The sequence below is a fragment of the Chelon labrosus genome, assembly GCF_963514085.1.
Source record: "Chelon labrosus genome assembly, chromosome: 13".
Lineage (NCBI taxonomy): Eukaryota > Metazoa > Chordata > Actinopteri > Mugiliformes > Mugilidae > Chelon > Chelon labrosus.
In genome coordinates, this window is record NC_140346.1 from 12,094,932 (window position 1) to 12,163,954 (window position 69,023).

Here is a 69,023-nt window from a genome sequence, read left to right on the forward strand (position 1 = left end):
CTGCTGCTTTATTCTTCTTTACACTCTGATGCAGTTTGGAGGGCGGAGATGAACTTGGCTGTCTCTGCCAGTGGACTAGAAGAGTAATGGCTGAAGAGCAATGAGTTTATGTGATTTCTAGATGCACTCAAACATTTTATTAATGCAGTGTATATGCCTTAATATCTGATATTGTTGTAATGGCATTAAACATGCTTTTTGGAAACGTGAATCAATTTGCTATTAGTGAGGACGCATACCTGAACTCTTTAAGCGTTCATGGTCTACCAGCACCATGTTGCTATTTTCAGTGAAAAGGACTGCTAAAGCAGAAAAACATATTTGCCCAGTTGAGCTAAAAGTAAAGCAAAAATTGGGCTTAAATTCCCCCCCCCCCCCCCCCAAATAAAAAATAAATGCCAGAAACTTCACTCTTTATGAACAATAATGTTGCTCTGTATTTTCTTTAGATGAAATAGGCAACTGTGCTCACCAGAAAACCAAAAAAAAAAAAGGGTTTTGTTAATTTGTTCAAACATTTAAAATGACAGTTTAAGAGGGGTGGTTAAACCTTGGAGACACTGGTTCCAATTCCGTGTTTGTGCCAACAGTCATTGTGGGTTTATTTTAACCATGACAGCAACCCCTAACAAAATAGTTTCACTTTTTAAGTAGCTAAGTAAGCTCAGTTTACAAAGTCAACAAAAACTTAACCACATCAGAAAACCCAGAGTTGCTGTCAAAAGGCCTTGTTTGGAAGATGCTTACAAGGAATGTATTTTGTCATAAGAGAGACTAACAAGTCCTTTTCAGCAGTGTTTTACCCCATCTATCAAACCTCTTCATCCAATCTAATCCATCCAGTATTCATATACTGTAATGCAAGCTTAACTATAAGAAGTGGCATTAATTACACTCAGACAGACATGCTTATATTCAACCACAACGTCTGTTTGCACTGTTATAGCACTGTCATGTAACAGTTGTTGTACAGACTAGTCGACTATTCGACTTCTCTCCATGTCGACTAGTCACTGATCACGTAACAATAACAACACGGACGCGTCAGAGAAAACAGGTGAGGAGCTCAGTGGGTATTTGCAGTAAACTAGCAGCAAACTACACTATCCTTTCTTACAGCACGCTGTGAAGTACTATTAAATGCTATTGACGGTGCCAATTCATATAGGCTATACATATTTGCAGTGGACAGTATTAATAAGCTTATGTGTTTATGTTCCATTCTGTTGTGTTCTATTAGTTGACATTGTTGCTGTGGTTGTAGAGTGCATTTTTGTCCTTGATGTCAGTGAATGCACCGTGAGAGAGATGTAAGTTATGATAGAGTTGAGTTTGCCAAGCAAGAGCCATACATTACAAGTCTCAGACTGATGGTGTTTGTGGCGTTGGCGTGAGCTACGGCCAACAGTAGCCTCTGTTCAAGCTTCAATAAACTTGCAGATAAGCCTCCATAGACGCAAAGCAGTCATTTCTACTTTGTACTTTGTTTTTAGTGGTGTCAACTTTGACTCGACTTCCACCACAAAATAGTCGACTTTTAAAAATCTGAATGCTCTTCCTCAAATATTGTCTCTAAAAGCAAAACACAAAGTACATCTGCTTTACTGGCTCAGAGGTTTCAGTTTTTTTCTGGTGAGATGTAGAGGAATTTGGAACATGTGGATATTTGGTTTTGTTGAACATTTATGGGGACTGACACCTGGCTGAACATGAAGGCCGCTTTCCCAAGAAAACATTAATACCAGACATCACTCATGAAATCCTCCATGTCAGCTGTAATCTTCTAAAAATGCACATTCTGACAAATGTTTACAAAGAGCTGATGAACCTCAAGCAAGAGAGAGCATCCTGCTGTAGAAATATAGCACTATTGAAGATTTGTTTTAAAACATATCCCTAAGACTAACGTCTTTATACTTCCTGACTTAATTGAGGTTTGGCCACACAGATGATACGTGCCAGTAGAATAAATGCATTTCTGTTTTTATTCTTTTGTAGGCAATAAGAAAAACACAGAAGGGAAATAAATGGCATGATAGATGCAAAGAGCTAATGTTGCGGCTGACTGGTGACCACAAAAAAACAATAAGCCGCGGTAGGCTAAACACAGGAGAAAACTGACGATGTGCACACTACAAACTCCACTTCACCTCCGAGGCTCTATACTTGATCAGTTTGGGACCTAGTGAATTTGGAGGCCAGGTCAACATCTTGTGCTGTTTTTCATATTTTTTGATTTGTTCCTAAACCATTTTTGTGTGTGTGCCTGTGATGGGCCGCATCCTGCTGGGGATGGCTACTGCCATCAATGAGTGTCATTGCTATGGGGTGGGGGTGCTTGGTATGGTCTAGGTGGGTGGTACATGTCAAAGTAACATCCACATGAATGCCAGCAGAACATTGCTGGGTCAATTAACAGGATGTTGAACCCTGCACCATCAGAAATGTCTGATGCTCCACCAACTGAGATATCTAAGCCCACAAAAAAAAAAAAGTATAGAAGTTAGAGCTTCTTCAGCTGCTGTTAATATCCTCTGTTGTGCAACTCTTTGCGCTAAGAATCTTTAGGAAAATCAGGCTGACAAATGCCATGAAAGTTTTATTAGTGTGACATCATCACAATGTAAAGCCTTTGGGCCGAGCAAGAACACATATGTGGTGTTGGCATGGTCAAACACACAGTACATGTGTGGAATCTGCACAATGTCAAAGCATACCCTGGAGCTAGAAAACCCATGTGTGAGAAGAACAATTTTAATTCAAATGCATGGCAGTCATCATCTTCAAGCTCCAGTTGTTACATACCCACAGTTGCTAACCATTATCTTGATGTCAAGACCAACTTATTTCACCAGGTCTTTCTAATCTGTTGAGCAGAAAGTGCAAATAATAATTTCATGTGGAATTCAATTTTAGCCATTAGTATCTTCCAAGATAATGAGATTAGTGATGACTAAGATCCTTGGGGTGCTGGTTTCCAAGTTCAACAATGCACTGGGGCTTACAGGGCAGGTGCTGGCTAAGCTGGGTGTGTTATTACAATACAGCCTGGACAACGGAGCTTGAATCAGCAGAATACCAAAGTGGATGAATGAATGTGTTTTTAACTGCTGTCATGCTTCAGTTGGGGAAGAGCTTAGGTATCAAGACTGTCTCGTGTGATAGAAGACTGCATGGTGCAGCAGAAATCTGATGTAAAAGGATACTGCTGGGGCAGTGGGAGACATTCAACAGCCCAAGATGTAGGATAGATCAACTGAAAGGAAGTAATACTTCCTTGGCTAAATGTAGAATATCTGTGGAACTTTGTAAGCCTGAAGCTTCAATCATGATTCAGCACGATTATGTTCATATATACTGTATATTTTTATTTTTATTTTATACAGCTAGATAATGTATACATAGTATACAATACAAAGGACAACTGATAAAAATAACATTATCTGTACATGATGTGAAAGAAAAAAATAACTACATTACCACCTTTTAGATGGTGTAACTGGTCCCTCTGAACAAAAAGACAAAAGTGAGAATGTATGTTTTGTTGGAAGGACATGTTGGGACTATTCCCATAAAGGACAATGCAACCTTCAAATACATGACTGTTGTATGATGTCTGACCCATTACAGTTGTCACATATAAGAAAATATGTCTGCATGTATAGTATGATGCCAACACTGGACTTTTATACCAAATTTGAATACAATTTCTGTTATGCATATTGCAACTAAATAGCGATGCTTTGTATGGGGATTTTGAAAAATGCATTATCTCTTGCAGTGTGATTTTCTATACATTTTTATGTACAATTTCCCACACTTTCAGCGGTTCCCATATCTGCAAAGACCCTGGAATTTGTTTGCACTATTCATGGTGTACAGCCATGATAATGAAAGCAGCTTCTCTTCTTTCTGCCGGGGTATTGGTATCATTTATTAGAATGTGTACGTATGGATATCCCCAATTGTAGTGTGTATAGTAGCATGTGCAACTCCGCTGTTTAGACTTTTAGGCTGTAGCTGTAGGCAAGAACCTTAAGATGTTTTTGAGGAACCTGTGACTTTCCAAAAAGTCCCTCCTCAAGGGTAATACTTTCTGAAAGCAGTGGACTCTTTGTGTGGGACTTTATTTATTCCTCAAAGAGCTCTTATAGGCAGCAGCTTGGTACCCAGAACACAAGATACACACAGTAGATAGCGATTAAGTACAACATTGTAGAACCACTATTTTAAAAAAAACTGCAAGTGCCAACAAGCTTATTTTGGGTTGTTCATTGTGCTTCAGCACAACAACATGGAGCTAAAGAAGAAATCTAGCGACAGCAGAACTGACTATGAAGCCTATGCCTGGTTTTGTTAAGTGTTTAGGGAGAGGAAGACATTGAGCATGAAATTTGAGACAGCAATCCACAATGAGAAGCTCTAATTTAGAGATTGATTTAGATAGGGTCATTGTTTTGTCATGGATTGTGCAAGAATTACAATATGGCAGTTGTCACATTTGACAGTAACTTACAGGTTTTTGGAATCTTTACAGGGCTTTGGACCAGGGTTGAAGGGGGAAGTTCCCAGATATTCTCTTAATTAAAACCTCTGGAGAAGTGGTAATGCAGGTACAGTTCTGGAGAGCTATATTGAAAACCAACACAAGGAGGAAACTAAAACCTGCAAGAAACTGTCTTCAAAATTTAACATGAGGGGATGATTTTGGATAGTTTGTTGTCTGGCAAAATCATTACAACTTCTTACAGCATAGACATAAGCCTTGGTGGGGAGTTCTTGGTGGGAAGACTAGAACTGACAGAAAAGTAAAGTGAAGGTATTTTGTGGAAGCCATCCGTCCGTGAGAGAAGCGTCTCTTTCTTTATTAAGGCTTTGTGGAAGATTTTAACTCTTTGGCAACTTAGAAGAAACTGCTAGCATTTGTTGGTTTACTTTACATTGAGGAGACGCAGGCACATTGCAACTGCATCACACAGTACAAACACACAACATTGACTGTAAAATATGCAAACAGCTTAGGTCCAACAAAACATCTTGTAATTTTAAAAATATTTCTACATTTTTGGTCAGAAATTGAAAGAATTCTTTGATTTGAATCAAATTCGTCTGGATCAAGTGTGTAGGAAACATTGTCAACTGTCTTTTTGGAAAGGTAAAAGGCTGATCTGACTGGTTTTGTCATTGAGTGCTGAGTTAGATTTTTTAATATCAGACCACAAAAATACCAGTATCACAAAATGAAGAAAGACAAGTGATGCAGAAACAATCTTGAATGTGCCAGATGCAGGACTGTGTTTTTTGATCAGTTCCTTAGTGATTGCAATGTCAGTTCACAGATGAGATGTATGCACAGCACAGCACAGCGTGAGAACTGAAGCTGAAGCTCACAAACCTTTGTTTCATTGCCTTTAAAATATCCTTTACAATTCTACCAAGAAAGTATGATTGTGTGATCACTGTCTCTGCCTCTTTGTCCACTGTTACTCTGTAGTCTTGTCTTGCGGCAAGCAGATTTGTCAGTTATATCTGGATATGCATGGGACAAGACAACAACGCATTTAATATAAATGTAGGGGTTTCAAACATTATGTGCGCCTTTTTGCTTTGTGCAGTCTTGTGTGTTACAAGCCAGATCTCATCTGCTTAACATAAATCTTTCCACAACAGTCCCTGCATGCCTGAATAAAGCCGTAAGGAAATTTTGAAGGGCTTGACAAAGTAGCAATGCTACATATTTAAAGTCTGAAAAGGGCTTTTTGTATATGCACAGACATTTGTTTCACCACTCCCGGTAGAGGTAGACAACAAGTCAAACCTGCCACTGATGGTTTGACATTTTACGTGATTTCCTTCTTTTCTCTCATGTAAACAAATCTCTGTCCTTTCAGACTATGGAGGGAGACCCCTTCTGCATCTCCACTGTCTTTCTTCGGTATAGCAGATGCCCCTTCAGACACAGTAAGACTGTGTTTGAGATTATTTGCACCCAGCACAGCAATAAATTCATTACTCTGCAGATCTGGGTTAGGGTTCATGTCAAATGTTAATTTTGCCTGCCAGAAAACAAACTCCCGGGTTGTGTCTTTTCTGTTTTAACACGGCTTCAGGTTGCACAGGTCCAGTTCCTGAGGCTTCCTCCTTCCAGAGCAGTGGTCTCTGGGCAGATTGAGACCATTGTCAGTCATGCAGCGCACTAGCCGTCTTTTAAAACCCCTCCCGCAGGATTTAGAGCAGTGAGACCAGGTTCCAACATCCCATATGGGACATGGATCCCCACATGCTCTCATTGTTACAGGCTTGTCAGTATTGTCACAGTCTGTTGCAGGGCGACCCTCCATGCTCTGGCACTGTACCAGCCTCTTCTGAAGACCATTCCCACAAGTCACAGTGCATGTATCCCATCCTGCAGTCACCCAGTGACTGACCGGCCTCTTACCCGTTATCTGTTTCTTAGCTTCTATTTTGTTGCTATCAGCCAAGACACTGTTCTGGGTTTTGTGACTTTTCTCCTCCTTTCGCAGAGTCTTCACCTCCTTGCTCTCCTTGGAGATGTAGAAGGAGTAGCGCACCCTGGGAGGAGTCATCTTTCCTACAGAAAGCACCTCCACAGTAAGAGATTCTTGCAGGGGTCTGGTGGCCTGAAGAATCTCCACAGATGTGGAGGTTCCACTGTAGCGAAGCAGGCTGCCCTTCACCAGTAGGTCCCGCTCCACTGCTGACACCACGTAGTTTCCATTCAGGAGGTACTTGCCATGGTGATTCTTCACAGCTAAGTAGTTTTCATCACTCACCATTCCTCTGTAGCCACGCTGACGGATGTCAACGTTAGACGCTCCAATAGGCAGCATCACCACAAAGTTATAGCCATGACTGGAGAGGAAGAGTAAAATGGCAAATATTAATGACGCTATCCAATAACCTTTATAAAATATTTGTGATGATGAATGTGAATTTAACGATATGAATATGTACATTTTTTTTAAAACATCATCAGTATAAAAAAATCCAGAAGAGTACCACAGGGCTGAATGCCTGAGAATAAATCAGAACATTTATCAGTGTGTTTATCATTTATGCTTTCAATAGAAAATTGTTCAGCAATACCAAAAACCAAACTAAAACTGTGATCAAATTCTATCAAAAATCAACTTTTCATGTGGTGTCTTGTCAGATTAGAAGCTAACAACCAACACTTAACCATAACCCAACTGCTAACTAAACTATAATTTTTTGTTATCTATTTCTTTGCGTTGCATTTAAAAGAAGAGAAAAGTTTCTGTAAGACAGCGCCAAGGCGAAAATTATTACAAAGAGGGGTTGGATGACCAGACCATTTCTGTAGTAGGGAATACAGGTTTTCACCATCTGCTGGAGCTACTGGAGTCAAGGTATGAACTACCATCTCGACACAGCATTAACTTGACGGCCCTATTTATTGAACTTAATACGGTTGTGTGGTTCCAATGTGGTGTAGAAGAATACAAGGAAGATAAGAAAAGCTGTTATGAATCTAAAGGATATTAAAGGGGAATTACCGTTTTTTACAACCTGGATCTTATTTCTGGCATACAGCACGACTGTGTACTCACCCATATAACTTTAGTGTCATTTGGAGTCGTTCGGAAGATACTTAGATCCAGTGGAGCGCTGCTTATACCCATATAGTGGGAGTGACTGGGGCACCGAAACGCAGGCTCTAAGTAACGCATTATCTGCCACGAAACTCATTAATTTCACCACGCTAGCATGCTACTGCTATTCCCCGTTGAGTCCAGAGTTACCTGTTATCATCATCTGGGGTCTGTAGATTGACCTACTAACTTCTGACCTAAATAATGTCATCTCTGAGTGCCGCATCCGCAACGAGCAGCTTGTTTACCTGTAATTTGCTACTGCTAGTTTTTTCAACATGGCTGAATATTTTTCCGATTCTGAGATTGTGGACAACGTCTTTGTTTATGATGGACGTTTTGAGCCGGAGTATACGGATGAGGAGCTCATTGAAAGGAGGATGCGGAGGCAGAGAGGGGAACAGCTGGCCAAAGAACAACAAACTGCTGCAAGTCTGCAAATAGATAACAGGTAACTGTGGACTCAACGGGGAATAGCACTAGCGTATCATAACAAAATATTGGTGAAATTAAAGAGTTTCGCGGCAGATAATGCGTTATTTAGAGGCTGCGTTTCGGTGCCCCAGTTACTCCCACTATATGAATATATGTGGCGCTGTGCTGGATCTGTTTTTTTTTTTGCTCCTTAAAATGTCTGTACTTGCACATTAAGCTGCTCACTTGTGCCTTAAATTGCCCCTGGGGGAACAAATAAAGTTTTCGGAATCTGAATCTGAATCTGAATCTAAATATCTTCTGAACGACTGCAGTCGACACCCTTTATATGGGTGAGTAAATGATCGAATTATATGCCAGAAATAAGGTCCAGGTTGTAAAAAACAGTAATTCCCCTTTAAGAAGATCGGGAGCAAAAAATACACTACCTGGACATCCCAATTCATAACTCTGATGTTACTTGGCCAGGAATTTTTGCAGTGTGTAAATAGTGACTTTTAGAGTCACTCAGTCCCAGAATTGGTCGATAGGTCAAGTTTAACCTGCAGAATTTTCTGAAAGCTCCTTTAATGTGTTTTGTTGCCAAGATTAGGAAGGAGGAAATTCATTTGTGATGACTGAAAGCAGTTCATAGGGTCCCCTGATGTTTATACTGAAAAATGCAGTTAGACAGCCAAGAAGTACTACAGTCCAGGTATTTCACTTATAAGCAATATTTCTTTTTCTTGGACTATTGGGATTCCAAACGTGTTTCCAGTCCCCAAAAACTCTTTTTCTTAAAAACACGAAACCAGTGAATAAGTAGGAATGTCAACAAAGTACACATATGACTCACACCACTTGTACAAATGGGTTTGTTTGTATGTTGCAGGCACAACCATATTAAGAGACTTGTACCTCTGCTTATAGAAGTGGTAGGAACCAGATTTGCTAACGTGCAGCCCTCACATCCTGACCTGAGTCACTTATAGAAAGTCTGTCTCTATTCACAGGGGAAAAACAGTAGTTTGATCATATTAATCATCATATTGCCTTTGTGTGCATCTATTATAGCCCAAATAAAAAAATTGCAATAATAATAATAAAACATATATAGGCTAAGGAAGACAGGTTGTTCTATTGAGGTATTAACCTATCATTGTATTTCCTCGTTTTATTAGCAGTGGGTAAGATTTTGCGTTACTTGTTCAGAAAGTCGGGTCTTCAAGCCCCAGAAGGCATGGCTGACTCTAACCCAAGTGGAAAAAAATTTCACTGTGCTGTAATGTTTATGGGACAAATAAAGACTTCTTTATTCGTTGTCACAGTAACAACTCCTGATAAGTCCTAACATGGCAGGTTTGCTTAGGTTGCCCAGTTGAGAGTTTGATTAAAAAGACAAAGTCAGCTTTAAGTTTTATGATATGAATATGAAAATCTTTCTACATGAAGTACACTATTATTGTCATCTATTGTACCCAACCTTTCACTTGTTGTGAGACTTAAATTTAACTTAGACCTCATTGATTTTCAGCCCAGCAGTAGACACGATGATATTAAAATTTATAACAATAAAAACTTATAAGTGGACCACTTACATAGGCTTGGTGAACATCCCCGAGACCTTCTTACAGCCCTGGTTGTCCCCGCCACACACACCGCACTTGTCAAATTTCTTGTTAGAGTCCAGCTTGCCGTCACAGCCTGCCTTTATGCATTTTCCCTGAACGCACACAGCTGAGGTATCGGGAGAGCAGGGCGTCCCATCCACAACCTGCCAGTTTCAGATCATACGTGCATTCATTACATCACATGACTATGGGGTATGCCAGTATTAACATGGTTGACTGGACAAACATAACAAAACAGAGCGCTACATCAAAAGAAAACCAGAACAAGCACCAGACAATTTGTGCAGTGTCCAACGAGATGTTGGATTGTATTTCTGTTACAAGCTTGTTTCCATGCTGATTGTATAAATAGCTGCTGACAAGCCACAGCTGTGAGGTGATACTGTCCCTGCATGTTTCCCTTTCTCACCGCTCCACCCATCCTCTACTGCCACCAGCACATCACCTCACACTGCTTTGGTGTTGATGGAACTAGCTATTATTACTTTCGTTGTGGATGAGGGCAAACTCATTCCTGGCAAACAGTTGCAAACCTTTGAAATCTCAATGTTATTTGAATGGAATTTGATGGTATTTCAACCCTAATGTTTCAACTGCTCTTCTCAAGATGCTTTGATTCATGTGGTACTCAATGTCAAGGAGTTTACAATGCATTAGGAACTGCAATAGTTTATACCCATTAAGCTCAGTATAAACAGAATTCCAATTATGGCAGGACTTAGATTCACAGCAGGATAATGAAAGCTGACAGCACTTCTTTGTGTGTGGGGTACAGGCAATTATCAGCCAAACCAACATCCAGATGGTTGGGTAATTTTGTTTTGCTGGTAATGTGATCAGAATTTATTTGTGAGTGTCTATTTCATTAACATGGCATCCCTATGGGGCTGTATCTAATAAATATACATTGTGTTTGTGAACTAACTCACGTTTGTCATTGATGAGAAATACTTTAGGAATGGTAAAGGAAACAGAGTAAATCTGATGCCTACCTTTGGAGCAAGGACATGGAAATATCCTGTCCCGTTAGCGCGGCATATGAGCTTGCATTTGTCCTTCGGCGAAATGCCGGAATATTTGGGAACCCAAACCACAGACGAGCCCAGCCTGTTGGTATTGAGGTTTAAGCCATTGAACGACTCACACTGCTCCTCTCGGAAACTCTTGCCTGGAGACATAAAAACAGCCTTAGGTTACATGAACAACTATAAGCAATAGCTTAGCATATAAACACTCTTTAGATTCATTAGGTTGTCCTTTAAAGTTATTTTGCTGTCAGTATGTTTCACAAAAGATACGATAGTTGAATCTCAACATCTTGCTTATCCAGTGGCAGCCATTTAACAAATTGAGCTCCATGGTACTCAGCTGGCGCGTAGCACTACATCACTGTTACTCTTCTGTCATCATCACATAATTCCCCAATTTGATTGGCCGGGCAGATTCCCAATAGAGCGGTTCCAAGCCAACTTTCCACCACAAATTTTGTAAGTGCAGAAGTCTACTACTGCAATGCAGAAGAGTGTGTCTTTTAATTCTGACAGACGTACACAAAAGCCCACTTTTCCTTTCTTAGTGGGAACTATCAATTTTCCCAAATGATGATAACTCAGTGGCAGATTTTGTCAGCTGTAGCTAACTACCTTTTTAACATTAGCTCCACGAGTTGGTTTAAAACTATAATGGCATATCGGGCTAACTGCTTTTATATGACAGCTCTTAATGTGTAAGCCGGGGACTAGCTTACCAGATTCAAGACAAGGGCTGAGGTTACAGGAGCGATATTTGATCCGAAGGCCATAGCAGTATTTGCCTCCATTCTCAGGAATAGGGTTGTCACACTCTCTCTTGGCTAGTTGAACTCCCCCACCACAACTTCTGGAACAGTCTCCAAAGGCACCCCACTTCCCCCAACGGCCATCCACCTTCCACAAAAGAAAAATTCAGACACAATTGTTCATCAGCCTGTGATTAAAAAATAAAGGACCAAGCAATATGGGACAGTGTTCTTTTTCCACACGCTCTCACCTTGATGTGCACAGTGCTGTTCTTATCAGCACAAGCACCTCGGTAGCAGACCTTGCCGTTGCCGCAACTCGTGCCGTCCGCCCAGGGGAAGTGTCTGGTTTGGCAGACCAGCTGTCCACGTGCCTTCCCGGTGCACCACAGCTTGGAGCATGGCTGCATGTAGGGGCAAGGTTTAGAGCTGGGCCCAAACGCGAGCTCACACTGACGGTGCAGGTTGTAGCTGCTGCCAGGCAGGTTGTCTGGGAGAGACAGTTGGTTCTGAGGCTGGTCCAGCAGACAGTCTCCTGCAGAGAAAAACCAACAGTACTGCAAACAGTCAAGCTTTGGCTGTAGAAGTCACCATGACCTCAGATTTCTGTGGCATTGGGTTGGTGCTGATCAACTAACAAAAATAAATGAACTTAAAGCTTCAGTAATCAGTAGTTTTATGTTTTGTTAATTTAACCATCTGTTTACGCATATTTTCTTGTGGGTCACACTAGGTTGAGGGCTCTAGTTTCAAGACAAACAACAATGCACAATCACAGTCAATTTAGAATCATCAATTAAACAAGCATGGACTGTGAGTGGAAGCTGGAGTACCAGAAGAAAACCCACACGGGCACAGGGAGAACATGCAAACTCTGCACAGAGGACCCCAGCTGGCCGATGGGTTCAAACCCAGAACCTTCTGAGGCGCCAGTGCTAGCCACTGTTGTTTTATTTCAACTGCACTGCAGGAATGTTCAGGAAAGTGTGTTGTGTAAAGCTACGACTTAAACCCAATAGATTATAACATTATATTACCGTTCTAAAAGGATATTGAGGCAAAGAAAAGCAAAGACTGTACGAAAACTGCCTGGACAAACGCAGAGGTAGCTCAACATGAGCGAATGCAGGCGCCTGCGAATGTTTGGATTAACCACATTACTCATGTAGAAAAGATTTTAGTGTTGGCTTTGAACTGTTAAAATTAGTAAATGCTCACTTGCTTGTTACAGTAAGTGGGCTCGTTGAAGGGGGTATAATAAATTGTTGTACTTAATTATGTCTGTTATGCAGAACCCACTTATAGTCACTTAGGGAGTTTACACACATACAGAAAAAGACTTGGCGTGAGCAGTCATACAGAGGAGAAAAAGCTGAATGATATATTGTTACACTTACGAATGATATATTGAATGTGGACGTCATCAACATCTAAAATTATATGTCAGGCAAATTTTTGTTTCTGTAATAGGATAGCTAATTTCCTTCTGTGTGAAACGTTAAATTCACACCAGTTCCAAGCCTCCCGTGAATGTTTCAATTCACTTCTATTCATTTCACAAAGGAGAAAAGAAGAAAATCAGAATCAAGCGTAACAACTTATATGTGCATCTGGATAAAAGCCATTTGCCGTATATAAACATGATACAAACAATGGTACAAGATACTCATAGGTCAAACATAAAACATGGGATAATGATAATGGATAAAAGGATTGGATAGAAGTAGTGACTGCAGAACAGCAGCGTGAGTGTACAGAAGGCTCATAAAGTTACAGGACTAAGAAGAAGCACCGAGGCAGAACACTATGTCAGTGATGATAGTCGATAGTATGACGAGTGACTTGGCTGGAATAATTTAAAAATATTTGAGGTATAATAAGCAGGTCAGAGTAATATGCTTAACAGCTAAGTAGGAATATATAACTGTAAGCAAGGAACACCAGGCAGGACAATTACCACAGATGAGAAACATGCAGCCTCAGACCAGAAACACTCTTATGTTTCTTCCTTATCTGTCCAATGCAATCCAATTACAAGTGACCAACTTAAGTACAGGACGAATTGAGGACGCCTTTGAGTGATCTAACATCAGACCACGTTTGGAGGTTGTCTGGTTCGCATTTGACCACATTCCTTTGGTAGTGTGAAAACACAATGAGTCCTGGGTCACATTAAAGACTTCCTACTCTTGCGTCAGTGGTATTTTGCCCTATTCCTTAAGAAAAAAAGACACACAACCTCTGTTATAAATGACCGCCTGAAAAGGAAAAAGAGTAATTAGAGCCTTTGAAAATACCTTTGAAATCAGCAAATGGTTATTTACTGATGCGATCATCCTTGCCGTGTAAGAAGCCGCGTGGTTACATAGTTACGTGTTTCCTCAATAATGTCTTTCTTTGTGATCTGGTGAAATCACGGTGTGTAAGTTTTTATGGTTCCAGGTATAATCTCAGCTTTATCCAGGTCTCTAGAATAATAGCTAATGAGCTAGTTTGGCTATAATGTGTTGCTGCTATAAATGAGATTTGTTAGACCAGTGAGAGTAAACTAGAACAAAGACAACTCTTGGTAGAGTCAGAAAACTAAAACAATAAGTTGAAAGATACTAAAACACTCTATAGATCCCAGTGACACTGCATAGTCAAAGGACGATACCCTGTGGGTTTCTTCAGCTTTATTCATTCATTCATTCATTCTATTTTTTAATTTGCTTGACATGCCATGTTAGACATGATGTTATCTTGTTATTTTTGTTGGAAAATGTTTTTCTTTACATACGGACGGTGCTTGTGAGGCACAACATATTTGTTTCACATCAGTGAAAACAAATAGGATGCAAAGATGTGAGATCTACTAAAATGACCAATTTAACTGTGATGGAAAAGATCCAAGTTATTGTATAGGTACAACAGATTATTACCAGCTGAGGGCTGGATGATGAAGCCTGGACAGAATTAGAAGACCATGTGAGTCCAGAAACATATACAGGAAGTGTTTACTAACCATGACCTCTGTCCAGGAACTCTGTAATGATGGCTGCGCTGCACACAGACCAAGGTCGGCTCCTGTCTATCTGAATTAGCGTAGGCGACATCATGTGGTTGTCCTTTAGTTTCCCAAATACCTCCTCGCATGCTTTCACATTGTCATGGGGCATGTTGAAGACGTGACCTGAAACAAGAGGGTGGGAAGAGACACAATGGTCACGTCTGTGGTAGATCCAAGTGGATCTGTTTTCAGTAAGCCATGATTAGTCAGTTGTTAGGTTCATACAATGAGGTAATTGTGGTTACAGATAAATTTGAAAAATATTAGCAGAAATAAAACTTTCTACCAGGCATCGCAGCTAACATAAATCAAAACAAACTCAACTCCAACTGATTTGAAGCTGATGTCATTGCAGACAGGAACGCAGCTGTACATGGGAATGTGCAGCGGGGCATATGTCCATGTGTTAGACCAGGCCAAACAGGGGAATTTTAGTTCCCAAGGAAATAATTTCATTCCCTAAATACGGACATAGAGTGCTTTCCAAAAGAACAAAAAAATAAAACAAACGGTGGTTTTAACATGTTCAGTCTGATGCTGGATCGTTTTGAGGGGGAAATTGTGTAATTACTTAACATATATGAGGACACTGTAAACCAATGCCTCTCTTGGGCCTCTGGAGTTACTTGTGCATCTGGTTTCATGCAAAAGTCCTGCTGTTTTGTAACAGCCCTCTGAAGCATTGATTAATGAAAAAAGTGCACAAAACTGTTACTTGGACTGAATTAAAAGTGAACTATGTCCAATTAAACACCCCCCATTAAACACCATCATTCCATTTTTAACTCTGACAGATGCAATTTAGCTGCAGTTAGAAAAATGTTTTTTGTCATAACAGAAGATTAGAGAACAAATTGTGGCTTAGATGGTGTGCAATCACCACATTTGTTTATGCTATACAAGATCCTTAATCAAAACATATTAATTGGAGATAATTTCTGATTTTACAGTTGGTTTCACAACATTAGAAAATGGCACTGAATCTGTCACCCATGGATAAAATTACAGTGTGCACATATGCTGCATATGATTATTGCCTTTCTCTGCAAAAGTAAGAGAAAACTGATGCAAGCCTTACCCCTTGCCTTTGCTGCAATGTTTATGTTAAGCTAGGCAAACCAAGTCCTGGCTCCAGGACTGATTGGGCATTTAACCCTAAAACACATTGTGCCTCGTCCACCGCAGCAGATGAACGAACTGCACATGCTTGCAAATTTTCCTTTGATGGCAGGCACTTTTTCTGTTGACGAATACCATCACAGACTATTTGGACTGAAGAGCATGTTTGTGAGCTTGTGAACTAATTCATATTTTTTGAACAGTTTTCCTCCTCTTTCAGCTGTCAGTGTGTAAAGTTACATTGTGCAGCGGTAATGCTGAACTTGAACAGATCTCAACCTTGCTCTGTGGGACCCATAGACCGGCTGGTTTTGATTTTGCAAACCTAGAGCAATTACGGGGACTGATTTACAAATGGAACAATAGTTGAATGCAATTAAATAGCTGGTATGATTGAAGCCCTGTCTCATCTAATACCAGGGCTGAGAACAGACGCATACTACAGATCAGAATGGAAGTTGCAAAGCTCTCGGGCCAAGCCGGTTTCCGTGCTGATTATGTACATATCAGTTTGTCAAACCCAACTGCAGGGTTCATTTGGCATTTAAAGTTAAGGGTAGAAGCAGCTCTTGGCTTGAAGCATGTATGTGAAACTGCCACTGCCAAATGTGCATTAGCGTAAATCTGAAATGCATTCAGTCACCACCACTGAACAACTTTCTTACCAAGTTCATGGGCAGTTGTGAAAGCAGAGGGTAAGCCGTCATCTTCAATGACAGAGCAGCTCCTCTTCGGGTCACACATAGTCCCCACGTCGGCCATGCCCAGGGTATCACAAGTCGTGGCGCCGCAAAGATCCTGGTAGCACAGAGACAAATGATTACTTGTGAAGAGCCTTCTTCTTTAGTCTTGTAGGAAGCTTGAAAAATCAGATTGGATTTGAGCCATGTTCCAAACATGTTTTGTGTGGCTGGGCCATGAGCTAGGGAATGAACAGACCATGAAAGGCACTAATTCAAAGCATATGGGACTGTGGTTTGCTTTTTCTCTGTTCCTAAAATATATTGAAGCACAGGGTCAGGGAGATAGGCCACCGCAGATTTCCTCTTGGTGTTTTGTTGAAGAACCAAGAGCATACCTGCAGCCCAATGTCAACACCACAACTGTCTCTTCTTCACAAGTTGCTCATTAATTCTGTTGGGTCTCCTCTGCTTTCTGTGTTGCGCTTCCATTAATCCGCTGCTAATTTATTAACAGGCTAAAAGTAAAACATTTTGTTGGGACACCTGATAGGATCTTACACCGTTGTTTTCTTTCTCTCACATTTATCAATGGCCCAGGCAAACAAAAAAGAATCTGACTTTGTTTTGATTTACAAGCACTGATTTATCCTCACGTCTTCTACCAACAGCAGTATATGTTGTTTCAAATCCAAAACGTCTAGATAACTTGATTTAATGGCTTTATTAACAGTATTACAACTCCTTCATGTGTGTGTGCGTGTGTGTTACATGTGATACTTTGTTGTTCCTGGGCTCAACAGAACTGTGAAAATTACTGGAAATGCTGTAGTGATGGTCACAGTTTCCCAAACCAGGTTTCCCCTAAAAGCAATTCTGCCTGCTTTTATGTCAAGGCCATTAAATTACCTTTTAGTTTTACTAGCAACATGACTGTTGATCTCAGTCACTGCTTTGGTCCTGACTGAAACATCTCAACAACTGATGACTAGATTGCAGTGAAATTATTTACAGATGCTGATGGTCCCCGTCTCCTACCTTCACCTCTAGTGCCACCATGCATGATGTTTGTCTTTTTCAGTAAAATGTCTCTACAGTTATTGGATGGACTGCAATGATCCCCTCGACGATAATGCACTGACTGAAATGCTTTGCTTTATGACCAAGTTTCTACAAAACTAATGACATACCCATTAATCAATGCTGTAGTTTGTCACTAATCAGCTAATGTTAGCTAACAAGCTATATGGGCATGCATGCTAAACACAACAAGATAGCTTTGATATTTTAAGAGTGCTTACACGCTGCCATTAGTGTTTTGCTCAAAGCACCACTGTGCTCACTAATGGGGCTATGGAATCTAATCTTGGGTTCAACACTACAGGAAGATTAGCAGCCCTGTCCCTCCTGGAGCATTTAATATATTTTCTGTGACTCATTGATTATCAGTAAGACTGTTGCTTTGTTTTGTCCCAAGGCCAATTGGATATGTTTCCCTGTGTCTCAAACTAACTTACTTATATGGATGTCTCTGCTCCGGTATTTCTGGTCAAGATGTTATATCAAAATGCCTCCTGTGTTTTTGTAATGTTCAGAGTGATTATGAACAAATAGTTGAAGATGAACTTGAATTAAGTGTTGCAGAGAGGTCCGGTGATGCCTGATGCATCCTCTGCCAGCCATGTGTACTCGACGCCATGTGCTCTCCATAACCTAATACAAGATTTTTTCCAATGCAGCAGCTGCGTTCCTTGTGCCCTATAAGGAAAACAACACCGGACCTGGACTTTCCTATATACAGTATAGCAGGATTCTGCGCAAAGAGGGGATATTTCTCGGCAGTGGGATGATGCTTTGCTCTTTTTGACCTTGAAGTGTTTTTATATGTTGCTGTGCAATAAAGGAGAGGCTGTGTATCAGATGGTCAGCCAGAGCCAAACTGAACTTAATGGAAACCAGGCCGCAGATGATGAACTGGCATCAGAGGACGAGAGACAGAGAGAAGTAAGTAACTACAGAGAAAGATTTACTAGCCAGAATTCGCGGCTCTGGCGACCACATGGGACTATTTGACAGCTGTGGCCACACTGAATGCTTTACATAGTGTCAGCTGAGACTTAATGATTGGGGGAATAAGGGAGTGTTTTAAATTGAGTGGATTCTTATCAGAGTTTTGTGATTATTAATAAGCTGCCGAATATGGGAAGATAATGACACCAAGCTTATTCCATAGAAGCAGACAGAGGTGAGGTCTTTTATGGAAAGAGCTGGCTCCGTTGGTCTTTCCAGTGACTCACTGCAGCAGCCGAAAACAGAAGAAAAGGAGAGGGACTTGCAGAGCTGTGCAGAAGAAAGGTTGTGCACCAGTACACATGTTCATGGATGAGTTACTAAAACTACACAGCATTAACCCGAGGACTGCAGGGTCAGGGGTCTCCTTGGTCAGAGCTTGCATGAAGTGCGATTTAAGGGAGTAGAGATACTAAGCAGCCAAATGAACCAACTCAAAAGAGATGCAAAGTGGCTACAAAATGATGCAAAATGACATTGAACATACACTTAATACCTGCTGGGGTCTGCTGTCTCCATAAACTGTACTAGAGTGCAGCATTTCTGTTTCATATTTTGCACCACCAAATGTGGTGCATGTCTGTTGGGTTTATTGCACCTCACTCGTCCTCTGCTTACCTGTTTGGTGAAAAGTATGGCAGTGTCCCAGTACTCTGGCTGCTTGTCACTGTGTTTATTCAACTTCTTCTGCCAAGAGCAGAAGTTGCGCAGAGTCAGGGCAGCATTACTGGAAACCTTAGGTCCCTTGTCAGCTTCATTTATCACCATGAAGCCCACCACCACTATGTTAATGGCGTTGAGAATGCTGGGGTGCTTGTAAAGCCTGGCTGCTACTGACATCAGGGTCAGGAGGTAATGCTTCAGGTCATCCCCGTGAAATTTAGCCATAGATTCATCTGCCACCACCAGCACCTCCACAAACCTAGGGATGGAGGCAAACCTTTTGGACCTCCCTAAGGATCTTAACACAGTTTCAGTTAAGCCATCAATCTCCAGTTCGTTCATGTACTTGTATTTCTCCAAGGAAATGGTGAAATTGGTGTCAGGTGTAACTCCACACCAGCTGGTGAAGTTGCCGCCTGAGTGCGCAGCCCGTCTGCGGCGGCGGATAACATGTGTTCTCTCGAAAGAGTTTCGGTATCCAGAGGCGGCTGCTGCGTCTTCAGTCCTGGCTTGGCTGATGAAATACTCCATGCCGTTATAAGAGAACCCCCCCTGCAGACCTTTACACAAGCTAAGCGCGGCGAAGGAATCCGGGTCCTCGTTCACATCACCGGAGTAAAAGCATTCCCTGAGGTCAGTGGCTGCAGAAGGGTTGGATGCTGCGGAGTGGCTCCCGGGCGGCATGCTGCCAGGAGCAAGGAAACTGGAATCCGGCCGGAGATGGAGGTAAAATTCCTCTTTGAACGCACCGAGTCTAAAAACAGTCTGTCTTTCATTCATCTGCTCCGCGCGCTGATGCGGATGCTTTTCGTGCGCCCTGTGATCCACGCGAACAGGTATGCAGAAGTCTACCTCCATGCAATATGTTATCTTCAAATAAAGTATGAGTGGTATAGAAACGACCAAATAACTAATATGTATAGCCATCTCTGCTCCTGCCCAAGACAATCCTCTTTGCAATTCAGCTGCGGTGGGTTTGCATGCAGCAAGAAGTTGTGCGCAATGGCATTGAGTGCCCCGCTTGCGCGTCCTCAAAATACAACTTGGTATAATGCACCCGAGATCGCTTCTCGCTTCTTTCCCATCTTGCAGTGTTTCCACTCTGGACACCAACTTCACTGAGGTGGCGAGCTTTAAAGTCTCGCAAGAACACCGACGATAACTGTCATCTGAAATCGGAGTACGTGAGCTAGATGGACCTCATTGGTCCTGCCTTTGCGTTTGTGTTGCACACCGCAGCCACTTGTAACTCTCCAAATATTATTGTTGCTGTACAGCATGTGCGACCCGAGCTGGAGCACCATCCTCCTCCTCCCAGCCCCCCGAATCTGTGCGAGGGAAGCAAACAAACCAGGCACTACACAGAAAGTGATTCATTTTGAATTTTTGACATTGACTTCAAAGAACTGCCACTGCAACAAAATGTCAATTGTGATTTTATTGATGTAACTCACTTTCCAATAGTTTCTTTACAAAAAAAGACATCTCCTTTTTGTACTTTATTTGTTTCCTTTTTCCATAAACATCATATCATAAAATACGAGTGAATTAGTCTAAAAAAGAAAAAAAAATCAAAATAGTTCATAACAGAAAACATTTTTTCATCAGCATATCCTCCGATATCAGATACAAACCTAAATGCAGGCAAACAGCGACACCTGTCTGCGCTTGAAGTCCCCTGGAGCGTGTGCTCAGGACCTCTTTTTGTGTGCTCTTGCGCCATCTGCCGGTAGATGCTTTAAAATGCACCACTTGGACAATTTTCTCATTGTTTAAAGTGCTGGCGGTCTTCTTTCGTCCGCTCTTATTCAGACCCTAATGAAATTATTCACGTGGTGCCTGCCTGAAATTGTGTTTAGTCTTGCAATACAGCAGAAACATTTTAGAAGAGTCACTCCCACAGCACCACGGTTAAAACGTTTCTATTCCTTCTGTGGACATATTTATGGAATATGTTCCAAAATCTGCAGAAATTGAAGTTTTTCTAGAAAAACTTTCTTCTTTCTTTAACTTTTAACATTTTATGTAAAGTGTTTGGTGGTGTGGTGCAAAAAAACACAACATAACAGCGGGCTATAATATTCCCCTTATGGCTCCACTAATGTGATTATGGTCCACATTTCTGTGTTGGAGGTGGCAGTGAGCTCCAAGCACATACAGCGCCTTTCTCCGTGCAGCGGTGGTCTTTTGTGCAGGGGATAAAGCAGATCGGCCTTAGTGGGCCTCCGGGCACGGTGGGGGCTTGCCACTCACATACGGCTCCGAAATAACTTGATTGGCGGACTCCCAGCTATGCGTAGTATAGATGTCCTGCCGCTGCCATATAGCACGCTGGGTTAATAATAGGAGCGCGGTTGTCAAGCTATTTCAGAAGGGGGGAGTGTCGGCCTATTCTCATTGGATCCGTTTTATCCGAGAGTTTCTCATGAAGTGCGAGTGGGAGGAGAATTTCCAGCAACGCAGGATATCAAAAATAAACCCCCTCATGTCCAGGGAAGAGCAGAAAGTATAAATACCCCCGTTATGTCCAAACTGCAGCGGTGCTGGTGAGTGGTACAACAAGACTTAGCTTGGTTAGGAAATTAGAAACGACAGCTCAGGCAGACTGAAATGAAACACCAGACATAGGCTACTTTGACCAAGACTGGCTTTACAGCACTGGAAAAAAATCACTTTAAATTTGAGAAGATTTCGAGAAATTATTCTTTCGATTTGGGAAGACGCGTCACCAGACATAAGGGAGATACTTTGTTTTAAAGTCCTTATTTTTACCACTCTTGATTGCAGTTGCCATTGCAGAAGATGTGTACCACTGTGTGTTTTGTCATTTTAACCCTGTGCGCAGTCGACGCGGCACTTGCCACTCCATTTGAATCAGAGGATGTTGTACCTGTTCGGATAAACGGAAGAACCAACGGCCGCTTTTGGAAAAGAAGCGAGGAGCAGCCGAAGTTTGTCCTGAGTGCGTTTGGTAAGGACTTGACTCTAAATCTCATACCAGACACCAGCTTCATCGCCCCTTCCTTCACCGTGCAGCGTATCAAGGCAAGAGATGTTGGCGCTTTGCGCAGCGCTCCAGGTGTCCAACCTGCCTTGGAAGCGGATCGCCAAGCACTCATGAACCAGACAGAGGAGAGTGAAGGACAGCTTAGGAGCTGCTTTTACTCGGGGAGCGTAGACCAAGATCAAAACTCGTTTGTGGCTGTCAGTTTGTGCTCCGGCATCTTTGGCTCCTTTATAACGGAGGGGAACGAATATTTAATTGAGCCCAAACTTCGCGGCGGCCTGGGACCAGACTCTGCCGAGCAGCTGCATGTCATCAAGAGGAGGACATTCACCAAGAGCCACGGTATTCCCCTCCTGTTCGAAAGCGCGACGGAGGAGAGCCGAGTGGAGAAGCACAGTGGGGAAAGTTTTACGCACGGCGACAGTGACGCACAGAGGGAACCTCGCCGGAGACGCTTTGTTTCCGCGCCAAGGTTCATAGAAACTCTGGTGGTAGCAGACTCGACCATGACCCAGTTCTATGGAGATGAAATAAAGGTCAGACACTATGAACTCATTACTTCCTGCACATACACATACACACACACCCGACAGGAAGCTTAACAGACCTTTAGTTTAGAGTGTCCCGTAAACAGACTGCTAAAGACGTCATCTCACTTTCCCCTTCACTTTCTTCTTGACTACTAAATCAGAATTCATGGCCTAGAAAATGTAGTGGCAGGGATTTGGTTTTTCTCTGCTGCTTCATAAAACATGTTTTGGCGATGTGGGATCTTGGGCTCCCTGTTTTCCACAGGCATAGAAAGAGGTCAGGCTACAGAAATGCGAGCAATGCTGAACCACATTCTTCAGGACTTTGTCACGTTTTGGCAGCAAAGCCTCGGCATCATCCCGGAAGATTCACGGTGCTCACAATATTTATTCCATTCCGTCTTCCCTCACTCAGTATTATAAATTCACTGCGTGGAGCCTGTCCTACTGCATGTCATATAAAACATTCAATATTTAAAATGAAATACAGAGTGTTCTGAAATAAAGAAATATTTCTCCTTCTGACAAAAGACTTATGGTACCGAAACAAAAGTAAGACCATCAATCCACTGCAGCTCCAGACAGATTGCGTTCGTATTTACCACACTCCTCAGCTGCCAAGTCCTCTGCAGTATTCTTTAGTTAGAAGAAAGGCGACCAGGCACCAGGGTCAAGTTTAGACTGATAAACTTGGCTTACATTTAATTTTTATTACCAATCACATGGGCATAATTAATTCCTATCCCTTTCACACATGTTTTCTGTGAGGTTTAGTCATTTGGTTGCCCCTGGCAAACATAAACATGTGTTTCTTGGGTGTGTTGACACCACATGGTGGGAAAAAAACGCTCTATGTGGAAATATCATCACACTCTACACACACTCATACACATCATGGCCAAAACCCGATACCACAACAGCGATGTGGGAATCCCTGCTAGTGATCAAATCAAAATGCTTCTAATTTTGTGACATGTAAGATTGTGCAAAACATATTTGCGTTGTGAAGCTTATAAAGTGAAGCGTACCAACACCAGAGCCAGACTTCCATAACGGCTAATCACATCTGCTCCCCTCATCCCCTTTAAAGGCAGCAGACAGTTTATTGGTCTGTGAGGAGACTCCAGGTCAACCTCTTGGACGTTCTTTTCCTGCAGCAACAGAGACACCAGACATACATACATATATGCACATACTAATATCCAGGGCAATGCATATTGCCATCCCATTGCACACTATCCTTTTAACAGCCACTGATGTCCCTTTCAGAGTTGAATTGGCTCATTAGGAGACGGCTATTCCTCATTCTGAGTATTGGTACACGTTTACTTATGCTCTTTGGCTACAATTACAGAACTTTGTAATGCAGTAAAATGTGTTGAAACCTTTCTTTGATGGCCTTGCAAAACTTTTAGCTGGGTGCCCGTTTTTGCAGGCAGATACACACCACTACTACACCATCTGATCCTCATTATTATACCTGACTGAATCTACACCTGGCTGTAAACCAAACCCTAAAATCACACCCAAACCAAATCCAAATCCAAGATTCACTGATATCCATATCTTCACATCCATTTGTTTGCTAATATGTGATCTGAACATTTGGTAAATACAAATATTGGCTTTCTTGCCTAGAGTCGCATGAGGAAAAAAGCATGCCACCGTCACGTAAATGCTAAGTATCAAACTAAGGTCAGCAGATAATTAGTCTAGCTTACCATAAAGAGTTGAAAACAGTGAAAATCTGTATAGTCAGTTGTTCATTGTTTAAACATTTTGACTCTCCTCCTTTTCGCTACAGCACTACGTTCTCACCCTGATGTCCATGGCAGCTCAGCTTTACAAGCACCCCAGCATAAAGAACTCAGTGAACATTGTGGTGGTGAAGATGCTGGTGGTGGAAGACAAGGAGGTCGGGCCGCAAGTGTCCAACAACGGAGGCATGGCTCTGCGGACCTTCTGTTCTTGGCAGCAGCTCTTCAACCCACCAAGCCAGAGGCATCCAGAGCACTACGACACTGCCATGCTGTTCACTAGAGAGGTGAGAGCCAACACAGATCTGCTCTGGTTTCCTTACACAGCTGCGCAAATGGCTGTTGAGGCCTTTGCAGTGAAAAATACTATCATCTACATATTGTCCGGCACTTGCCAGAATTTAATTCAAAGCAAAAGGTCAAGACAAGACCAATGACCTAAATGAAGGTTAATTTTACAAGTTGCAGCGGTCAACGACATCTTGTAGTCTTCCTTAGACAAATTTGCTCAGTTCTCACTACACTGATGAAATGGTGATTTAGGATACTGAGCAAGTGACTGGATCAGCAGTTAAAACAGACAACCTCAGCTGACATCAGAGTAAAAATGGTCACCACACTGACTGGTACAGGTCCCAAAGTCACGGACTAGTAGTCAGTGGACAGGAGTACAAAGATCAAAGAGGAAAATAAAGACACCATCATTGTACAAGGACAAGGGTTGTCTATGCTTATACGTGACTGATCTGTTAATCATTGGACTGAGGTCCATCCGCTGAGGAGGATGCAGTTTCAAAAAATGTTAACAAGTACAACCAGAGTTCAGCATTTGTTGCCAAATTTCCTTGCATGTCATTTTAAAACAGCGGTGGCCCCAAAACTGATCCCAGGGGGACACCAAATATTGTTTGCAGCAGTACCATGGGTTTTAGCTAGTATGAGCATTTTTTTAGTCCTGGGAAATGCAGATTGCCCTCAATACCCTGCCCATAATCTATAATTAAAAGTTGCGCTAATGATGTTTTTATAACTTAATAGGCCAAATACCTGTATGTTAGGCAAAAGTAGTGATGATTCAAGAGAATTACACAAATCACCAGTTACCCTCAGTGCTACAAGGCATTTTAGATATTTATCTCATTGTTGTCATTTCTTTACTTCCAAATCGGCTGTGTACACTTCCCTCAACAACTTTGTTTCTAGCAGAAGTAGAAAGCTAGGTTTTGCGGAAAAAGATTGTCACAGGATGACCAAAACATGGCTAAAATGTTGCTAAATGTGTTAGGGTAATACATCTTTAAAGCGTCTTAACAACATAGGCTTTTAAAGTCACGCTTATTTAGACAGATGATGCCAGTCTGGCTTTTCTTCAGAACGATGCAATACTTGCAATCAAATTAGAGCTTTACAGTGTAGTGTTAGAATAGTCCTCTTACCCACGATATTCTGGTAGTCTGGTGTATTTTTTTCCCATTCAGAAGGCAACAACCCAGCAAGGATGAGTCATAAAGTCGACCCTGGTGGAAAGCTGTCCCAGACCAGATGTGGTCTGTAAATAATGTGGTTTCACAGGCACCACACTCAACCACACTATAATTATTTGAACCAAAATGTCATACAGTAATACAGGTGCATTTTAGGGCCAGTTGTAGCCAATGCAGAGGAGTCCAACCTCTCATTGCCCTCTTTTTTTTTTTAACCAGCCCAGTTTGAAATTACATAAAGGTGAGGATAAAAAGGAAATTCCTTCCAGCACTTTGGGTAAATTGAGGATGCTGAAAACAGGCTGTAGCGATGGAATAGCTGTAATCTTTTCCAAGCTGGGAGAATGTCAACACAAAGCAAACAAACTGTGCTTTATGGATGCTTCGACAGGAAATAAGCTCACAAGTCCTTAGGGTTTGAGCTGTGATTGGCTTGTTTTGCTGTATTTGGCTGCTTTTTTTCCATCTGGTATGTGCTTGCTGACAAGGTGTTAGCAGACAATACATCGGGCGTATTATTAAATTTTTATAGCTAAGTGCCCTGGTTTGCGGCTTGATTTGATGACAGACTTGGCATTTATCCGCCTACCAAATGACGTTAGCATGTAAATCTGACCCCGGATCAGGGGAAATGATGGAGAGAACATATGGGTTTTTGGAGTGTTGGATTTGTTGAAGCCGCGTTCAATCGGGGGAAACCATCATTCATGCAGACCCGGTTTGTGTTTGTTTTTCCATTTCTGCGGAGATATGCTTTGAAACATAGAGGACAGAAGCCTCTTCGTGGATGAGCTAACTTTAGTGCCGCCACAAATCAGGCCTGACACGATGAAGCCACTTAAAATGGTCAGGGCTTGAGTGTGCGGCCGGGTCGGGGGTTTAAAATGTGTGCCATGCATCCCACAGTCATAAGAGAAGGCCACTGCTACTACTGGCTGTTGTGAAACTCAAGACATAAGCTGTGATGGATGTAGTGGAAACATTTTTCTCATGCATTTTTGCGACCTCATGCTACAGTTTTGGTTATTTTTTTTCGTTTACCAGCGCTATTTGCAGCAGCTATGTTAGGATTTGAGCTTTTACTTATACATACAGTATAGCCTCGCATCTGTGTCTGCATACAGGAGAGACGGTTGCTGTTGTGGAACAAGGTGTACAAACACATGCTGAGCTGCGTTCAAATTGAGGCTCCCGGTCCAGATGTCTTTTGAATCACAGACTGTTCTGCCTTGTGGTTTTTTTCCGGAATGGGGTGGCTGAGGCGAGGCCATGGACGCATCCGTCTCCATCCTACATATCCAGGCAGCATCTCAAGTAGGGAAAGATTTCTGATGCACCAACCACGCTGTTAATTTTCCCACATCACAACTTTGGGGCGGCTACATGCTGAGGACATTTCTTTGCCTTTTTTCATGTTGGAAACACTGAGCAACGTGTTTCTGAATTCTTCATAGATGCCAAGGATTCTTTTCCTTATGATTCATAGCCATACACTATTTATATTTACTATTTGAATGAATTATGCTTTCAGGAATGCCTTTCACGCCCATGTATTCCTAATCTATCAAGCAAGTGTTGGGCACGTTTTAATCATGCATAAAATTACAGTGTGATTGCGGGATCGCTCAACCCCGTACTGATTGTCCAACAGTTAACCTGAACTGATGTGAATGAAATAGTTTGAAATCAAGTCAAGTCATGCATTTTAGTTTAGTTTCAGTGGAAAGTTCTAGTGTCCCATGGCGCTGAAGCATTTTTAGCTGTAGCACTGAGATCAGAAAGTAGGAGATGGTATGCAGCTATTCTAGAAGCATGTTGATTCTGAATGTCACTGCCATTGGTTTTGCTTTGCTGCTGCCATTCCAGTGACTTATGGCACTTAGAGACGGTATGTCACCGATGTTCCTCTACCAGATACCACTTCCCACAAGTACATACCGACTCTTATTGACGCCACGGCTGATTATGATGTGCCGGTGTGTGTGTGTGTGTGAGGGACTTAAATACTCTACATTAGTTGTTTGAGGGCTAATATCTCAGTGTAGCTTGAACTGACGTATTCAGATTTACGTGCATGTAATAATAATGATTAAAAAAAAATTAAAAAGGAAAGTATACTTTATTACCTGCTTACCTGCTTGCTTGTAGGCAGCATTAATGGTCAAATGTTTTCCAAAGCTACATTCACTGAGCTGCTGTGCAGGGCTAATGGTGAACTAAGTTGCTTCTTCAACTACGCTAAAAGATTGTGACTGCACAACTAATTTAAACAAAATAAATAAATAAGGATTTTATTGCATTTTCAATTATATCCCATTTATATAGCAAACAATACGCACTGTTTCAAGGAGCTTTACAGAACATAGAACTTGAAACCCCTAGAGCAAGCACTAAAACACCCTTTTATCAGGAAGACACCTTAAGTAGAACCCAGTTCATATGGGGAGACCGGAAAAGGATACAGAAAAAGAGAGAGGTGAGAGAGAAACACACAGCGCCCCAGGAACAGGCTTGGGGGGTGTAGAAGATAGGTGCTCGTCACCAGTGGGAAGAAAGTAGAGGACAGGTGCTCTGTGCATCATGGGAGGTCCCCCAGCAGCCTAGGCCTACAGCAGCACAACTCAGGGATTGTTCATGATCACCTGAGTCAGCCCTAAGTATAATCTTTATCAAAAAAGAAAGTCTTTAGCGTTGCCTTAAAAGTAGAGAGGTGTCTGACTCCCGAAACTAAACTGGGAGCAAATTCTCTGAAGTGGCTGACAATGCATGTAAACATGTTCAAATATATTTTCAAATCTGACAGACTTGTCTTGATCTCAGCGTTCCAGCTTCAATGTTGTGTCTGTGCTGCAGGACATCTGCGGACAGAAGAACTGCGACACGCTGGGCGTGGCCGATGTCGGGACGATGTGCGATCCCAAGAGAAGCTGCTCAGTTATAGAGGACAACGGCCTGCAAGCTGCCTTCACAGCTGCACACGAGTTAGGTGAGGTCATATTCTGGAACTTTTTAAATATAGTACAACTTGCTACGACTTGTTGTTTTTTTTTTCAATGATTCACAACCATACTTTTGAACATTTGCAAACTTACTTACAAACTGTCATATTTTTGCCCTTTTACAGGTCATGTGTTGAGTATGCCCCATGACGACTCCAAGACATGTGAGAGGCAGTTTGGGGACCTGGGAGGGCATTATCTCATGGCTCCTCTGTTTGTCAGCCTTAACAAGACTGCGCCTTGGTCTCCCTGCAGCGCTCACTCCATCACTGAATTCTTTGACAATGGTCATGGTAAGAAATATTTCAGCTTCTTGCTGAACACAGAGTGTGAAAAGTTAACGCTGACCTGCCAACATCTGCCATGACAGTGTGGCTCTGTTATTAAGGCTGATTCAGAGATGTATAAAACATACTCTCGTCATCTTGTAGATGAAGTAAGGCTTTCCTGCTAAGACATGCCTTCCCAAATTATGGGTTGCAGGGAGAGTTTATCTTGCCTCATATTTCCACATCCTCTTCTCATCATCCTTCTCCCTTTCTCCCTCCCTCTCCTAAACCATGCATTTGTTGCTCCCCCTTCCCATCTCGTGTTGTGCATCTTGTATTGTTTGTATCCTTGCTAGACCTGTCAGTGATCCCTTTTCTTCCACTGAGTCATACTATGGACTTCTTCCTGTTCTCCACCTCCTCAGCCAAAAGCAACAGCTGGTGTCAGCAAAATATGTTCTTTATCAGTTGGAAAATGTCTCCAACCAAAACTCATGTGGCCGAGAATGTTCATTCCGAACTGCGGGTGTCATTGACAACTCCAGACAAAAGCTTTTTGAATCTAATAAAGATCATTAGACGAATAATGAATAAATTCTGATCTAGAAATGCTGTCAAATGTCCAGATACAGAACGACAGGCTGCCTATAAAAGCGCACTGCATAAATAAATTATTCATTTTTGTAGTCAGGATTCAACTTGCCCTGAATATTTTTCCACTGTTGTCATACCACAAACAAAGAGCAGCGCATTTGCAATTGTCACAGTGCTGCAAAGCCCATAATCTCCATTAAACATAATATAAACATTCTCATAGAGTGTTGCTTTGAATTGTAACCACAGGGGACTGTCTGCTGGATGTCCCAGAGAGTACCCTGCCCCTACCAAGAGAGCTGCCAGGCACAAAGTACAGCCTGGACCAACAGTGCCAGCAGATTTTTGGAGAGGAGTTCATCCTTTGCCCCAACATCTCAGACAGCGATGTCTGCAGTCAGCTGTGGTGTCAAGAGGACGGGACACAGCAGTGCTCCACCAAGAACGGCAGCTTGCCCTGGGCCGATGGCACCCCCTGCAGCCCGAATGGGACATGCCTCCATGGAGCGTGCAGGCCAACGCTGGAGGTGACGCAGCCGCTGGTAAGCCGGTGTGATTTTATTGGAAAAGCAGTGTTTTGTTTCATCAAAACAAGACACGTTTTACAACTGAAAACTGACTTCATTAACGACAAAACCCTCACTGCCTTTGTTGGTCTCTCATGACCACTAGATCATGGTGGCTTACATTATCTCAATTCAGCTGTTTAACTGAGTCAGTATGGTGGCTGTTCTTTGTTTTATCAGATACTATTATGGTGTAATTCTTTACACAGTGCTATATTCAAATGCTTTAAAGCTGCACTAATATATGCAGGATGTTGCTTGTAGTAACAAACAAATGCTCATCTTACTTTGCAGATTACGACTCTGCAGAGCATTCTAGTGTCTTTCAGCTCATTGTTTTGGTTGCGTAGCTTTTTTGCTTCACTCTTACAAGTCCCATCTACCTTGTTTTAAGCCCCAGTAGGGAGCAGATGTCAGACAGAGAACCTAATAATTTAACATTTAGCAATTACTATTCCAGATATTGCCCTCATGAAAAACAAAACATTTAGCGGTAATTATGGCTACGATTTATGCATGTGTGAAACTTTCAGTGCGACTTTCTCCAACACAAATCCTTAAATATCTCAAATATATCTCCCACCTATCAGCTGCATGTGTGCTAATCTGCCTCTAATCTGTATGTTCTTCTTGACCAAAACTATTGTAAACTAGCAAGTATCAAAATGCATCCTTGAGAAGATTGTGTGCTACAGTCAAAAGCTACGTGATCATTCATGTCATTGTGCCAAGGAGCTGAATGTGCTTACAACACAATGGCTCAGATTTGCTGTAGGAATATCCATTTGTGTGCAGATGTGTTTTTTGTTGGTTAAAACACACCCCACAATGAAATCCAAATGGATTTTAAGGCCTTTTTATATTTCCTTAAAGAACATCTTTGCATCCCTGTGTTTCATTTTAGCTCAGTTGCCTTGATATCTTCCCCGTATGTTATGAACACACATCTGTTTATGAATCCAGACGTGCTGGCAGTGGGGATGTTAGCTGGTCCAAACTAATAAAACTTCTGGAAAGGACACCCATACTAGTAAATGCACATGCACACACACTCACACACACACACACTTTGCTGTACAAAGTCGCAGCATGGCAGGTTCCACTAGCGGTGAGTGACACATGTGGCAGGAATGTGGGTAGAGGCAGACAGCAGGCGCGTGCCGAACTTCAGCACAGATTTAGCCTTGAGTCACTGCACGCCAACACACTGTGCGGCCTCAAACCCTGAAGCCCAGACTGTGGTTTAGGCTGCACAGCTGAGATTGCCTTTGGCGCGGAGCTCTAACCGACTACTCTGACTGCTCTTTTTTTTTTTTCTGTATGTGTTTCACGGCAGATGGTTGTGGATGGTGGCTGGAGCTCGTGGGGACCGTGGCAGCAGTGCTCCAGGACATGTGGAGGTGGGGTGGAGTTCTCCTACAGGGAGTGCACTGATCCCGTGCCTCAGAACGGAGGGAAGTACTGTGAGGGGCAGAGGGTTCAGTACCAGTCCTGCAACATACAGCCATGTGACAACAGTGAAGGTGAGAATCTGCACAATGCATTGCTTACCCCATACTCAAATGAACTATACAAATAGATTGTAGCATTAGAAATATGATCAAAAGGCATGCACAATAAATTACCATCAACCAAAAATACTATATATGTGATTATTCATTATTGGTAAATTGAGATTGGGAAAAATAGAGCAGCAACTGCTTAGATCACTATCTAAAGAATTACAATGTTTGACACCATTCATACACATTCATCTATTCATACACATGCTAAAAAAATTCTCTGACCCTAAAACAAACTGATTCTGTATAAGTAATTTGCCCTGTGTATAACTCATAATGTCTCTCACAGTCAGCTGGTAAGCTACAGTACACAAGAAAGGAACATAAACACTTAAAAAGTATAGAATGCTTTTAGAAAATGGCGAAAACAAAAGTGCACTGGTCTGGAATGAATGGGGTGAGATATGCAGAAACTCCCAAATAATGGAGATCTAACGGTGAGTCTTAGTCAGTTTAAACTGTTACCCTGGTTTTACACTGGACCCTAATTTGGTCAGAAGGATTCTGCAGCCTGCTGAAACTGTAGTTGGAATGACGATACACTATGTCATGTGCTATGGACCTGTTCCCAAATCCATAAATTCTGGATTAAGATTCACTTACATAACTGATATTATTAAAAAAAAATGTGTTTGCACTCTGGCCAAAGCTTTAAACAGTGGGAGACGGTAAGCTGTTATCTGTTTTTCCATAATTACTGAAGTGTCGGACCCAGACGTCTACGACTGGAGGGTAAATCATTCTCTGAAACTGGAAATTGTTAGCTTGGCGTAGAAGACTCAGTTCTTATCAGAGTATGAGTCTGGTAACACAGCACTTGAATTTCGTTATGGTGTTTCCACCAGTACAGAAAAGATAAATACCGCTGCTCACAACTGGATAGTCCTACAACCAACCAGAGCCATTTTGTTGTAAACAAATTTAACTTCACGGCACTCAGATGACGAGGACGACTACATCACTGTTACCCTTCTGGACATCACCACACCGAGCCCACACTAAATATTTGATTGGCCCGGCAGATCTTTGCTGTAGCATAATCAGTTCCCAGCGGAGCTACTCCAAACAAACTTTCCGACATAAAAGATTTGTGAGCAGGGAAGTTGGTCCAGCTTCTGGGTTCTGCAAATATCTGGGTTTTTCTTTTCAAAACAAGATGACTTAATTAGAAAACGTAGCTGCACATAAAAGAACAGTCTACTCCTTCTATAAAGGTGTCTAAATGTTTGTATGTCAGTTGACCCCGCCTAGTTTCAGTGCTCAGTGGGGGTAGGGAGTTTGGGTTGTTTTGAAATAGAATTTATCATGTGTCTGCTATTACCCTCAAAATGCTCCCCGGGTGCAGACAGGTGCACAGGTGGCAGCCCACTGCTCTGAGTGTACACAGGACTAATGGACTGGTCAAATGCAGAGAATAATTTTTTAATGTGGGATCCATACAGTATAACAATTATTCGTTTCTCTGTCTTGTGCTTTCAGGTAAGAGTTTCAGAGAGGAGCAGTGTGAGAAGCACAATAGCCCCAACTACCTGGACCACAACGGGAACATGAAACAGTGGATACCAAAGTATGCCGGGGTTTCTCCACGAGACAGATGTAAGCTGTTCTGCAGGGCCAGAGGCAGCAGTGAATTTAAGGTGTTTGAACCCAAGGTACAGTATGTGTGCTCAACAGCACAGCTCATTGTCTTGCAGAAATATACATATGAGTACGTTTAATAAATCCTGGACTTTCATTTGAATGTGATGATTGCATTACGCCCGGAATGACATCTCTACAAATGCTTGCTGCAGGTGACTGACGGGACAACATGTGGACCTGACACCACATCCGTGTGTGTGCAAGGCCAGTGCGTGAAGGCGGGCTGCGACCACGTGATTGGATCCAACAACCGGGTGGACAAGTGTGGAATCTGCGGTGGAAGTGGACTCACCTGCAGAAAGATCACGGGCTCCTACAACAAAGCAACGTAAGCGCTCTAGAAAAAGCCATTAAGTAGGGGGAAAAAAATTAAAGTTGGATTCATACGTAGTCACCATAAGGCTGGTGTCACTGGTGTGTATGCATTTCTTTCAAGCACACACAGAAGTGAAATTAATGACTTCTGTTGATGACACTAGTCTCAGGGCATATTTTATAATTTGAACATTCTCTAATCTGATCAGAGATTGTAGCACAGAAAGCCCTGGTTCCTCTTGATCATTTGTCTTGATGCGTTTGTAATCTCAGCAGCACATTCTTCTCTGCACAAGGTTTTACTAGACCCAGACTTCTGTATATCATAATTAACTTTGATTGTTTAATGTTTATCAGCATCAGAATACATACAGTTGAAACCAGATACATACACTGTGTTAAAAGACACATAAACCTTTTTTCCTCACTGTCTGAAGTTAAATCAGACTAAACCTCTCCTGTTTTAGGTCAGTTAGGATTACTAAAATTATTTATATTTGCTAAATGCCACAATAATGAGAGAGAGAATTTCTTTGAGAATTTTTTATTACTTTCTTCAAAGTAAGAAGTTTACGTACATTTCCTTAGTATTTGGTAGCATTGCCTTTAAACTGTATGACTTGGGAATTCTGGTCCATTCCTCCTGACAGAACTTGTGTAACTGAGTCAGGGTTGTAGGCCGTCTCACTCACACACGCCTTTTCAGATCTGCCCACAAATTTTCTATGGGACTGAGATCGGGGCTTTGTGATGGCCACTCCAAAACATTGATTTTGTTGTCCTTAAGCCACTTTGTAACTACTTTGGCGGTATGCTTAGGGTCATTGTCCATTTGGAAGACCCATTTGCGTCCAAGTTTTAATTTCCTGGCTGATGTCTTGAGATGTTGCTTCAATATTTCCACATAATGTTCTTTCCTCATGATGCCATCTATTTTATGAAGTGCACCAGCTCCTCCTGCGGCAAAACAGCCCCACAACATGATGCTACCACCCCCATACTTCACAGTTGGGATGATGTTCTCAGGCTTACAAGCTTCCCCCTTTTTCCTCCAAATGTAACGATGGTCATTATGGCCAAACAGTTCCACTTTAGTTTCATCAGATCACAGGACATGTCTCCAGAAATTAAGGTCTTTGTCCCTGTGTGTATTTGGAAACTGTAATCTGGCTTTTTTATGTTACTTCTGGAGTAATGGCTTCTTCTTCGCTGAGTGGCCTTTCAGCCCATATCGGTACAGAATTCGTTTCACTGTGGAGAATGACACTCTCTTACCAGCTTTAGCCATCATATTGACAAGGTCTTTAGCTTTTGTTTTGGGGTTGATTCGCACATTTCGGACTAAAATACATTCATCTCTGGGACATAGAACCCGTCTCCTTCCTGAGCGGTATGATGGCTGGACATTCCCATGGTGTCTATACTTTCCTTCATTGTTTAAAGACATAGTAATCTTTGTGTATGTAAACTTCTGACTTTGAAGAAAGTAATCAAAAATTCTCTAAGAAATTCTCTCTCTCATTATTGTGGCATTTAGCAAATAGAAATAATTTTAGTAATCCTAACTAACCTAAAACAGGAGAGGTTTAGTCTGATTTAACTTCAGACAGTGAGGGAAAAAAGTTTTATGTGTCTTTTAACACAGTGTATGTAAACATCTGGTTTCAACTGTATATAGTGAAGTCAGATTAAATTAAAAACAGTCCTATAACCAACAAGAAAAGACACAAATGACATAGATAATATAGAATAATATTATGAAATATGAACTACTTCTTTACTGTAAGAGAACCAAGTGTTAATTCTGCTTCTTTGTCTCCCCACTCAGCTATGGATACAGTGACATTGTCACAATTCCCATAGGCGCCACTAACATTGACATCAAACAGCGGAGCCACAGAGGAATCAAACACGATGGAAACTACCTGGCTATAAAGCGAGACAGTGGTGGTTACATCCTCAACGGTAACTTCTCTGTATCCACGGTGGAGCAGGACATTCCAGTGCTGGGCGCTGTTCTAAAGTACAGCGGCTCCTCCACCACGCTGGAGAGGATCCAGAGCTTCAGGCAGCTGAAAGAGGCCATCACCATCCAACTTCTGGCCACCGCAGGGGATGCCAACCCTCCCAAGGTCAAATATACCTTTTTCATCCCCAAAGATGCGACCTTCAGCAAATCCAAGGACAAGAAGGGCTCGTCCCTGTCTTTGCATGTGATCCAACCATTTGGCATGCCTGAATGGGTGCTGGGAGAGTGGTCTGAGTGCTCCAAGAGCTGCGGCTCCGGTTGGTCCAGAAGGATTGTTGAGTGCAGAGACAGTGAAGAGTTCCTCTCCAGTCATTGCGACAAAGACCTGAAGCCAACAGACATCAGGCCTTGCGGGGATATGCCATGTCCCATATGGCAAATGGGACCCTGGTCTGCCTGCTCACGAACTTGTGGACAGGGGGAGCGTCGCCGCAGTGTCTTCTGCATAGACTACACTGGGAAGACTGTTGATCCAGAGAAGTGTGATCCAAACAAATTCCCAGAGCTAGTCTCTGGAGAATGTTTCAACCAGGACTGCTTATGAAGCCCACAAGTACAGTGAACTTTCATCTGTGGTCTGAGTGCACTTATCAACCATGAATGGATTGTTGAGCTGGTGCTCCAGGAGCAAGCATAGCGGCCTAGTTAATCAGGGAGCAAAATGACTTCAAGGAGACATTAAATAGCCACAATAAGACAACAACAAAAAAAAAACTCTAAAAAGACATAAAACAACTACAAACTGATCACAAAGAGACTACAAAGACACAAAACCCGCAGTGATACACAAAATAACCACAAAATAACCATGAAAAGACAGAAAATGGCCACAAAAAGATGCTAACACTACAAAGGGATGCATTTTTGATGTTCTTTAAGTTCAGGTATGCCTGCGAAGTGTAATTCGGCCCATCTGTAGTCTTTTTGAGTCTCTTTCAGTCAGAGGGTCTTCCTCCTGCACAGGAGGGGTGGGGGCCTGGTATTATGTCTGTGTCCTAGGATCTATTTTCTCATAATCCATCCATGTTACCAACTGGTTGCCAGTCACACCAAGGGCTTTAAACTGAAAACTGTTTTGTCATGTTTTGTTGACATTTGACAACCACTATTGAAATTTGAAACAATGGAAATCTACCTCAAGATGTACACGTGATGCTATGTATAGATGCTAGATGAAGGTGCGGTGTGTGTTTTCTCCAGAGTGAGAAGAATTCAAGTCCCACTTCAAAGGAAGTACAATCTGCAGTTTGTCTTCCCGAGTTATCTGTTACTTAACGTGAGACTAGAGCAATGGCATGTATCTGCTGTTAAACACACCAGCACAGTGTAAATATACCTCCAGTTGTCCTCCACAGAACTCCACCCCTATAAAGCTTTGATCGAGCCATTTACCTATCGTTGAGGTAAGTACATAGGATTGAGTCATTGGGTCATCTGGGAAATGGGCTCCTGTATGGTTTCTCTACACACACACAATGATGTGTTTTGCGTTAAATAGTTGCGATGAGGATGTATTTTTACCCTAAATACTAGCATTGTTGAGAGATGGGCAAAACCATTAGCTGACTATATGTGACAATGTTTTGGATTTTAAAATGAGGTGGTTGTATCTTATATGAAAACAGAATGTAATGAATTAAATGTGTAGACGTTATAGAGAGTGATAGAACCTGAGTTTACACCTGGTGTAAATGTCTTAGCCTAGATAATGACTGGTCCATCCTGACCAGGAGAACCCATGACAGAGAATTCTCCTCTGCCTCGTAGTTTAGTTTTTTTTTTTTTCCTTCCCCCTGGTGCATTACAACGCACTTGAGAGGAAAACCGGTACAAACAATTCTGCAGTCCAATAATTGATTCTTTGGGGTATTATTATTAAGTTAAGTGATAAGCATACTACGTATCTTGTATATGAAAATTAACATTAATTTTATTCCTTTTCAGACTTTTATTTGTTAATGCAGCTTATGCAAACACTCACAGATGTTTTCAGACTCTTGTATGTATATTTGATTCCTCATTCCTATTGTTAATTTACAGTGTATTATTAAACAAAAAAGATGGAGCATTAGGCCTATATCCCTTCAGTGAAGGACTATGCTATTTTATTATTGCAGCTTCCTTTTTAAGCTATTTATTTTTGTAAAGTTTTTACTTTGGACATGTAATTAATTGTCTTTGAGGTTTTTGTCTATAAAATGGTCAAATAAACACATTTATGTCCATCCATGGCTCTCTTTTACTGTGACCTATTAACTTGCATCCAAATAGGAGGGGGAAAAGCAGTTATTTTCTCTGTTGTGCAACAAAATTTAATTGCACTAATTATCCCTGTGTCCAGAATTGGGAATATATATGAGCACTATTGTTAGAAGCCACAGTGCAAAATAGCCCATAAATTCCAGACTAATTTTCAGATGTTTTCCAGTTCAGTCTCTTAGACAACTGCACACATAAAATTCTCCACAGAAGGCCAGACTAATGGAATTATTTTAGGTGGGTTGGACACATTTAAAAGCAGGGTGAGGCAAATTTTAGCACTGGTTTTACAAACTCAAATCCTCCAACAGTGGAATAACTGACATTAAGATGAATCAGAGAAGGCCATATGAAAACATGCTCAGTAGCTGAGGTTACGGAGGAATGTCCACATAACACGCAACAAAATCGGCTAACAACATTCTGGTTTTAATGCCAGCTTTTTATTCTCTGTATTACAGCTGCTTCAGCTTAGTAGATAAAAAACAAAAGACTTAATGGATTACAAATACTAACGTAGCCATAATGTCATATGGACATGTTGATGTGGATTGCCAGTCCTCGACACAAACAGATACACAAAGAGACACCAAACAATAAGCGGAGTAAAAAATAAAAATGAAACAAATGCAAAGAAACCAAGTGGCTAGAAACAGGTGCAAAATGAACACATGAAATGGCAAAATGACTGTAAAAAAAAAGGTAAAGCAACAAAACAAAAACACAAAATAACTACACAGAGACTCATTAAAAAATTAAAAGACCCGAAATGAGTACAAACACCTTTACTTTAACAAGGAAACTGGAAATTTCTGAGTGAAAACAAAAGAGTCGCCATCTACATGATTTATAAAGTGAAAACAAAGAGACTCAAAATTAGAATTTGTCTACAAAGAGACAGAAACTTGAAATTACTACAAAAAGTTAGAAAGAGACAATGGCGAGATTCAAAATGACAAAAATAATAAGTGAATTAAGACAAGTAAAGCCACAACAAAATAACATTTTTGTGGAAGAGAGACTCCTGGTGAAGCTGTAAAATGACAACTCGACAAAGAAAACACATTTTGCTTTGTTTCCCTTTGAATCTATGTCTTTCTCTGGTGTTGGGGGGGGGGGGGGGGGGGGTGATCAGTGGTAAATGGTCTTGTATTTAAGTAGCTCCTTTCTATCCATTGGTAGTCAAAGTGCTTTACACTCACATCTACCCACTCGTTCACACACCAGTGCCTTGTGTGTTCGTGTCTTGCTGAAGGACACTTTAGCATGTGGTGTGCAGCAGGGATTGAGCTGATAACCCTCTTGTTTGTACACAACCCACTCTACCTACAGAACCAGAGGTGGGCCCATTACATATCAGTGACACACTGACTCTTAATCCATCCATGGGACTGAAGAGTCTGTTCCTCAATTAATTAAATATTTAAATGAATGACAAGAAACAACGATTCAATAGGAAATTAAACTGATTATAAATGTGAGTGACAACAGCATCTAAGACACTGAATGTCTTTCTTGTCAACAGCCCTGATGGCTGCACAACACCACGCCACCCTGCACCTCTAGTCTCAAGTGAGTGCGATCTGATCTATTTCATCAAACAAAGTGTGTATTACTGTTTATACACTGCTGTTTGTTTGGCTGAGCTTACCACAGGCTCTGGACATTTTTTGTAGACACTGTATATTTTAAATTTTAATGTAAACAGATTGCACGCGGTTGTTGTTGTTGTTATTGTTTTTTGGGTTTTTTGCTACCTTTCCACTGCACAATTTCACATTCATTGTACACGTTGCATATGGTCATATTAATTGTGTACGACACCAACTTTACTGTTTTGTTAACATGTACTTGTGAAAATTACATTTCTTTTCTATCTTCTTTATTTTATACTAATGCTGCTCTGTCACCCTGATTTCTAGGGATCAATAAAGGTCTTATCTTATTTCCCGGGAAGCCATAGAAGTGAAGGTGTAACTATGTTTCTGTTTAGGTTACATTCAAAGGCAGAAATATATATTCACGTGAAGAAATGTGTCTGGACAGGACAAAAGGAAGATTTGCGCGTGTTAAGATTGTATTTACGGACCCCCAGAGGCCATGTAAACAACACGAATGGTATAAACCGGAGATTCCCCCAGCAGTCTCTGATGTCGCTGCTAAACGTGAGACTTCCTGCTCCTTACAGTACGGTACAGTGAGAGGTGCGCGTTGCATTGTGGGGGTGCAAACACAGCGCAGAAAGAACAGCGGGGCGCACAAAGGAATGAAAATAGCACCTCGGCAACTTTTAACACCAGCCAGTTGTGATGTGAATTCATGTGAGCATTAATTAAACTGCGAATCTTGGCGGCTGGCAGGCTGACAACAGCCAGAAGAGCGGGGAATGTGAGTGAGGGGAGTGGAGCGGCAGGGCGCACCGCTGTCTCCCGACTGCTTTTTGTCAGCTGAGCTGTTTGCATCCCGAGGCCCGGCCGCTATCACAGGCCTCTCCCGAGAACAAGGTAAATTCCCTCCTTACAGCATGTCCGATAACGCTAGAACTGTTCCGCATACTCAAGATAATCCGTTGTCTCGGCATTGATGTGGGCAAACAAACAAACTGATCGCTCCATGTTGTGTCAGCTAGCGCTAGCTTGGAAGCTAACGGGTGTTAGCTAGCGTGCAGCCGCTACTTTAAAGTGAACGAGGTTATCCACGGTCATGACGGAAATGAAACTTCAAAATAAATGACAGGCGTTGATTTTACTCTCTTTAATTGCTGTAAGGTCTCATAAAGGTCATATTTATTAATTTCAGTGGCACCATGTATGCTATGCAATGACTTTATTTGTTGCACATGAAATGCCAGAAGCGCTTAAATAGTCTCGTGTCTTTTATTTTGACAGTTAAAACCGGACACGTTTCCTTCGTGACTGATTTGACGCGTTGATTTGACGCTGTTCGCTAAACTGTGATTGTTTACGGAAAACAAGGTTGTACAGCATTTTGTCCATTAGACACTGAGCACCCATTCAATACACTCATAAAGCTTTTCTACTTTATATGTGCTCTCTGCTTGTCTACATTGTGCAGTGTATTACTGTCCAGGGCTTTTGATCAGTACTTGATGTAAACAGAGAAGTACCAGGCCACGCCTCCGTTGCCCTGTCGCCGTCATAGTATCAGAATTTGAAGAGTTTTTGTTGTTGTTGTTGTTGTCTATTTGGTATTTACATTTAGCTGCAGGCACTGATTAATCGCTTGATCTTTAAATTCTGTACCTTAATTACAACTTGTTACTGACGGCTGAGTGAAATCCACAAATAACATAACCAGATGTAGAAAACAAAACAAAGCACAGGAGTTCACTGTACATTCAACGTGACTCAGAAACCATCAACTATGATTACAGATGAGAAGCTGTAAAGCTGAAAAGTTTGAACGTCGGTCTTTATACATTTTTCACATTATGCAGACGTTTGCATTTAGGTATACAGGGAAATTTGATCATCATTTAGTAGGAAAACACACACAAAAGATTATGTTCTCCTTCCTAGTAAATAGTTTAAAAAAAAAAAGTGTATGTACGCTGTTGTATTATTTATAAACTATATGTATGACGGCTCTCTGAGTTAGTATACTCTGAAGAACTTGACTTCTTGTCAGGAAGAACTTTATAGCAATCGTGTGATTAAATTCTCCAACAGGAGACGTTAAAGTCATATGAAAACCCCATGGCGAAATTAAAGTTATTTTCAATTAGGCTGTTTGCTGGTTCAGACAAGGCAACCTTTACTGGGCCAACATAGCCCAGGAGTATTTTCCTTCGGTCCGTGTGTGAAGTGGAGCGCGCTCTCCCTGCGAGAGCCCCTTCGCTTGAGGTTTTGTTTGATGGAAAATCTCATGCCTCAGAGAATCCACATGTCTCGCAGACAGCTGCTGAGCGTCCTGTAGTGCGCTGGCCTCCACATGGGTCTGGATCGCAAGGCTGTACATCTGCTTTGATTGTTGTTACATAACTTGGCATTTTGTCCTCCGTGCTCCCTACCCAGCTTTCGACCCCCCTTACCCTGCCTTCGTATTTCTCTTTTGCCTATACCCGCTGCCTTCCGAGTGCAGTCGCCTTTTTTCATCTTGTCTTTTTGTAAATGCCGTTTTGCAGACTGACATTTGACAACTCATTTTGTCTCTGTGCTTTGAGTTTTTGGTTCAGTGACTGTCTGTGGTATTGGTTATTTCACTCCCTATTCCTAGACTGCTTGGCGTGGATTTTGTTTCTTAGGTAATCATTAGAGGTGCTCTGACGTTGCCTTATTCAAAGAGTAATGATGTAATGTACTTACAAGAGAAGCCTAGGAAAATGTTATTATTAAATGTGATCTGCTTTCTTTCCTGCAAGAGATAGATTTTTCACTCTTGAGACACACGTAATATGCTTTAGCACTGGTGAACCTTTGTGTTTTACTTTTATTGTTTTCCATCTCTCTGTAGGACGCATTTCCCGTACACAGTCAGAAAGGGACTCCAACATGGGGGTCAAAACCTTCACCCACAGCTCCACATCCCACAGCCAGGAGATGCTTGAGAAGCTCAATGCTTTGCGCAATGAGGGTCACTTGTGTGATGTTACCATCCGGGTTCAAGACAAGCTCTTCCTGGCCCACAAAGTGGTCCTGGCGTGCTGCAGTGAATTTTTCCGCTCCAAACTGGTGGGCCGGCCCGAGGAGGAGGACAAGTTTGTTTTGGACCTTCATCATGTGACCGTTAGCGGTTTTGCTCCCTTGCTGGAATATGCCTACACGTCTACGCTTTCCATCAGCACAGAGAATATCATCGACGTCCTGGCAGCTGCAAGTTACATGCAAATGTTTGCTGTTGCTAGTACGTGTTCAGAGTTCATGAAGTCAAGTATTCTTTGGAGCCCGGGTAACAACAACAATAACAACAACATGCCGACAGATAAACCACATGAGTCAGCACCAGAGAGCGCCTCATCAAACTGTGCCCTGACGCCGTTGGATGGCAGCGTGTCACCTGTGTCATCCGACTGCAGCGTGATGGAGAGAAACGTTCCTATATGTCGCGAGTCACGGCGGAAACGCAAGAGCTTTGTAACGATGGCATCACCCGAGAGTCCGCTCAAATGCACTACACAGATGGTCACCACGTCCCCTCAGATCCCCAACCCATCTCCCTCATTCTCAGACAGCACGGCGCAGCCCGTGGAGTCCTCCCTAGCCTTTCCATGGACTTTTCCGTTTGGCATCGACCGGAGGTTTCACTCAGATAAATCGAAGCTTCCGGAGAGCCCTCGCTGTTTAGAGCAGGGCACCCCTGGTACCTCAGAGGTGGTGGTTGGTCGGCGACTTAGTGATTTCCTGACGTGCGAGAGCTCTAAGGCGGTGGCGTCGCCGGTGACGGCAGAGGAGGAGGATGTAAGGGTGAAGGTGGAGCGTCTCAGTGATGAAGAAGTGCAAGAGGCATCGTCGCAGCCAGTTAGTGCTTCTCAAAGCTCGCTGAGTGACCAGCAGACAGTGCCTGGGAGTGAACAGGTCCAAGAGGAGCTCCTTATTAGTCCACAGTCCTCCTCCATAGGTAGAACTGTTCTTCCTACTTATCGAGTACTTCTGCATGTTAAATGTTGTCTTGCTTTTAGTCACACGATGATATATTTGTTTAAAAAAAAAAACAGAAAATCAAATCAGTTTGCCAGTGTCGCTGTTATAATAGAGTCTGTGTCCTGACCCAGTTAACACAGTGTTGCTTTGTAAAATGTGCAATCAAACTTGCCTCACCCTGCTCTCAGCTGCCTATCCACCCACAGGATTTTTATTTGTATTGGTCTCGGTGGAAAGTTTCATTGTCCAGTGGCCCAAATGCTTTTTGAAAGCCCTTTCTACCCTGTATAAATTAAACTAAAATGGAAACATTCGTCATTTTTTCCTAAACTGTCGAATAGCACAGTGCATTGTTATCCAATAGCCTTAATCCATAAATAGGGGATTAGCCTTCAAAGAACTAAAGTATATTAGTCTAACCTCATCCAATATGAGGCTTTATGCTCTAGTCAGAAGTTCAGCAGACAGTCATCATGTGTAATGGTGGTTTTCTTTCCAGGGTCAATGGATGAGGGAGTGTCGGAGGGCTTGCCGTCAATGCAGAGCACTTCAAATGCTGGAGGACATGCAGAAGATGACGAGAGGTATCACGATTTGTTAGAACTTGTAGTGAACAAGTCATGGGTAATAAAGATCATATAGACATGTACCTCATCTCTAGTTGTCTGGGCCACACCTGTTTAGATAATACATTTATACCTCATGTTGAAGTTATGCACAAGAAGGCTTGCTGTATATTGTAAAAGTCTCAAGCCACAAACATTGGTGATAAATTTTATGTGAAAGCTAACATTACCTCCCAGTACACGCAGTCTGTGCATGTCTAATGTTAAGCAGTCTGACGCGCTTCACTGTCATCACTAACCACATGTGACGTACTGTAGGAGACAGTGAGACTCTGGAGGAGTTATTTTATTGACCTTTCAGTATTCATAGAGGTGCAACTTTATTTGTCGTCATGAGCACATATTTTCTTGCCTGCCGTAGCCAGAATCTACCTCGATTATCAGAATATGTGAACCATGGTCCTTAGATGACTTGTATGACTACTTTGTTGTTACGCTTCTGGCTTCTGTCCCGGCTACACATTTGCTTGACAAGTATTTTCACCCGCATTGTGTTTCAGGCTGGAAGGTATTCAGTATCCGTACCACCTCTACATCAGCCCCTCAGCACGGCCCGGCACCAATGGCCCTGACCGGCCCTTTCAGTGTCCAACCTGCGGAGTCAGATTCACGCGTATTCAAAACCTGAAACAGCACATGCTCATACACTCTGGTAGGTGTGATGGGGGAAATGGAAACCACGTGTGATTGTGTGACACGGTGTTGACATGGTGCATCAGAAATGATCATGGCAGGTAATGTAGGAGTTTAGAGAGAATACCATTGTAGGTATTGTGGCTCTTTCTCTGCTGCTGTGGTAGTACTAGAGAATACACCAACACATAATACCATTCATACCTCTACTAGTATGAATTGCTCGCCACAGTAACAATATAGTAGTATGTTGGTACAAAAGATTAAGTGAGATGGTACAACAGTGTCACAAACAGGATATCTAGCCTAGACAATGATAAAAAAGGTTAGAGTATGTCAATGTGATGTATTAAAACTGGCTGTGAAAATGTATTTTTAGGATAAGTGAATTAGACCAGTCCTGCCCTAAATCTCATATTCAGCATGGGTCTAAAAATAACTAAGAGAGCTGTGTTTTCAATTTAGAGGCTGTGATTTGTTGTGTGACTGCGTTGTATTGTGTTGTACTGACTTATTTTGACAACTCCGTTTTAGTCAGTGGATTAGACTAAATAACAGAAAGACTTCAGGGTTTAATTCAGTCCAGTTTAACAACACCACAAACTACATCCTCCAGAATGATCGTCCAGTTCAGTGACCACCTGTCTCAACATAGACTGAACATTAGAACAGGGGTGAGGGCGGTTTAATGCAGGACTGTTGTATTAGGATTCATTTATTTTCACTAGTGTACCTAATGAACTGTAGTTATTTATTAAAATTAAGTTAAAATAAAAGGGTAAATGATAGCAGGATGTTTTCCATAATCTTGTATACAGTACATCTTGGTGGTGAGAAGAGGAGATTTTTCTGTCCAGGAATCCTGGGCATCACTGATTCAGAGAATAGTTATGACTGGCTTTGTGGTTACATATGGTTACATTAACCCCCCCACCCCACTTCACCTGCTAATGGATACTGACACTTGTGTGATGTTCATTTTCAGATGAGGCATTGGTTTTGTCTTCTTCCCCCCAGGCATTAAACCCTTCCAGTGTGACCGCTGTGGGAAAAAGTTCACACGGGCCTACTCCCTAAAGATGCATCGGCTGAAGCACGAAGGTAAACGCTGTTTCCGGTGCCAGATTTGTAGCGCCACATTCACGTCCTTCGGTGAATATAAGCACCACATGAGGGTCTCCCGACACATAATCCGCAAGCCGCGGATTTATGAGTGCAAAACGTGCGGCGCCATGTTCACCAACTCTGGCAATTTAATTGTACACCTGAGGAGTCTGAACCATGAGGCATCCGAACTAGCAAACTACTTCCAGAGCAGGTGAGGAGTCTGGGGGCACTGACCCTCATCATTTACTCAGATCTCACCTGGATCACAAAATAACTTCAGTTTAGATTCTAATACCTGAAGTTCATTGGATCGTTATCGTAAACTTTGGTTGTGTAGAATTGTTGTTGAGATGATTGCAACTGATTTGAATCTGATCAAGTTTACCTTAAGTATTTACTGGGGAATTTTAATTCACTTGTTCAAAACAAGTGTTTGACATTGCAGTAAGTAGGCTTGATTTGTTTTTGTTTTTTTACGAGGGCTGAATGAGAAAATCATTACCACTCGTGGTTGTGCAGGAAATGTGAAACCACTGCTAGCAGCTAGTTAGCTAGTCAGCTTAAAGACCGGAAGCAGGGGGAAAGAGCTAGCATAGTCTTCTCTGAAAGCAATAGAAGAAAAATGTTTGTTGTCTGAGTGCATCCCTAGAGATTTCACTGGGTGCCGTGCAGCTGTTCCCAGCAAAGAAATGGTAAAATAACAGGTATAGCACAGATTAAGTGACATAGGATGTGTTAAATAATGGTCTTTAGAAATGCTGCTAGGTAGTGTTGGAGTAAACCAGCCTAGCTTTCTTCCTGTTTCCTGTCTTTATGCTATGTTATGCAAACCTGCACCTGCAACAGCTTTATATTTACTGTATAGACATGAGAGTGGAATCAGTCTCATCTAATCTGTCTCAAGTCCGTCTTTACTGATTTACCAATTTGATTAGATGTATGAAATGAGTTGGTTAAGTTTTCTTAATACACTGACCAACTGCCAGAATTAATTTTTTTAAACACGTCAGACAACTTTGTTTTGCAGTTATTTTATCAGGTCATAAAATATCCGCGAAACGCATCTTCCATCATTTTGTCATCTCTGTTTGTTTCTATATGAATAGCTTTTCCTTAACCAAATAGAGCGGCCTGTTTGTTTTCATCAGCAGCTCAGTCCAGAAAGCCTCGTGAAAGTCAGAACACAGTGTCTTTATAAAGTCATAGTGTGTTTTTATTTCCCAGACTTTTCCACTTCTTAATCAAATCAAGCCCTCACAGGTCGGCGGGACTCAAACGGGCCATTGACTCCTCAAACATTTTATAGTAGAAGGTCTACGCCTGAGATCATAACAGTGTGGAAAATTCTCTGGCAGCTCAGTCGGACTCTTAACTCCCATCCTCAGTCTTCACATAAAAAAGATATGTTAACTACACTGTATTTTTTATTTTTTTTTTAAAGCTAAGATTAGGCATGGCCACTACACTCAACAATAACCGTTTATTCTTGATCATAAGTTCTGATTCCCACTGTTTCATAGTCTGTATATGTAAAGCTGCAGGATGGCGGATGCGGATAAATCTAGTTCATGACCGTGCCCCCACTGTGCTTTTGCGCCTTTTGAAAAGGTCATAGGAATGCAGATGTACTTTGGGTGCCATCACATGTGGTGAAAACCCAGCTCAGCCTTGTTTTGGCTTAGTTCCTGTATATTCCTTTTTCAGGCCGTTATTATCAGCATGTCTAAGGAATCCTTGTCCTTAAATAGATATGACTTGCAGCTGTAATAAAGGTTTATAGTGTGAACAAAATCAGCAGTTAGTTGGAGTAAATTAGCATTTTTTCATATGCAGCTTTTCCTTAGACCTGTAAAGTTATGCATAAATCCAGCCAAGGATGGACAGCTGACCTGTATATTGATAGCACTGATTAATGACCATTGCTCATCCCTCTCACCCACATTTGACCAATAACTGTTTTTTTCTTGACGCAACATGAAGATGACTCCAGATAGTTGAAAAGTAGAAATTTTATGTCACAATATATAGTTATTAGATATTTGTTGTTCTGTTTTTCGATGTACCATATATTATTTTGGCCACTTATTAAAGTGTCCTTTGTTAATTTAGGTTTGCGCAGGATAAAAATGATAAATGCCCAAAGTCAATTCTATCTTGCCACCAAAGTGTCTTCAAACCTCTTTGGGTGAAGGCCTCTCTTCATACCTGATATCATGACATTGTCTGATATCTAATTGACAGACACAATGATAGGAATACAGCATCGTTTCATTAGTGGCAGGAAGTTTTCCTGTAACACCTTGAACATCACAAACTACTGATTTGTAACCAGTTGTCATCGCGCAATGTGTATCTTCTCATGTAGTAATATGTAGTGTCAAGGTAGCAGATAAAAGGACGCTGAGCTCAACACGTTCTCTTGGTCCTTGCAGTGATTTCCTCGTGCCCGACTACCTGAGCCAGGTACAGGAGGAGGAGGAGGCGCTGGGAGTCCAGTATGAGCTGGAGGAGTCCCAACATCACCCGGTGTACCCGGGAAGCAACTCCACCACCAGTGCCGCCTCGTCCTCCTCCTCAGTGCAGATGCCCGTCATCTCCCAGGTCTCCTCCTCCACGCAGAATTGTGAGAGTTCCTCTGGCTTCCTCTCACCTGAGCCCTTGGATCCCCTGGAAGCCCCAGCCTCCCATAAGATGGACGCAGACGAGACGGCAGCCATGACAGAGGAGACCAAGATGGACAACCGTGTAGGAGGAAGTTCCCCAGAGGTGTTTGAAGAAGAGCAGCAGCATGCCCAGGCCAAGGAGGTGGCTTCCATTACCATAGAGTGATTAAAGTCTTCTGCTTGCCCGTCATGTCTTATTTTGCAGTCATGTCATATGGGAATATCTGTCGAAATGATTTGATGGCGAAAAGGGACGACTTGGATATGTGAAGCCATCAAGACACAGTGATCGATGATTTCTGAAGACATCAGTTGGCTTGTTTATGTTTTTCTACATGCAACACAGATGCACTTATTTGTAAATTATATTTGTCTTTATTTTCTTTGCAGTGATAGTATAATGTCCGAACCTTGACAGATAAAATGAGATTTCAGTGGGCCAGAATCTCTGGCTTTCAATGCATTTCTACCACCTGGAAATGACAGCATACAGTATTTCTAATAGTCATTTTAAAGAAGAAGGTTGTTTTTTTCCCATATGACGTGAATGCAGCACTAGCTAAAGTCATTTCTGTCTTAGCCAATTTGAGGTCTGTTAAATCCAAGCCTTGCTCTACTTTTGGAAAGTGCCTGAGAGTTCCCATTTTAACAAAATAAGGAAAAGAGGTCTTGACTTTGCCGACAGTGACAAATCAAGTCTTTGCAAACTGAGCTAAAGAAAAAAAAAGTCCTTGTACTTCATTTGTAGTGGTGATGCTCGTTTGTTTGGGCAGAGACTGTGTTATTCCTTCAGTGCCGTCGCTATAGGCAAACTGTTAAATGTCAATATTATCTATACTGCAATAGCTTGTACTGTAGTTTTACTATTTGAATGCTCTGTATGTTGGGTGTTGTGAAATATGATATGTCAGGTGTGTGTATGTGCACTTCTTTATCAATATGAATACAGTACATTTCATTTTTAAATGTTTAAAACTTGAAATATATTGACAAGCTATTCCCTAAAGACATTTGCGCGGTATATCATTTTGTGACCTGACTTGTTTATTATTTTTAATGAACACTGTTGTGTCTCCAAACTTCTAAACTCTAGGAGTTTAGATTAGCTTGGATCAGCTGATAGTTTTGTTTTGACCGACTTAATGACTAAGAATGAATGAGACTGAAATTTATGTTAAACATAAAATCTTTAAATTTGGAGTTACACGGTTGTCTCACAACTATAATGTTATATTCCAAAATGGTCTCTGAGAAATGTAGCATTTCGTCCCGGCTAAAGTTCAGCCTGCTTGACAAATGGCAGTTAATTCAACTTAAAACTTTCAAATTCCTGATTTCTCGATGGATGCTCTGCTGATGTTTTAGGACATGGCTTCACTGTTTGAGAGATGTTGCACACAGGTACAACATGATTGTCTGTATTAAGGTTTTAACCTTTTTTTGAGGTTAATAACCATTTGTTTTTTATTTTTTTCTTCACCTAATTGTCACAAAGGGAAAAAAGCACATTGTGTAAGTTTCCCTCACATTTATACTCGCTGAGCACTTTCTTAGGAACTCGTTTAGGGACATTTTTCAGTATGATACAGTCCAAAGCAAATAAAATTAAATTTTGACCTTTCTGACAGTGTCAGCAAAACTGAAAATGTATGAGCTTTGTACAAGTAAACAATACTGTTGTATTGGTCTGCATTGGATTGCCAAGATTTTCCCAATGAAGTGCTCGGTGAGTGTACATTTACTGTATATCTGCTGCGTGGAAGCAGGAAGTCGTGGCTGTTTTCAATCAGATCACACAGCTGCTGCGTGTCGATGCGTCAATACTGCTTTAGAAGCAACAGAAGTGCGCTGGTGTGTGAATGCAAATACTGTGAGTTGAATCATTATAAATGATAAATGTGCGTTCAGAGCTTATCAGTATAGTTTGGCAGTAGGCTGTCCTTGATGTTACTAATCACTTACTTTGTTATGCTGATTTTGGGTCAAACCTCCAACTCCTGTTACGTGTGTTGTGCCAACATGGTTGTCATTCTGTTCTTGGACATTGTTGTGCCTGTATTATGAGAAGATAATGACACCCATGGTGATAATCCATGAGTTGAATGCTACTGACTGTGACTGGGTTTCTTGTTCAGTTTAATTTCCTACCCCCTAAAAGTAGCCCACATTTTAAATGATCCCAGCAGGTTGTAATATTTCACATACAGGGTTGATTGTAAATGTGAAGGTGAATATTCATATTCGCAGAAATCCAAGGAAAGCTGTCTTAATAAGATGCTGGTGTCACCCTGTGCCATTCTATCAGTCACTTTTTAAATGTTGTGCCATTTGCCCTTTTTATCTGGGTACAAATCAAGCTTTTTCCTACAGGACCAAATGTTCTCTATCTTATTGGGGATTTGCCATGGCAATCAGTAATTGCACATAACAAAAGAAAGAGATAATCATTGTAAATGGTCCATGCTATTTAGCAAAGGGGTCCTGCTGTTTAATCCCCTCCTTAAAACACTGTATGATGTTGTGCATTTAAGAGGCAAGCCTTAGTAAATGGACCTAAAAACTCTAGTTGCACAATGTCAAAATTTCAAAAGAAAAATGTTTTTCTATTCTCCATTTGTATTTCATGCTTTTCATCTGTTGTGTTCGGTGTCTGTATTAGAAAAAAAACAAAAAACTTTTATATAATGAAATGCTGCTGTTTGTTGAAAAGCAAAAGTGCCCAAAATATTTTTGTGAACCAATGGTGTGCAATAAATGGACTGGTGTTTGTTTTAAATTTGTCCTTGGAATGGTGAATTATATACATATATATATACAGTGTATATATATCTATGTATATAGATATATTACAAAAGAATGTATCTTTTTGTTTTAATCAAATGTGATGGGAGCTGAATCAAATAGGCAAGGACCCTGTTTGATCTGTGAAACAGTGAACAAGGCTTTGATATCAAACGACTGGTTCTATTCAACTCCTTTGTGTTGGTTTCTAAAGTTGCATGTCCATATCGTTCTGTGAAGTGAAAGAGCATGTCTTGGGTTGGGCGGTGCGTTGTGTCAAGGCCTTATTTGTTGATGACTCTTCATCCAGTGTACCTATGATCTGTTGTTCAGCATGCCCTCTTTTCTTTCTGTATGTTATCCCTTTTTATGTGCTATGTTTTACAGTTATTTTGATCATATACAGGACATGCCTTTTCAATGTAGACTTGATGTTGTATACGTTTTCCAGTCCATATGGTTTATTTAAAATAGGAAAATACAAGAAAAACAAACTGGTAGCTCTTCATAATGGCATATATTTTTGGTGATTTTTGTATTATGGTTGCTGTTTATGGCATCTTTGGATATTCTTGTTAAATGTGAATAGAACAGCTTAGCCTGGGAGTACGGGGGGGCCTTGGTAGTCTTTGTGACTGTTTGCAGTGTGTGTATATATATAAATATACAGTATATACACTCATAATATGTTGCATATTCTTTATACAGTAGGCTACTTGATTACAACCTGCTTTGAGACAGATGTTGTATTTTGTGTCTTTGATACGGTATTTAAACCATAGTTTGGAGAAGCTGTACAAAAACATCCCAGAATGCAACCTGCACACTGTATACGGAGAACTGATGTTTGTGGTGTTGAGTGTTTTAACTGGATCATTTTCCACAGTTGGCTGTTAAAAACTGACAAGACCACTCTGTATTTAAGAGTTTATGGTTGTTCTTGAATTTTTGCTAGTGTTCTGGCTTTGCAGTCCTGTTGTTCTTAAAAAGACTTGTTTTTGTAAAAGTATAAAATGTAAATAAAAAAAAAGTCAGAATAAGTCAATTAACTTGTCTGGGGGTTTATTTATTGAAGTTGCAGAAACCTCTTGCATACCATGATGTTAAAGTGCTAATATACACTATATTACCAAAAGTATTCGCTCACCCATTCAAATGATCAGAATCAGGTGTTCTAATCACTTGGCCTGGCCCCAGGTGTATAAATTCAAGCACTCAGGCATGCAGACTGTGAAACAAGACATTTGTGAAAGAATGGGCCGCTCTCAGGAGCTCAGTGAATTCCAGCGTGGAACTGTCATAGGATGCCACTTGTGCAACAAATCCAGTCGTGAAATTTCCTCGCTCCTAAATATTCCACAGTCAACTGTCAGCTCTATTATAACAAAATGGAAGCGTTTGGGAAAAACAGCAACTCAGCCACGAAGTGGTAGGCCACGTAAAGTGACGGAGAGGGGTCAGCGGATGCTGAAGCGCATAGTGCAAAGAGGTCGCCGACTTTCTGCACAGTCAATTGCTACAGAGCTACAAACTTCATGTGACCTTCCGATTAGCCCAATTACAGTACGCAGAGAGCTTCATGGAATGGGTTTCCATGGCCGAGCAGCTGCAGCCAAGCCACACATCACCAAGTGCAATGCAAGGCGTCGGATGCAATGGTGTAAAGCACGCCGCCACTGGCCTCTAGAGCAGTGGAGACGCGTTCTCTGGAGTGATGAATCACGCTTTCCCATCTGGCAATCTGATGGACGAGTCTGGGTTTGGAGGTTGCCAGGAGAACGGTACATTTCAGATTGCATTGTGCCAACTGTGAAATTTGGTGGAGGAGGAATTATGGTATGGGGTTGTTTTTCAGGAGCTGGGCTTGGCCCCTTAGTTCCAGTGAAAGGAACATTGAATGCTTCAGGATACCAAAACATTTTGGACAATTCCATGCTCCCAACCTTGTGGGAACAGTTTGGAGCGGGCCCCTTCCTCTTCCAACATGACTGTGCACCAGTGCACAAAGCAAGGTCCATAAAGACGTGGATGACAGAGTCTGGTGTGGATGAACTTGACTGGCCTGCACAGAGTCCTGACCTGAACCCGATAGAACACCTTTGGGATGAATTAGAGCGGAGACTGAGAGCCAGGCCTTCTCGACCAACATCAGTGTGTGACCTCACCAATGCGCTTTTGGAAGAATGGTCAAAAATTCCTATAAACACTCTCCTCAACCTTGTGGACAGTCTTCCCAGAAGAGTTGAAGCTGTAATAGCTGCAAAAGGTGGACCGACATCATATTGAATTCTATGAGTTAGGAATGGGATGGCACTTCAGTTCATAGAATGAGTAAAGGCAGGTGAGCGAATACTTTTGGTAATATAGTGTACTTCAGACCCACTAACTACAAGGTTGATGAATCCGGAGAGCAAGTGTAAAGCTCATTGTAGTGCAACTGGTGCCGTCTTGGCAGTGCCTGACTACTGGCTAATCCATTACAGCAGTCAGATGATACCTATAGGTATAGATGCCTGTGGTAGCACTCACCTGTCACGCAAGCAGCCAAACCCTTAGTTGTGCATAAATTTAAGCCTGGATATCATTTAAACACAGGAGTTCTATAAACATCTACCTCCCTTACAGTCGTCATGAGTATGAAATTATATAAAGAGAGCAAAACCACTGTCATACCAGGCTGTAAAGTATTTATTTCTGCTGTAAAGTTGGGTATTTTTAAAGTGGAGATTTGTGGGGACTGTCCCAACTTTTGGAGCTAGCCTCCAGTGGCTGTTTGAAGAACTGCCATTGCACCTTGTCCATCACTAAACAAAAGGAGAATGTACACTAATAGTGAATCTTTGTGTGAAAGTAGCTAACTTCTTGCTAATCAAACAGCTGTCTGATACAACTCACTCATACATGTCTGTTGTTAGGAGGAAAGCTATCGCTACCAGGACTGCCTAGCGGTGATCTGTGGGGGCAGAGGAGTTCTTGATAGAGTGCTGAACCATAAGTGGCCGGAAGCTGGTTCAGAAAGATCACAGGTTGGTTCTGTGAGGATGCCTGCACCAAGACTAAGGCCTCTGATCAACAAGGACATGTTGAACGGGAAGACCACCGGCCCTCTCTCCACACACACCTCCAATCATCATCTATCACGATCGCCACACCCAGCTAGGGGAGATGATACCTCACCGGGATCTGGAAGATAGCTCAGATATTGCACATGTTTGTGTTTATTTGATATACAAATGCCACAAATGATCCAACCTTGACAAAACCTTGAGATGAGACATCATGGCACAACCTCTCAGAAGTATGAATGGGTAAAGTATGCAACTGGGGATTCCACCTAGAGAAATACAATATTAAAAGCCTGAGATTAAGCCTATCTAATCTGAGTGGAGAGATCATCTGAAATCTGGAATGCAGCAATTCTAGCATCAGCCAAGAAGCTCCTTCAGGTCTAAATGACAGGTGAGTAGGTGGTGCACACTTGAAACTAACATGAGGAATTAGAGGTGTTGCTAGACAACTGTAGAAACAAAAGAGACTAACAGTCGGCAAGCTAAGACCTAGGTAACTCAATATAGGAACTGCAAAGACATGAGACTGTTAGGAGTATCAACATTTTCCTTAGACATATTATCAAATTACAAAGAAAACCCTGTGTGTTTAGAAATGTACCATTCACCTCTGCCATTTCTACACAACACCAACAATACCACAACAGGGGGCCAATGATATGGGTATTTTTTTGTGAACGCGGTAAACACGACCCCAATTGAAGGCAGCAATAGGTGTGACTAATAACACTAATACTCTAGATAGACTCTTCTAGATTCTACTCAAAAATCTCAGTAAATCTGCATGAAAACAGAGTCCTGAAACCAAAGCAGATTAAATGTTCATTTTAATATGTGGTCTTTTTCTTTTTTTTCAAGCAGAGCACTGACTGACGTTTATCTTGGTATAATTTTTGAATGAGGCATCTCAGTCCCTGTTTATCTTGAAAGGAATTTATAAAGTTTGAGTTTCAGGACTGAGGCTGGTGATGTACTTCTGATGTGTGGAAGTACATTCACTTTGGATGGTGATATGGTAGATAGATAGATAGATAGATAGATAGATAGATAGATAGATAGATAGATAGATAGATACTTTATTGATCCCGAAGGAAATTCAAGATTTGTGGTGGCATATTTTGGTGTTTAATTTAAAGTGTGTTTAGATTGCTTCGATGTAAGATTTTCACAGGATATTCACGGATATTGCTACGGCCCTATTAGTGGGTGGTTGAGCCTCTGGTCGTGGTATGACTGTCTCCACTACCTCCTGTATCCGCCTCTTCCTCTAATCAACATCAGTAGAGTGTCATATTGCTCTTAAAAATACAAACTCAGCTCAAACATTCAGACAATAGTATGGAGCATATCACAGAACCCAAAGAAGTCATTCTGTGATGGCACTGCTGTCTGTTTAGAAAAACAAAGGCTCAGCCAGTACAAAATATTTTTACCACTAATTGGGTGCTGTCACAGTGAGTAGCCTATGAGCGATTCATCTGTTTCTTTTTCCTTTGATTTGTGTTGATGCAATTTGATGATGACCGTCAAAGCTAAACCACTCTATGTGTGTGTGTTTCTTTTTTTAATTCATAAGCAATAAACACAGGTATTGTCTTTGAAAACACAGAAGGCATAATTTTCTCAGAGGCTGTGTGGGACTGGGCAAAATAAAAACAGACTTCAGGAGATTGTTACTGTACCTCTTGAAACTAATATTGATAGAAGCTACCGTGTATTATTTAGGTCTATATGATTGATGGGACTGTAGCAAGTCTGTAAGAAAGTTACATAAATATACTGTATACATGTAGATACTAGGAGTTGTACAGACAATTAGTCGACCACACTGCGTTGCCATGACGCTTTAAGCATCATGTCGACTAGTCACAGATCACGTGACAATAACAATATGGACGCCTCCGTGAAGACAGGTGAGGAGTTCAGTGTGTCATTGCAGCAAACTACCAGCAGCTCATCAGGTGTCTGGAAATACTTCACTGAAGACGAGGCCCATATTCTACCATGGCATGGAAAATATGTAAGTCAGTCCTGAAATACAACTAAAATACTACTGCAATGCATACTCATCTGAAAAGGCATCCGCTAACGCTAGCAGAGGAACGGTCCAAATCCTCTCGACATCAGTCAATTAACAACTTCACCAAAAATCCGGCGGTAACAGAGAGGAGGCTGCAAACCAACAATTTGTTGGTTAGTTTAATTGTCAACGTTATTAGACCTTTAGCTGCAGTGCACCTATCTTACATAACTTATATAGCTATATATCTGCAGCGCACAGTATTGATACGCTTATTGTTGACATTGTTGCTGTGGTTGTAGAGCGTGTTTTTGCCCTTGATGTCCCTGAATGCATCATGTGAGAAAAGGGAGTTACGGTATTGAGAGGCGCGAGAGCCGCATATTAGAAGTGTCAGACTGACGGTGTTTATGGTGTTGACGTGGGCTACGACCGACAGTAGAACATGGCCTCAATAAACTTGCAGAAAAACATCCATAGCTTCCTTTGTTTGAGACGCTACAATATCTATTCAGGTCAAGAATATAGATTTCATTGTTGCAAAGCATTACTTACTGTGTTTATATTAGCGATGTCATCAGTGATTAGGAACTTTCACCGCATAAATAGTCGACTTTGAAAGTCGTTCAACCCCTAGTAGCTACTTAATTGTCAATGCGTCAGTGTGGCAGTCATCTTGCTTTATGATTTCAGTCACAAATAATGACAGTTGGATGAAATGTATCCAGCTAACAATAATTTACTTCGAATCAAATTCCTTCTCTTCGTTTAACCCATCCATTTGTTCACACAGCAGTGTGTACTCGGCTGCCATCTATGCAGCGCCCACATTAGGCTCATACATTGTTTTTTTGAGTGCTACATGATTAAATATACAGGGTGAAATAAGAATTCTTATTTTTTTGTACATTGTATTAGTGATACATCTTTGAGGAGTGCTTCATTCATTTGTAAGTATAGTCTTTACGACACAGTTGGGGGTTTACGTCATGCAATTTTGAGGAATGTCTGTTGGATCTCATCAAAATTAAGATCAACATTTTTTCATGAGATCAACATTTTTCATGAACACAGTTAACACAACCCTTATTTGGAGCAAGAGTGGAGCTGAGGCAGACGGGTGATACCTTGATAGTTAGTCACCTATGACAGAACCCACCTGCCGCCCAAGGTGACCGCAAGGTATGTGGAAAATTTATCTAACACATTTCTATCCAGCTTTTGTTGAGAACATCATCTAGATTCCCTCCAATATGTGAAAGCAGACGACTTCCACTGCTGGCTAGACGGAAAGTATTGGTACGAGTCATCACATTCAAAGATTGCATGAAATGTAGATAAAAGAAGGGTTCTTCCAGTTGTAAAACAGGCCTGGCTGTCAGGGCCATCCGTTTCAGAAACAGATCAAACATTGTCAAAGCAGGCCCTCCTCTGTCAAACCTTCAGAGACGAGCTTTGAACAGAATTCCATAAGAAAATGGGTTGTAACAGTTGTCATTGATGAGATCTTTTTCTAAAAAAAAAAAGTTAGCTGCTTTAATGCACACAAAATTGAATTTATAATTGTTTTTATAGCAAAATGTATCTCACAAAAATCAATGAGCAAATCAGTGTCAAGCTCTGGTAAAAATCTGTGTGTCATAATCAGCTTTTCATATTCCTGGAATATAAATAAAAGATTGGTGCGTGTCACTGTGTTTTTGGTTGCAGATGGATTAGCTTAAGCCGTTCTATTTTAACGCCAGAATTTTGTTGATTTTGGCCTATGGTAGACCCATCAGAGAAACTCCATCCCTCTCTGTCCTCTTGAAGAACTTCAATCCAAATATTTAAAATGCGAAGTACAATAGTTTTTCAAAAGAAATCTGTAATGAAAATAAGATGGAATATTCTTAAAGCTTTTGCAGTTTTCTGAGAATACGTTGTTGATGCCATAGATGCAATCTGCAGCTTGTCTGTGAATAGACAGGTTGAGAAATATGAATTACTGGGTGATTGAACTCATCATTCACTCCCTCTTCACCCTGCAAGCATTGCCTCCATTACAACCCCATTGCGTAATGCAGGGCTCTTATTTTGTTCCTTGTAAACTTTTACTGCAGAACCAAAAATGTGTTTGCAGATGCATTTATGACTTGTTTACATTTTGGGCTTATCTGTTGGACGTGAACGTCCGGAGGCGGATTTTAGACAAACTGGATACAGCAGTTTGTGAGGAGAGTGATAATACTGCGGTGAGCCTCGCTGCCAGGAAAAATAAAACACACTGCATGACTAATACACGTCATACATTCCCAATCAATGGAGGGGTCGGATTCAATGGAATATTCCACAAATCAGATCCTTGCCAGATTCATTAGCCTTTTGTACCCACAGAAATAATAGCTAGACGTTCAAGCCCTGGATTTGAAGAGGTGACCTGAGGACCTGGGTAATGTTACTGACATCTTGCAGTTATGCAAATGGTGAATACGTTTATTCCATTATTTTCCGAGATTCAGGGACAATGATGACAGCCATCTAAAAAGAACTGACTGAGATGATTTCTTTCTTTTGTGCAGTTCCTCTCGTGTCTGTCAACTAGTAGCTCTACTGTACTGAAAATCTGCTAATAAAAGCAATAAGAAACTCGGTTCATCCAACTATACTATTATGTCAGTTTCCATTCATTTCTAATGAGCTTCTCAGAGCTTCACTCTGTGTTTAATTCTTTCCACTACAGCTCAGGATTTATTCTGCTCTCTAGTTTTGGAAAAGCCTCATTTTAGCCAGACATGGAACATCCAGCCTTCATTCCAGTGTAAATTCTTTCAAATCATGTGTTCCCCACAGTGCTGTGGATGGAAGAATAAGGGGAAGTAAACTTGTGAGACCTCTGCCCAGAAGGCCTGCAGCAATTAACAAACTGCTCCATCCTCTACTAATTGCTTTTAAAGATTGCTAACCACACATCTTGCGGTAATCTTCTCAACGTCCGATAATTCGGCTGCCTCTAGAGGCCAGTGCGATCACCGCTTGGAAAGACATCTGATTGTCTAAATTGTCTCCTAACCCACATGAACATTTCACCAGCCAAACTAAAGCTTGTGTAATATCATTTTCATTAGACAAGACTTTGCATCAAAGTGAATTGCCTGTCTTCTGAAGTCCTCACACCCAAACAGTCAAAATGACGTCAACTGGAACATCAAACAAAATAAGCTCTGGGATTTTTTTGCCCAATTAAAACTTAAGCCGTGCTTTCTGTACAGAATACTTCTTAATGTTCTTTGTCAGTTCTCCCTCTCTGATCATGATGTTCCAGACAGCTCTCTTTGCCATAGTAAATATTTTCTCAATTTTTGTCCAATATCTCTGCAGTTAGGTCATTGTTGTGAGGATAGTGCACTGCATCTCCCGTCAGTCAAACGGCCTGTCACTTCAGTCTTTTTAGTCAGTGAATATGGGGAATAGTGCCCCAGTGTAGGAAAGAAATTAACCCTCCAACACTTTTGACTTTTAAGCAAAAGTCATGAGTTTGTGTCTTGTCACTGACTACAGATCATAGTTTATTGTTTGGTCTGTTGGATTGAAATATCTTAACTACCAGATGGACTGCCATAAACGTTGATACAGATATTCATGGTACCCTGAGGATGAATCCTTCAAACTTTAGTCCTCAGCATTTGTGAAATAGAAATTGGGAAATATCTTGACAAATATTTTGTGGATTGCCATAAAATTGGGTATAAACATTGAAACTGCTAAGAGCAAAATATCAATATCCATTACCTACACCTGTGCACATTAGAAATCTATATTAGACTGGTTGTTAATATACTTTTCCAGAATTGTCCAATATAATGTATAGTGTTGTGTTGGTGAAAACTGTACTTTCTGGACCGAGTTTCTTCTTGTATGGTTTGTATTTCTGTAGGCAGCCTTCTTTCCCCATAAGCTGTCAGCACTGCTCACGCAAACCGCCCATTTTCTTCTGTGTATATTCTAAACAGAAGCACACAGTATGACAAAACACTCTCTGTATGCCATAGGAGAGAGGATGGCTTGCATTTGCAACCGTCAATGTAAAAGCTTTCAATTACTGTAGAGCGATAGTAACTTGTAAAACCCATATGAAAATGTTCCAGGCTTTGACTTTCTCAGTTACTGTTTCCAAACTTTATCCACCCACCTGTCTATCCTCGGGCCAGGAGCACATTTTCCAACAACAAGCCATCCAGTAAGTTACATAATGAAATCAACCTATAATGCACATCTTGGTCACTATGCAGCGTGGCTGCAATCTTGACTTCCTATTTAAGTCCTGTGGCTTCCTGCCCTGGGACTCATCTGATTTCTATGAAAAGAGAACCATCTCGAGTACAGAAGCTACAGCTGTCAAAGTAGCTGCTGCTGCCTGCAGGCATGTTTTTCTGCCTTAACTCGTGTGACACTGATTTATTGTTTTAAAAGAATCAATTTGAATCTGCTCTGCATGGACCCTTTGTAGTAATTGACTCATAGGATGGTGCTGTAAGTCTTTGTGTGACTCTCAGGAATTGGCCATTGCTTTTACAGGAAAATACTTCCATGTGTTTCAGTTTTTACATAAGTCTTTGAAGACAGCAGTAAATCTTAACCCTGTAGTTCCGCCCCCCTGTAGTTCTTAACCCTGCAGTTCTTAGTTGCCCTTGTACCCTGTAGATTTGTCATTTAGTGATTTTCATCGAGCCATTGTCTCCTGTATTTAATGTGTCCTTCATACTGTCCATTACTTTGATGTTATTTGATGTCATTTTCTGTGTGCATTTAGTGTTTGCTCATTAGTAATATTAGTAATATTGACGCTATTCAGTTTGCTTAACTGATAACAGTAGTTTCCTTTTACTGACAGTTACACACTGTACACGCAAGTTTGACAGTAGTTCTTTCATTTTGCATGGGGTCAGTATGGAGGTTGATCTGGTGCAACAAACTGTTGTGACTCCATTCTGATAAGTAAAGCTTAAAATATTGTTTATAGCTTCTATAAACATTGCTCACACCAAATAGCCCCTGGAAAAATAAATGGATCATGCTGATTTATTACAAGTTACTTCTTATTTTCAAAGCTTTAGAAATTAATTGTGTCAATTAATTGATCTGCTAAGACAACATAAAAACAAAAATAACCAATATGCATGATAGCCATACCAAAATAAATAATATACAAGTTATATTAAGCCAGAACTCTCCTTTAACTGTGTAAAAACTAGGCTATTTGAATACCAGTACTAACAAAGTGATATTGGAAGAATAATCACAGCATGTCTAATTATTGTAACAGCCAGGTTGTTCAGTCCAGTCATCCAGAGTACAGTTTTCTTTGGGTAGAACAAACCTCCTGTTGGTGAAGATGATGACCCCCTATCCATTTTAGTAATGAAGGAAAATCCAGGACATCTCAGTTAGATGGATGAGGTGTTATTTTCCATTCTGGATCACTTTTGTCATTTAGCCTAGTGTAATACAGACATTACTGACATTAATAAGTGCCAGGCCTGGTGACTTTAAAGTACAGTAACAGCACTGCTGCCATGGAGGAGGATATTCAGTTTCAGACACGTCCCTGGCGCTGCATCTTGTCTTTGTTCCGCAGCTGTTTGACAGTTTGGGTGTCTTAAATGTCAGATTTGTTTGGAACATTACAGGGATGTTCTTGCATCTCAGAGTAAGACGTGCTTTATGAGGCTTGTCTAATGGCACTCCCTGGCACTTACGTAATCTTGATTTATTGAGGAGATGTTTGGCGCTTAAGGGCTCCTTTTGTTGGTGAAAAGTTCTCCTGTTTCCCTGTACAGTTTAGTTAGTGGGAAACACATTTTTTTCTGAGCAGTCCCATCAGCTTTAAACAAAAAGCGTGTGGGGTATGTGTGTGAATGTTTGAGTGACTCGTTGGGGCCTCTCCTTCCTAACTGGCTGGATTTCAATGCAGTGTATTCCTTCAGACTGCTACCTTATATGGTCTTTCATCACCAGGTTATGGGCTGATTGTCTGCCTGCCTGCTTATTCACCCCATGGACCACGTAGGGGAACTCACACAGTCAAAAGCATCAACATTAGAGCAGAGCTTGGACTGGCTGGATACTGCAGCATAACATCACTATCCCTTAGTTATTGTTCCAGAAGCCTGCACATGATCACTTCAGTAATGCTCAACTGGAGATGACTCTCTGTTTAGGCGACTTTGGTGTTCATTTACATTTGTCATCAGGCATTTGCTGGATCTATTCTTCATGGGGATGTGCAAAATCATTCTTTGGGCATGACTAAACTTTGGCAAAAGGGTTCAGGTATACTTTTTTAAGCCTAAATATATTTTAACAGGGATCCCTTACAGAAAATAAGAAAACATACCAGAGTATACTATTACATAAGAAGAAAGTAGTACAATAGCAGTCCACATTATTGAGAGTCGTCTTAGCCACAAGGAGAAAATATCTCCTCCGTCATTCAGTCCTGCAACTTTGGGCAATCATTCTTTTGCTGTTTGCTCTTAAGTCTTGAGGGTAGGCATGAATTGGGTGAGAGGAATTGTGCAAGAGTCTGTGAAGTACTGCACTCTCTAGGTCCACTCCAAGAACACAACCACCCTTCCTGAACAGTTTATTAAAACTGGTAGCCTCAGCTGCCCCAGAACACGACCACATAAAAGACCATACTCAGAACGTGCTTCAGCTTCTGTGTCCCTCGACCGGTCCAATCAGTTGTCTGTGTTTAGTCCCAGATATCTGGAGTACTCAACAACCCTTGCATAAGTCCCCCTGATGGTAACAGATGTTTTCTGAGATTTTTTGCAGATGACTGTAATGTTTTCCTTACATTACAGGTTGAAAGGGAAGGACAATCAAACAGTTCCCTGAGGACTGTGAAAGGGAGAGGGTTCCGCAGCTAAAGATACTTTGGTGTACCTGTAGTGTAGTCTGAAATCCACAATTGCTAGTTTGGTGTATTCTTTACCTAGTGGAAATAATCAGATGCCATTTAAAGAACAGAAGAAGTAAAAAGTAAACGACTCTCACATTATTGCCTGCCACATTCCGGTGGATGTAGGCCTGACTCAGGTACAGGTAAACAGTAAGGGGTACAGCCATGGCTCCAATGACCTAATGATATGGCAAGTCAGAGCCTTTGGCCATTAGTGCAGATTTTGCAACTGGCATCTTTCAGAGAGACTGAATATTTTGCAGGGTGGTAAATGGTATAGCATTTACATAGCACTCTTCTGCCTATTGGTGGACTTTGCAAAGTTGAGCAAAACAACTTCTAAGGACTCTGAATTGCTGTGAGGACTAGTAGCTTATTGCTGCTTATTTATTGTTATTGAATGAAAACGTGCAAGCCAGATATGAACTGTTGTAGACATTTAGCAAGAGCCAAGACTAATCGTGTATAGCCATTAGAGCTGCACCCCATGTGTTGCAATCCAGCCCTTACACTTATTTGTATTTGTATTGTTTTCATAAATATATAGTAAACACAATTTTTTAAACAAGCATTATTGTTGTGTATGGAGGAAAATATTATGTAGAAGAGGTCATTTTACGGGTATTCCTGTGAGAAGGCAAGTTATACCCATACTTCAACTATGGTTCCTCTTACCCACTGTGTAAGGGGAGCCTTTACCAGTAAACACAACACCAACCTGCTTTACAGTATCACTTATGTTCAAGAGCAGAGTTTACATTCATAAAGAGTGATTTGGTACGGCCTACCATCATTGTATCTCAGCAGTGTATTTCATTAGTGCAAGTGCTTCTGAACGCAGTACCACGCAAAATTTCTGGAAGTGGGAGTGAGTTAGAAGTCTCCATCTCAATGCGGGCAGAGGCAGACATGGGTGGTGCGGACACCATGTGCAAGGACTGTTAAGTGGCTTGTATGAGTTCAGTAAATGTTTTACATTTTGTCGGGTGGAACTCATCACCAGTGCTAGTAGTGACTGTACCACAGAAAAGTTGGTTTCTCAGCTCATCTGATTTGTCTGTATGTGCTGGGAAAGGTCGAGGAGAGCTTCACCACGTGTAATGTCATCAGCAGGGTTCTGATCCGAGCTGACATATTGCCGTGAGTTGGCTGAAGTCAGATTCTCTATCTCAGCAACTCTTGCCTCCACAAAGACATAAAGTACTTTGGAGTACAGCTGTTGAGTCTGACCACAGGTCAGTTCTGTCTGGAGTGCTTATTCTTCGCAAATTATTTCATTTAAAGGTGTTTTAGAGGTCACCAGGAGGTCATTTCCAGTATTAAACAATAAAGAAATAAAAATGTGACAGGAACAGTTGATCAGTCCTTGTAATATTTTGTAATGCCTCATCCCAGGATGCTTGCAAGTTAAATGAAGAAATGGAATGATGAGACATTTCCATTAAAAGTATACCCTACTGAGTTTCCAGAGAATTAAGTTAAAAATAATAGGTTTTGTTTGAGTAAATCATAAAAGAAATGATCTTTATCAAGCATTTTTCAAGGCAAGAAGCCATGTGTAATACCATATTGGTTGGAATTTTTCTTTATTGTCTTATAAAATAAATCCCCAATAAACCCATTTTTATAATAGCAGAGCTGTGACCAGATGCTGTATTGAGGATACATGTTGCATTAATAGACTTGTTGGATAAAGTGCAGACATGTGAAAGCGCACACATGCACCACTTTTATTTGATTTGACTGCTAAAAACACTCTAACGTAACACTGTAGTTCAGATGTTTTTGTTACAGGAGATAGCTGGCATGTGTCTGCCCATGTGAGCATAAATCTCACGTATTCAGCCACATGCTTGCTGTGCAAAAAAAAAAAGAAAAAAAGCAATTTTTTTTCTCTTTCTGGCAACTTCGTCCTAAAACATCATAGTTTTTGAGAGCATCGGCATTTGAATAGCTAATTCAGCAAGTAAAAAAAACTGCGTTGCTAATTGTTGTTGGTCTGCCAGTAGCTGTTGTCTCCAAATGCGAAATTAAATTAAGGACCTAAAATAACTTTCATCCAATGCTGGATTCTATTTTAGCCTGTGAGGAAAAGCAAGTTTCCGAGGGTGTCGGTATGTAGCAAATAACATGTAGTTATATAAGCTAAAGAAACTTTAGGCCACAAAAAAGTATAACTGTCCAACTTCATGCTATTTCGAGCCATCTGCTCATGTAGAAACGTCACTAAATTAACATCTCCGTAATGAGGCCTCTTGCTGTGAATGGAGTCCACTGTCCACACAAACAATACATTAAAAACATCTGAATTTGCATTCCCTCCCAGCTACAGGGAAGCTGCAATGACTCACATATTCCTGCTGTTTAACTTGATGACACTGCTATGACTGAGGAAGGTTGCTGATCAATACCAGTAACTCTGAGATTACTTGGCCAGGTGTTAAGACTTCCAGCTCCAAAACTCCAAAACATTTTTGGGTACATAGGCGGTACCCAACTACTCTTCTGAGACATAGGCTAAGATGCATCTAATCTATTAGGTACATTATACCTTTACTCAAAAGAGTTAGTACACCATTTTGAAGTTGTAAAAATGATCACAGTTCATTTGAAGTACACCCTCACCTTTAGGGAGAGATCTGGGACTGCAGTCACATCATTAGAAAGATGTCCAGGAAGGAGGCCAAGAGAGACAAGTGGTCAGACAGGAGGTAAATAAAGTCTCATGTTGAGACTGTCCCCTCGTTTGTTTTTACTATCACTCCAGTGGCTTAGATGACTCTCGCCTGTGAGAAACAAAGGGGAAATTAGAGCCACGCAACTCTTGCAGGGATAAGGTGAGGTTGGATGGATCACTAATCAGACTTGAATTATCTTTCGCTTGCTTTTAGCCAAGGCGCTGCGCTCAGAGGCAGCAGATCAGAAATGATCTAAACTAATTTGCTCCTATAAACCGCATTGCATGTACACAGTCGTAAACCCTCTCACTCACTGATTTTTAACAACTCCTGAAGTTGCAAAATTCACATACCTTGAGATCCTCAGGCAGAGGTCTACTGGCTGTTCCAGGTGCTCAGATGAAAACAAAAGGGTACAGCGTGTTCGCAGTTAGGGCTCCACAGTGGTGGAATGATCTGCCCAGGGAAATCAGGTCAGCTGACTCTGTGATCTCCTTGAAATGTCTACACAAAATATACTTTTATTGGACAGGATATCTTGCTTTTAATTTAAATTTAACTGAGATTATAATTGTATTTTGGTGTCCAGATGACATGATCATACCAGAAAAAAGATAGAAGAATGTCAGGCCAGAAAATGCTCAAGAGCATTGTTTGGTTGCAACCAAGTTCGGCATGTTACGTCATTTCGATTTGTGTTGCCAAGTTTAGCGAAACAAATTAAACAGTCTCAATATAATGCGGTTGTTATTTTATTATGTTGGCTTTGCTCAACTGTCGGGAAGGTCTGTTGTTTTTCATTATCTTCTTCCCTCCAGAGATCAGCAGAAGAAAATTGGTTGACAATGAAATCACAGGCAGCGAGCTTTTATTAACGTTAGTGTAAATGGCATCACAACATGCTTCCAAAGACCGACAGTAAAATCCATAATAGCGTATTTCACTGGAGTGGAACCTGTTAGCATTTCCCCGTGATCAGCAGAAGTTTCCAGTGCTGAAAAAGTGATGACTCATAACTGAGCTATTCAGAGTTATTTCCAAGAATGTGTTATTCTTGTAACAATTCTGGGATGACTTTTTCTGGCTGCAAATACAGCTCTGAGGGCAGAGTTGTATTTGTGATCCATTGTTTTTGGCTGTTGCTAAGGACACTATCGCTGCCTGACAGGGAATCTGACGTCAAACACTGGTGTCATGTTCCTAAATAATCTTCCCAGAGATCTCAAAGGTGCTGTCTAGTCTATCCTACACAGACAAAGTGAGGGCCTGTTTTTGCACTTTGTAGCATCATCGTTTCATTCACGCCCTGTGACGCGTTCATCTAACTAAGCTGGGAGTGATTCAGCCCGTTCAAGTGTGCGTTGAAAGGAAGCTCTTAAGAAGACGGATGTGTGACACGAGGCACGTGCTGCACACTTTAAAAGCATGCTTTCACTTTTTCCCTCATTAGCCATTGTCTGCTGTATTTTATTTGAAGACGAAGGGTTGAAATTTATATCAGACAAACCGGACCAATATATGGAGCGCATGGGGGATTTCTTGAAGCGACGCGGTGATTTCCAGCCCACCAACCAACCATCAGAAAAAGGGGTCTGGAGCAGTTTTTTCCATTCTTTCATGGCAGAGTCTTTCCACTGCATTTCTCGGAAGTCACGGAAAAGCCGACCTGACAGCGGTGACAGTAAAATTCCTATGACACCTGTGACATTTTCCAGTAGTCCTGGTGTCAGCCAGCACATGTGGCCAGTTTCTGGAAGCCAGAACTTGCATATGAGTTTCAGGAAACATGGAGGAAAAATTTTCATCATGATATTTATGACGAATTTATGACAGGTTGCCATGAGTGTTTCATACATGGCTAAAATTAATTCTTTCATGCTGATCAGCTTTAAAAGTCACAGGGAAACTTCTCATGTACGGGGGAAAAAAAGAGTAACAGGAAAACAGTACTGCATTTTAATAGGATTTTTTCATAATTTCCCCAAAATAAGTAGGTATTTAGGTGTACTAGGTATTCTAAGAAGATCCTGCACAGCATAATAGTAATTATAAAGAAATGAAGGCTCAGTGGGTATTATGCATTGTAGGTGAGTGGAATAATCGTTTTTGGTGTATTTGTGTGTTTTCTCAAGTTGCTATGTGTTCCTAGGGCCAACACATTTCTATTTCTAATCTTACACTTAGAAAAGAGTCTGCTCAGATAATACCCAGATAGTCAAACATTTCTGTCACCCAACATGTGTTTCCCAGCCCACAGAGATAATGGAGGTACGTTGAAGGGGCTTTTTCAAAAGTATTTACTAGCAAATTTACAAGTCCTGTAATGAGCACAATTAAAATTTATGTTCCTAAAAGCAGTGTGGAACATGTTCAAGAGGGAAGCAGTTGCATAGCGGCTTGTGTTATTTGGTGTTTTTAAGAAAACAGTGTGGTGGTTTTCCTCGCTGTGAAGGCAGAAGCTTTCCAATGATTTGTGGGAGAAAGATGGAAGAAACTGTAAAAAAAGAGGATTTAGCAGCACCTACGATATATCAAGACTAAAAACTGCTAGAAAAGAATGAAAGGATGATTTTTCAGTGGAGGAAGGGCCGATGCTTGCCAAGACAGCTGTCTTATAAGTACACTCAGTGCAAGAGTTTTACATAATATGAGTCATTTTGAAAGTTTTCCACGTAGCAGATAATTCACTGTCTATACTGGTTTGGGTCAAGCATGGTTGTACAACCAGGGTTTCTGGGTCAGCAGATGTACCTCATAAATAATAATAATCCTTTTCTCACATGGTGAGTTCAGGTAAGTGTGCATTGGCATTTGAACAATAAACTTACATAGTTGTGTTGCAGAAAATTCGC

At 41.3% G+C, this 69,023-nt stretch overlaps 3 protein-coding genes across 4 annotated transcripts; 2 read left to right on the top strand and 1 right to left on the bottom strand.

Moving 5' to 3' along the window:
• Positions 1-2,310: 2,310 nt before the first annotated feature.
• Positions 2,311-20,024, bottom strand: adamts15b (ADAM metallopeptidase with thrombospondin type 1 motif, 15b). Its single transcript, XM_084558282.1, has 8 exons — positions 18,993-20,024; positions 16,290-16,422; positions 14,461-14,628; positions 11,708-11,991; positions 11,427-11,604; positions 10,672-10,847; positions 9,647-9,822; positions 2,311-6,873 (listed from the first exon to the last, which is right to left on the bottom strand). The coding sequence occupies exons 1-8, from the start codon at positions 19,962-19,964 to the stop codon at positions 6,096-6,098; spliced, it is 2,865 nt and encodes a 954-aa protein (XP_084414408.1). The 5' UTR covers positions 19,965-20,024; the 3' UTR covers positions 2,311-6,095.
• A 1,114-nt stretch (positions 20,025-21,138) lies between these two features.
• LOC311497720 (A disintegrin and metalloproteinase with thrombospondin motifs 8-like) lies at positions 21,139-38,015 on the top strand. The gene is made up of 9 exons (XM_084558087.1): positions 21,139-22,580; positions 24,379-24,618; positions 28,669-28,801; positions 28,940-29,107; positions 29,927-30,219; positions 31,580-31,766; positions 33,285-33,457; positions 33,599-33,774; positions 35,590-38,015. Exons 1-9 carry the CDS (start codon positions 21,840-21,842, stop codon positions 36,332-36,334), a joined length of 2,856 nt encoding a protein of 951 aa, XP_084414213.1. The 5' UTR covers positions 21,139-21,839; the 3' UTR covers positions 36,335-38,015.
• Positions 38,016-39,549: 1,534 nt separating this feature from the next.
• Positions 39,550-52,429, top strand: zbtb44 (zinc finger and BTB domain containing 44). 2 transcript variants are annotated; one of them, XM_084559016.1, is made up of 6 exons: positions 39,550-40,553; positions 42,523-43,626; positions 44,149-44,233; positions 44,776-44,927; positions 45,926-46,226; positions 48,448-52,429. In XM_084559016.1, exons 2-6 carry the CDS (start codon positions 42,561-42,563, stop codon positions 48,842-48,844), a joined length of 2,001 nt encoding a protein of 666 aa, XP_084415142.1. In that variant the 5' UTR covers positions 39,550-40,553; positions 42,523-42,560; the 3' UTR covers positions 48,845-52,429. The 2 variants fall into 2 exon arrangements, with proteins under 2 accessions (XP_084415142.1, XP_084415143.1); XM_084559017.1 differs by having other exon boundaries at positions 45,926-46,009; positions 48,448-48,603.
• Positions 52,430-69,023: the final 16,594 nt, after the last annotated feature.

Excerpts from the sequence above, each read along its gene's own strand:
- zbtb44 (XM_084559016.1), top strand. The coding sequence starts at position 42,561 with ATGGGGGTCAAAACCTTCACCCACAGCTCCACATCCCACAGCCAGGAG. Across the intron at positions 43,627-44,148 it reads TCCACAGTCCTCCTCCATAG|GGTCAATGGATGAGGGAGTG; the intron begins GTAGAACTGTTC and ends TTTTCTTTCCAG. Across the intron at positions 44,234-44,775 it reads CATGCAGAAGATGACGAGAG|GCTGGAAGGTATTCAGTATC; the intron begins GTATCACGATTT and ends ATTGTGTTTCAG.
- LOC311497720 (XM_084558087.1), top strand. The coding sequence starts at position 21,840 with ATGTGTACCACTGTGTGTTTTGTCATTTTAACCCTGTGCGCAGTCGAC. Across the intron at positions 30,220-31,579 it reads TGGAGGTGACGCAGCCGCTG|ATGGTTGTGGATGGTGGCTG; the intron begins GTAAGCCGGTGT and ends GTTTCACGGCAG. Across the intron at positions 31,767-33,284 it reads GCCATGTGACAACAGTGAAG|GTAAGAGTTTCAGAGAGGAG; the intron begins GTGAGAATCTGC and ends TTGTGCTTTCAG.
- adamts15b (XM_084558282.1), bottom strand. The coding sequence starts at position 19,964 with ATGGCTATACATATTAGTTATTTGGTCGTTTCTATACCACTCATACTT. Across the intron at positions 16,423-18,992 it reads CCATACTTTTCACCAAACAG|GATCTTTGCGGCGCCACGAC; the intron begins GTAAGCAGAGGA and ends CTGTGCTACCAG. Across the intron at positions 9,823-10,671 it reads TCCATGTCCTTGCTCCAAAG|GTTGTGGATGGGACGCCCTG; the intron begins GTAGGCATCAGA and ends TGAAACTGGCAG.